We start from the raw sequence: 72089 nt of genomic DNA, 5'->3' as shown, positions 1-72089 counted from the left end.
TACGCCAGATATCAAGGTTGTAGAAGTGTACAGTTTATTGATATCGCTGTTCCTGGAGATGCCAGAGTCGAAGAAAAAGAACTAGAAAAAAGAATGAAATATCGCGACCTGGCCATCAAAACTACACGGCTATGGATGAAGCATATAACAGTGATACTCATTGTCATTGGGGCACTTGGCACCATGTCCAAGAATTTTATAAGATACATCAACAAATTGCAGTTTCCTGCAATAACATCAGCGGAACTGCAAAAAACTGTGCTACTCGGAACATCTCATATTTTAAGAAGGTACTTGGCTAATACCTAGGACACTGGCAGCAAACTGTATTAACCATTAACACCAGTCAATGGTGTTTTTGATGCATTTTTGAACATTCAGTTGGCGGAATTTCATGTTTAATGAATAAAGTATATGATAATAATATATAACATATGCCCAGTTTGAAAAATATCCAGTTTCAATCTATATAAACCAAAGAATCCACCAACAGGGCTGTTGAATGCCTGACCCAGGTTTCTGAGGAACATCCAAATCATAAGGCACCTGGATGCGAATGACCCACTCCATTTCCCAGATCCAGACAGAGCTTTAAGTCCTCTCTTGGTTAGCCCTACCTTGATTTAACTTTCCCCCTCTCTCCAAGATTGGTTGAATCAGTGAGACATCTCCCTAATTAGTAGAGAGTGCCATCTTGACTTCTTCCACCACTAATGTACTCAGAAGCTGCTTCAGCCTCTTGAACAAATCCAGTTGGAGTGATTTGAGATTCCTAACTGGATGAACTCTAGTGCTATAGCTGTGACTTCTTGGTAATGAAACGTTATCCCTTGGCATAATATGTTAACCTAGTCAGTCATCAAACCAGTCACATCAAACCAGACTCTTTGCTATCTTATCAGCTCCTTCAGCAGGAGGTTTACTCATAATCTTTCATTACATCCATTATCCTTTTCCCATTGGCCAGACATGGCTTTGGTGCTGCAGCTGGTCATGGAGGAGAGGCATATTACGTACTTTCTGGCCTTGAAGATGAGATTTAGGATAGAGCACCTTGTAGTGTGAGCCATATTAGACCTTCTTTCCTTGGAAGATTGATTTACAATTGCTTTGGTGTGGTGTGAAGTTAAACTTGTCTTTGCTTTGTCACATTATTAAGTTAGTGGGTACACACAACATGCTGGACCATCACTTTATCCTAAGCTACATATGCTGGTGAACTCAGCCCTTTCTGTGCAAGGTATAACTCCTTCAGGAGATTCTCTTTGAATCTTTCATGCCTTCTTGACAAAAAAAAAAATAGATTGTCTAATTCTTGGAGAATCCAATTTTTGGAATTCAATTTTTATGAGAAAGACAGGAGGAGGTAAAGAGTAAGGGAACTCCCAAACATCTAGGAAATGTACTTCATTATGTCATAGACAAACTTCTCCTCTTCTGTTTGTGTGACTATATGTTTGGCAGGAATGTCCCTCCCCTGTGGATGCCAATCATTGCCCTCCATGGACTTTTTAAAAACAACAACACATTCATCAATGAAACAGTGAAAAGCTTTCCTTCCTCCCTCCCTCCTTCTTCACTGATAGAAGAGTGAAACTTTTTAAAAATATTTTTTAAGCCTTTGATATTGGCAAGAACTCTACCACTTTCCGATTTTACCTGTTGTGTTGGGGGGGCGGGATGATAACGTGTTTTGTTTTCTTGCTTTTACTGATCCAGGAAAGGTAAAGGAGGAAGGGAGCACATCAATCAGGCCCAAATTTAATAATAATAAAGATCTAAAAATTGAACTTGAAAGATTATGGTATAAATTAGCCAAGAGATTATTGGCATGCTAGAAAATCTACACATTGGGAAAATTTCCATCAATAAATTACAAAAGGCTGCTCTGGTTGGATCTGCATATGTACTCTGCTGATACATTAAGACATCCGAGTTTTGGGGAAATAACTTGATGTGAATGAAGGCGAATGGTGTATAATGAATTTGCAACTGTGACTTCATGCTGTTGCATGTGTGTGTGTGTGTGTGTGTTTGTGTGTATGTATGTAGAACCTTAGGCTTGGAAACAGAGTCAGGTCTTAAGAGACTCAGAAAACCAAGAAAAGTGAAAATTCTGATTAGAGTTAAGGAATTCAGAAATGAGTTTTAAAAATCCTGCCTTCAGAGTACAGTACTCTGAATTTGGAAATAGAAGAAACATTTTGGCTTTGGCTAGCCTTTGACCACTAGAGGGCAGCCATGGACTTTGAACAACATTCACATGCATTCTAAAAGGATATTTTCCACTTTTCCTAACTGCTGTTTTCCAGATCATTAAATTAACCTGTTATGGTCTATAAAGCACACTATGCAAAAAGGATCAAATGTGTTGAGTATTTAGAGCAGTGCAGCTCAGATCATGGTTGCTGCACTGCAAAAAACACTTCATGATCGGATAACTATGCCCTGGCATCTTCTGCGGGGTGTTTGGTGAATGGAGGCTCCTAGAAATTGTGAGAAGGCAATGCAAGCATGTGCCTTTGCTGCAACTGGCATAGTGTGTCTCAAATAATACAGGATATGCTGGCACACTACATTATCTGGAACGGTATATTTCGTTGCTGTTCAAAGTGCTTCATTTAAGACAATACATGAGTGATTTTAAAAATAGGCAGATGGTATGTACGCAGTTCCATTGCTTCTACCCCTTAATTCCTCACAGCAGTTTGAAAACAGGAATCTTTGTCTTTTCTTTGACTGATTTGACAGTGCTGAGGACAAGAAATAAAGAATAACTGACCAGCCTACAGATTCTGCAGGTTCTAGAAGAATACACATCCCTCGAGTCCACTCAATGCAAAAGAGAAATGAAATTGGCTAATATATGTATCCCAGGATAATGTTGCAGGATCCAATCTGGGTCAGTCACCGGGTCCAGAGGTTTAGTCTTCCCAGCTTTTGGACTTGTGCTGGAGCCCATCCTCAGAGAGTGTCTCTCTGGCACACTTGTCTAGAGAAAGACGTGGGTTCCTACCAGTTCGCACCTATTCGGTAGAACCGGTTCGTCAAATCTACCGAACCGGTTAGAAGAGGTTCCACCAGTGGACCCGGAAAGCAGGCTACACCTACAGAAGAAGTTCCAAAATGTTTTGAAACCCACCACTGGTCCTTGGATATGATTATTCTACACTGCTCATATTTATAAAACTCAGTGCCTCTGTGAAAGGTAAGGATGACTACTGCGTTTGTGGTGCAATCAGAACATTGTTTGTGTTGAAGTTGTTTTAACGCAAACCAAAGATGCCTTTTAAAAAACAAGTTTACATCATATTCTTATGCATGCCAGTGCTGTGTGTGAGGCAATTTAAGGTGGTTCTGACAAGTGTTGTCGGCATCTTCATATCTGGTCACATGGGCGGCATAAATTGTCTCGAACAATTTTTGAAACCCACCACTGGCTAGAGAGAAACTCCCTCAGGATGGGCTCCAGCTCAGAAGACAAAACCTCTGGTCCTGATAACCTCCCAGATTGGATCCTGCAGAAATGAAATTGATTGTTTGAGCCTTTTCTCCTAAAATCGTTATTTCACATTGTGCTTATTTCATTTGTGTGTGTGTGTGTGTGCAAAAATCAATCAAACAAAACAAAATCTGAATAGGTCGAATGAAGAAGAGTTGCAAAGCTATCAAGTCACCATTCTCCTTGGAAGACCTGCTGAACACTGATGCTGAGGAGATGAGCAGAAGGGGCAGGCAAGCATTCCTGAAAAGAAGGTGGGTGGGGCAGTAACGGTATTCTATTTTCTTCACTACTGGTTCGGTAGCGGGAGCGCCTGCACAGAAGGTCCACAATGAGGTCTAGGTGAGTACCGCTGCCACTACCGGTTCACCAAACCAGGGCGAACTGCCAGCATACCACCTCTGGGGTGGGGGCTCCTAAGGTCACAGAGATGTGCCATTTCAAATATCCATTTTATTTCAGTTTCAAGTAAGCCAGAATAACTTGGTTCAGTTCTAGTAAACCACTGCTGAGTGGTCACAGAAATCTGAAGCTGGTTTTGAAGTGTGCCCGAAGCCTCATGTGGAAGTGTTCTCAATCTCTTTTCTCGGAGAAGACCAGTCTTAGAGTCTTATTGGCAGCATAAGGCAGCAGAGCAATATACTCAGCTAATATCCCTTTAGCCATTAGAAGGAACATGAAATAACAAGACATTAGTGTTATATAGGATACACAAGAGTGGTAGGACAGATGCATGTTATAACTCACAAGAGTTAATGTCAATATGGAGGAAACAAAAACACTACAATGTCTTGTTTTTGAACAGATGACTAAATGTGTTTCATATTACATTTTGATATGAACTACATAATTTATAGAGTAACCATTCTGCATACACTAAGGCAGTGATGGCTAACCTTTTCCGGACTGAGGGCCCAAAGCTTGCGCATTTGCAAATGTGCACCTGCGTGCTCGAACTCCCAAAATGCAATGCATGTGTGGCCCCCATGCATGTGTCCCACCCTTGCACATGCCCGTGCCCCCCCTACACTTCACGCATGCATGTGGACATTCTGCACGCCCCCCATGCATGCGAGCACTCCCCCCGCACATGCACAGCAGAGACCCGATGACCAGCTGGCCAGCAGGAGGCATGTGCATATGCATGGCAGAGCTGAACTGGGGCGACGGCTCACATGCCCACAGAGAGGGTGCTGCATGCCACCTGTTGCACGCATGCCATAGGTTCACCATCCTGGCGCTAAGGAGTTGGTTGAAATGATTATGGCTCCTGGTGTAACTTTTTTAAAAAAGGACAAGTCCCTCCAGCAGTCATTTTATAACAATACCAGGGGTGGGTTCCTGCCAGTTCTAACCTCTTCTATAGAAGAGGTTCCACAAATCTACCGTGCCGTTTAGAACCGGTTACAGCTCCCTCCCCGTGCCCATCCACACATCATCAAGATGAAGAGCGAGAGGAGGAATTCTGGGAGTTGAAGTCCACAAGTCTTAAAGCTGTCAAGTTTGAACACCCCTGGGTTTTTTTTTCCTAAAGGGTTAGGGGTGCAAGGGTCTTGTAACTTGACAACTTTAAGACTTGTGTGCTTCAAATGCCAGAGTTTCTGAGCCAACATTTTGGTTGCTAAGCAAGAGCGTTGTTAAGTGAGTTTCACCACATTTTATACATTGGCCACGCCCACCCAGTCACATGGCTGGTATAGCAATATATATAGCAGTAGACTTATATACCGCTTCATAGGCCTTTCAGGCCTCTCTAAGCGGTTTACAGAGAGTCAGCATATTGCCCCCAACAATCTGGGTCCTCATTTTACCCACCTCGGAAGGATGGAAGGCTGAGTCAACCCTGAGCCGGTGAGATTTGAACCGCTGACCTGCTGATCTAGCAGTAGCCTGCAGTGCTGCATTTAACCACTGCGCCACCTTGGTAAGCCACTCCCGCCCAGTCACATGGCCGGCAAGTCACTCCCACAAAGCAGACCACACCTACAGAAGAGGTTCTAAAAAAAATTGAAACCTACCACTGAACAATACCATCAACCTTTGCCAAAAATCCAAGTGAATCCACCTATCAAAAAAGATTGCTGACTTCTAAGGTGGAGCTAAGAGTCACAGAGAACCATTCTGCTAAGGGAAGACAGGGCTTGTTTTTAAATTTTCATGGTTAAAACAATAATCCTACTTTTGATAATGCTGCTCATAAACTCTCCTACAAAGCATTAAAATAGCCTATGCTCTTAAAGTAGCAGTTATATTCATGCAACCTCTGGCTGGCTGGTGAAGTAGTTTCTTCATTTGTGAGTCCCCTGTTGCCCTTTTTTTGCCAAGGCACAATCTGGTTTTCACCCTGGGGCAGGAGGCAAGCTAGAGGAGCCATGGTGGCCCTGTGGCTAGAATGCAGTATTGCAGACGAATTCTGTTGACTAAGCCTTCCGTCTTTCTGAGGTCGGTAAAATGAGGACCCAGATTGTTGGGGGCAATATGCTGACATTTGTAAACTGCTCTGAGAGTGCTGTAAAATACTATGGAGCGGTATATGTCTAAGTGCAGAGGTGGTATTCAACAGGTTTTGACCAGTTCTGGAGAACCGTTAGCGGAAATTTTGAGTAGTTTGGAGAACCAGTAAATACCACCTCTGACTGGCCCTGCCCCCATCTATTCTCTGCCTCCCGAGTCCCAGCTGATCAGAGGGGGGGGGAATGGGGATTTTACAGTATCCTTCCCCTGCCACGCCCACCAAGCCACGCCCACAGAACTGGTAGTAAATTTTTTTGAATCCCACCAGTGTCTAAGTGCTATTGTTATTGCTAGATTCTCTGTGTGAATAATGGGGAAACTAACCTGGCCCCATCCATTAGCAGCTACAGAGCTTCTGTATGTAATCCCAGCCAAGTGTACAAACATGTTGCGACTAAAAATGGATCCGTAATTTTTGCACTTCGCCCTGTCTTTCTTAAGCTCTTTTCTAGCTTCATTTAACCTTCAAGGCAGGGACTATTTTTGATTTTTGCAAGCTGATCTGGAATTCCCCCCCCCCCAGTAGGATGACCACGTGATGACCACATCAGGAAGTGATAACCATGTAGTTGTATTAACAATCGTCAACGTCATCATCAAAGATCAGTAATGACTTCTGTTCTTTGCCGAAAATTAGATTCTCTTTGTTTTAACGATTACTGCACAGCAGAGTTCCTTCTGTGTCATGAAGTCTTAGTGTGATATAAGCCTACAGTGCATCATTTTTTTTCTTGAGAGGTTGCCCTTGTATTCCATACCTTGCTCACATTTTCTCTGTGAAGGGCTTCGGTGGTGTTATATTTCCTCTGTTGGTGTCCATCCTATAAGTTTCTGGAGGCCCCTGTGCAGATATTGGCTGATCTTTTAAAAAAGGAGGAGAGGGAGAGGAAGAATAATAGACATTGTACTTGAATGGAGACCTTTAAGAATCTCAAGACTGTAGGAAATAGCAATCGTTGCTAGAAGAAGGCAGTGGCAAATCATTTTGTTGTGTAGCCAGGAAAACAACACAAATGAATTTAGGAAGTTCTGAACTTAGTTCGAGTTGGTTTTACTTTTGTGTTCATTCAGGCTTTTGCGTGCTTTCTACCAGCTGCTTTCTACTAGGGATTGCTGATCTTATGATTACTACTTTATGTGTTGTTATTTGACTTTTACTGTATTTATTGTACTTATTGAAAAACAAATTGGGATGGTTAATGTTACTAAAGTACAAGTAATAACTTTTTTTTTAAAGCAGTATTACAGGTGAGAGTTTTTCAACTTCCCTCAAATGACCATTGAGAACGGAATGAAGAAAAAACTTCTCAGATACCTCTTCGAAGGTCTCTGCTGCAAATTACAGTGGACCCAGAGGTCTTCATCCGAGGAATGGATGCCTGAGCTTCCAGCAAGGAAATTGGTGTCCCATTTTAGTCCTCTACTTCCTTTAAGGTTAACCAATATAATTTGGCATCTAATGTAAATTTCTTCAGCCAGAGATAAAGTTTTTCTGGGGCTAATGCAGGAAGCACTCATCTAAGGAGCCAATTATGCTTCTATTTGATGGCAGGAAAGTAGCAGCCTAAATGGTGGTTGAGTTGATGATGGGATCGCCTAGCTTTCTACCAGGGGCTGCTTCTCTACAAACTGTCACATAACTGTGGATTTGGCCATTTCTTAAAAGGGGATTTGTTTGTAAAACCCACTACACGGTAATAAGTCTTAAGCTGTCTCGGCTTTAAATCCTTCTTAGTTTATGTATTATTGACCCAATAGACAGCAACAGGCCCTGTGAATGTTTTCTCACCTGGCGTGTCAATCCAGATGTCATCCAGCTGCTACAGAGACTGAAATCTGCTTGGGTTTCTGATGCAACATGAAATGACAGGCAGTGGGGAGGGAACCACATGAAGCTGCGGTCAGTTAATCAAAATCGGGCTTATCATGTCATTGGAGCTAAAATGCCTTGGTAAGTAATTGGAACTATAATGCCTGGGCAAGACCACACTTGGAACATTGCATCCAGTTTTGGTTGCCACGATATAAAAAAAAAAAAGATGTTGAGATTCTAGAAAGAGTGCAGAGAAGAGGAACAAAGGTGATTAGAAGGCTAAAACATGTGAAGAACAGTTGCAGGAATTGGTTATGTCTAGTCTAGTGAATGAGGGATGCAGTAGCTCAGTGACTGAGCTTGTCAATCAGAAAGGTTGGCAGTTCGGCAGTTTGAATCCCTAGCACCGCATAATGGAGTGCGCTCCCATTACTTGTCTCAGCATCAGCCAACCTAGCAGTTCTAAAGCATGTAAAAATGCAAGTAGAAAAATAGAAACCACCTTTGGTGGGAAGGTAACAGCATTCTGTGTGCCTTTGGCATTTAGTCATGCCGGCCACATGACCATGGAGACGTCTTTGGACAGCGCTGGCTCTTCGGCTTTGAAACGGAGATGAGCACCACCCCCTAGAGTCAGGAACAACTAGCACATATCTGCAAGAGGAATCTTTACCTTTACCTTATAATCTACTGAAAAGAAGGATTGGGGTGACATGATAGCAGTGTTCTGATATCTCAGGGGCTGCCACAAAGAAGAGGGAGTCAAGCTATTCTCCAAAGCACCTGAGGGCAGGACAAGAAGCAATGGATGGAAACTAGTCACAGAGAAAAGCAACCAAGAACTAAGGAGAAATTTCCTGAGAGTTAGAACAATTAGTCAGTGGAGTGACTAGAAATTCCAGAAGTTGTGAATGCTCCAACATTGGAGGTTTTTAAGAAGAGATTGGACAAGCATTTGTCTGAAATGGCATAGGGTTCCTGCCCGAGTAGGGGACTGGACTAGAAGACCTTCAAGGTCCCTTCCAACTCTGTTAGTCTGTTAAAAGAACCACCATTTTGGATTTAGATGCAAGTTGTAAGCCAAAGCTTCCATGAGTTATAAATTCTACTTGCCAGCTCCTCTTCCTCGAAGAGCTGCACATTGCCCCGTGGTTAGCCAAAACTTTAATCAGAAAGAACTGGAAGAGGAAAGTATGTGCCTACTTGTTTAAATGCCTTCTGATTGAGTTTAGTTCATTCATCAGTACCTGGCTGGCTGATGGGACAAGAGGTAAGTGGAGATGCAGCCGTTGCATATTTGGGGAACACAGTTACAAAACCAGACTTAACTTGGTGTTTGCTGTTCTACAGGGCATGAGGAGCTCCAGGATTGAGGCTAACATTTTTTTAAACAGATTAACAGAGTTGGAAGGGACCTCATAGGTCATCTAGTCCAACCCCCCACTCAAGCAGGAGACCATACATCATTTCTGACAAATGGCAGTCCAATCTCTTCTTGAAAGTCTCAAGTGATGAAGCTCCCACAACTCCCGAAGACAACTTCCATTCCATTGATTAATTGCTCTCACTGTCAGAAAGTTCCTCCTTATTTCTAGGTTCAGTCTCTCTTTGGTCAGTTTCCATCCATTATACCAGTGTTTTTCAACCACTGTGCCATGGCACACTAGTGTGCCGTGACATAGTGTAAGGTGTGCCATGGGAAAATTACTTTATATATAGTCAATATAGGCACAGAGTTAAATTTTTTTAACATTTTCTAATGGTGGTGTGCCTCATGATTTTTTTCATGAAAAAAGTGTGCCTTTGCACAAAAAAGGTTGAAAAACACTGCATTACACCTTGTCTGGCCTTCATGTGCTTTGGAAAATAGCTTGACTCCCTCCTCTCTGTGGCAGCCCCTCAAATATTGGAACACTGCTATCATGTCTCCCCTGGTCCTTCTCTTCACTAGATTAGCCATGCCTAGTTGCTGTAACCATTCTTCATATGTTTTAGTCTCCAGTCTCCCGGTCATCCTGGTTGCTCTTCTCTGCACTTTTTCTAGAGTCTCAACATCTTTTTTATAGTGTGATGACCAAAACTGGATGCAGCATTCTAAGTGTGGTCTTACTAAGGCTTTATAGAGTGCTATTAGTACCTCACTTGATCTTGATTGTATCCCTCTGTTAATGCAATTGCATTGGTTTTTTTGGCTGCTGCTACACACTGCTGGCTCATATTTAGCTGGTTGTCCACTAAGACTCCGAGATCCCTCCCACAATCACTGCTATTAAGCCTGGTCTCACCCTGTTTATATGTGCAGTTTTGGTTTTTCTTACCTAAGTGTAGGACTTGACTTTTCTCTACACTGAATTTCATTTTGTTAGATAGAGCCCAGTGCTCAGGTCTGTCGAGATCTCATCTTGACAACTTTTTCTCATCTGCAGTTGGAAATACGAGCAATTAAACTAGGATCCTTTGCTTATATAGCTTATGATCTACTGTTAAGATACCACCTTCCCCAACGTATTTAATTTCACCCCTGATCCTCTCCCTTGTCAGGCAGAAAGAGAAGTCTTTCCCTCCCCTGCTATCTGATGTTCCTAATTCACACTCACTCACTCACTCGACGCCTCTTCACCCAACGTGGGTATAGGCGACTTCCATGGAAATTTATGGTGATCCATGGAAGCTGTTTCGGCTGGATATACCCAAGGGGACGCCAGTCCCAAGGGTCGACAGAGCCCGATTGGTGGGAACAGGGGGCACCACGTGAAGGCCGGGTTGTCGTTTGATAGTTGAGAGGCTATATTTGGCGCATCAACTATCCTTGCCCCCCCTTCCTAATTCCAGATGCAAGGAATTAAACATATGCGAGCCGGATCTCTGGCACTCCCATGTTCACTAAGGTTTTCTAACCATGGTAATTATCTAATGGTTGGCAAGAGATTTGTGAGAGGGATCTCATTTTGCAAAACCGATTGTAGATAACCACCAAAAAAAGGCAAGATTTTTATTTGCACCATTATTATGTGTGTTTTTCTTCTTCCTGCAGCAAACTTGGGTAGCCTCTTTTGGAAAACCCATCAAAAAGAATTCCTCGTGAAGCAGTTTCATCATAAAATTATTGTTTTGTTTAGGGCCTCTTTATTCTAGATTTAATTTTAGCCCTTTGAAATCCTATGGGACAAATTTGACAGATTAACGGAATGGCATGCTGTTTGTTTTATTAGCAGCAATAACGTTTAGTTATATTTAAAACGACAATATGTTTAACTTTATTGCATTCTACCCATTTGTGTTTTTTTAATTTTTATTTTTATTGTAAATAGATTGTTATGTTATTAGTTCTATGCTGGTCTATGACTAAAATATAAGTAAACCAATACATAATGAAATAATAATTCTTAGCCTAACAAGCGAAAGAAGAGGGAGAAGGAGACATTAATAGCTAACTCACAGTGCAGAAGGGCATTGAAATGTCATCAGCAACAGTCAGTTTGATACATGAAAGCAAATAAAACGTTGAAAATCTGTGTTATAATCCGTTCTGCTCTGGCCATGCTTGAAGAACTTGGTATTTCAGGCTAATAGTTAGAATTTGGTTTTTTTAGTTGTCCTCAGAAGATCAGGAGAGAGGGGACCCTTTCGCATCCTGGCTGCTCCCTAGGCAGAGCAATGCTTGTAGAAGGACACGGCTTCAGTGGCCCTTCAATTGGCTTTCTAGGTCAGGAGCCAACTTCAAATACTGAGATATCACATATCTGCCTGCCTGCCTGCCTGCCTGCCTGCCTGCCTGCCTGCCTTCCTTCCTTCCTTCCTTCCTTCCTTTCTTTCTGTTTCTCTGTCTGTCTTCCCTTCCTTCCTACCCTTTCCTTCCTTTCTTCTCTTTCTTTCTTTTTTTCTTTTTTCTCTTTCTCTTTCCTCCCTTCCTCCCTTCTTTCTTTCTTTTCCCTCTCTCTTTCTTTCTGTCTGTCTTTCTTTCTTTCCTTCCTTCTTTCTTTCTTTCCTTCCTTCCCTTCCTTTTTTTCTCTTTCTCTTTCCTCCCTTCCTTCTCTTTCTTTTCTCTCTCTCTCTCTTTCTGTCTGTCTTTCCTGCCTTTCTTCTCTTTCTTTCTTTCCGTCCTTCTTTCTTTCTGTCTTTCTTTCCTTCTTTTTTCTTTTTCTCTTTCCTTCCTTCCTTCCTTCCTTCCTCCCTCCCTTCCTTCCTTCTCTTTCTTTCTTTTTTCTCTCTCTTTTTCTTTCTTTCTTTCCTTCTTTCTTCTTTCTCTCTCTCTCTCTCTCTCTCTCTCTCTCTCTGTCTCTCTGTCTCTTTTTTTCTGTCTGTGTCTTTTTTCTGTCTTTCTTTCCTTTCTTCTCTTTCTTTCTTTTTTCTCTTTCTTTTGTTTTTCTTTCATTTTTGTTTCTTTCATCTTTTATCTTTCTTTCTTTTCTTTTCTTTCCTTTCCTTTCCTTCCCTTTTCTTTCTTGTGATGGTGGGGGAAGATTTGGGAAAATGAAACGCACACCCTGGTCGCATCCTGGTTGTTCCCCTAATCTCAGTTGCACTTTGTCAGACCGAGGTAACTGCTAGTTAAGTGAAATAGCCTAGATCAAAGGGGGATTAATCACCAACTGAATCCTTGCTGAATAAACCTGTCATTCAAGAAAATTATTTCCAGTGAACTTAACAGAGGATTGGGGAGGCATTTGCATAACAGGGCCCAACATACTTCAGCCAGGTTAAAAGGTTCCGAATCCATCCAAGGTTTTTGAGTTCTTTGCCTTCCTTTTCCCATTCAGCAGCCGGGTACAAAGGGGTTCCTCTAATCTGATAATACAGCTCACTATCTAAATGATGTCAGGACAGCAAGTATTTCAGAGTTTGGATGAGGGATGGATCAATTTCAGTTTCAGTAACTCCTAAATCTGATTTGTTGGAATTTAAGATGTAATCCGCAAAAAGAAGAAAAAAAAACGCTTTAAACCGAAAGGCTGTTTATTAATACCCCTCCCCCCCTTTTATTTGACCTTTGTCTTAGAAACACCCACTCAGGCTTATTTGCCCTGCCCTTACAATGTGATGTCCACATTCAAAGTCATATTTCAGAGATAGCTTGTAAAGTAAGCAAGATAGGCACAGAAACATTTGCAGGGAAAAGCAAAGACAAGCTTGTTTTTTCAGAGGTTACAATTCAAAGGGTGCAAAATGCGAATTGTTGTTATTATTGTACCATTATAGGGAGAAAACGTTGTCTATTCTGATTAGGTTGTCAAACTCCTGGAAGCCATCTTTTAGGTAAATGGTCCAGAAAGGTGTGTTTATTTAAAATAATGTTTAAATATTACACGTTATTTAAATACATCTTTAATATTTTAATTTTAATACTGAATGATTTTAATGCTCTCCTTGTTTAACATTGTGCCTTTAAATAGCCAGACAAAGAGATAGGTGGCGTATAAATTTATTAAATAATTAAACAATAAACAAATAAATAATGTATGTGGCTTCTGATCTTAAGTAACTCTGAGTGGATTGTGAGACTGGTGAGACAAATCTACTATGAATCTATTGTTTATATTCTTTTTCCCCCGCACATCCAACATTGTTCCAGCTGCACTTTATAACGTAACATTAACAGCCTGTTTATTTACTAATGGAATTTCCACACTCCTCTTCAAAATCCTACCTAGATTTTTTTTTTAAATGTTTGGATTTTATCTCTTTCCTGTTAGCTATCAGACTTACAGAGAGGTCTGCTATAAAGGATTCCTATTCAGTTGCTTGTTTTATAATCCCAACAAACCTTCTCAAGCAGGTCAGTTGGAGATCTATTGAGCAGCCTTAGGGATCCCGATGAACTAAAAATCACTTAGATGTTTCATATCAATTTGCCAGTCCTAAACCTGACCATTTAAACCACAATTCTACCATATTCGCCAAGAACAATTCCTAATTTTGCTTTATGCAGCTGCATGGGGGCCCCCACCCCGTAGTTTAGAAACAGTCTAAGTGTGGTTTGGGTGTGTCAAGAGTGGCAATTCTATAGGGTTGGCTGCACTTTATTTGCCCAAACTCAGGCTTTTGAGAAGCATATTATTTACACATTTATTATGTTTGCTTTAAAAAAATCCCCAAACAATGCAATGCAGAAACAGCTTGACCCAACTCACTTTAAATGGAATGCAGAGATTGTGTGTGTAAGATATCAGCTGTCCCATAACCCCCTCTCCCTTAAATCCACATCTTCCTCTAATTCATTCAAATGTTCTTCTGCTTTGAATGTGGGGGCTTGTTCCAAGCCTTGGGGTCAGCACAGCCTGGCAGATGTTTGGCTGTGCGACTTGAGAAATGTGGAAACATTTCTCCCTTTTCTGCTCTCATTGATAGACGGTCTACTGTAGCTTCAGATGGTTCAACTATGCTATGCATTGTACAAGCTACACTTATATTATTAGGATACATCTCACATCTGGGGAGGCTCAGCAAATCTCAGAATAGTTTCCCTCTGTAGCAGTTGTGGCTAAAGGATTAACTCTGCAGTGCTGGAAGACTAGTTCAAGTCCAGAGAGAGAACAGTGGCCCCGAGATGGGACAAATCTTTTCAACCCTGGTCAGCTCCACAATTGATAGGGATTTTGGTTAGGACAGGTGGATGAAAAAGGACACCACACTAGGGGGAGCCTATGGTGGGGGAACAGGATTTCCGGTTAGCTCCAGAATTGAATGGGGGGCTTCCAGTTAGCACCTTTGTGGCTCTTTGAGTGTTTAAAGTTGCCAACCCCTGATTTAGGGTGTCCCTCCTCTATTTTTCTAATGTTTTGCTTTTGAAGTCTATTTCACTGATTTCTGTTATCCCACCTTACACTATGTGATTTTCTTGGCTAGAGAATGGAAGAGTACAAAGGAAAAGAACCTTATGTGAGGAAAATAATGTCCATTCTGACTTGCTGAAAATACCTGATGGTGAAGGTCTTTCTTGGTTCCAATCAACAAGAAATAAAAATGCTGCTGCTTAATTTTCTTTCTTTATTAATTAACTTAATGTAAGTGATTATTTGGAGAACCTACAGTGTTCTAGAATACATACAGTAGGCATGTCTATATGTCAAGATTATATTTTATTATATTGAATCTGTAAATAAATAAATAAATAAATACATACATACATACATACATACATACATACATACATACATACATACATACATACATATTCTTTAAGCCAATTTCCTCACCCTCATGAACAACCAAAATATGTGGGATATCATTCATTCTGAGACAAATCTGTGCAAGACTACAGGCTTTTGTATGTTCCAATAATGAATTTTGTTCTTAGCAGAGAATATTTGCAATGCTGCAAATGCTTATTTTATTTATTTATTAATTGTATATGTCAAGCAGCTCTGGGCAGACTATCTGTTATCCAATTACCAACATCACTTATCTGAGAAATTGCAAACTTTTGTATGGCCTTAAGTACTCAATTATTTAAACACCTACCCATTTTATTTCATATTATTTCAATATAAATGTTATCATGAAGCTAGAAAAAAAAATCATTTTTGCTACTTTTTGTTACTGATCTACTTGGCTTAAAAAAGATTCTATAGAGTTCCTTGATTTGCATACTTTTTGTCAAACAGTAAAAAAATAGATAAGTGTTTTATATTGTTCATTAAAGCATTTTTATAACTGTGATCTAGAAATATGAAGAAATAATGTTCTCTGAAAATGTATATGTGCTTACATTTTGCTTTCTCATCTTCTTTTGATGATTATTGGCCAGATACAAAGATAATCTGGGCTCCCTTGATGGTGTTCTAGAAGGTTCATGTTGGCTACTGGATATTATTGATTATAATTCTTGACTTGTCACATAGTCAAGAGGTAAGACAGTTCTGCTTGTCCTCCCTTGTATCCTGGAGTTCGCCCAAATGTTCCTTGCATCAATGACTTTATCTAACTGTCCCATCCTCAATCCATCAGATACTATTACATAGTATTTCAACATTACAAATTCCAGTGGTATAAAAAAAGGTTGGAGACCCCTGGCTTATTAATCAGGTCTTGAGCAATTATGCTCAGGTCTGGAGCTACTCCTGTGATTTTATGTTTCTTCCTTTGTATTGTTTTCCATGGATTTCAATAATGTGTGGAAAAACACACAAATAAGCAATGTTTATTGAATCCAAAGCACTCATGCTGATAAGGGTGTTATTCGTTGAATTCAATTTCTTTTTCTTTTCATAAATGTCCCATGAGTCTTTACTGAACTAACTTGGAGCTGCAGGAGTCTCACATCAATGGAGCTAATTTAGATGTAGAAGGATTATTCTTGATTATGAATGTCACTCCAGATTTCTGCCTCATCTGTATTGTCAAGATGCACTGTGGGCTTTTGAGGGTCATTACATCTTGCTAGCACTCATCTTATTTTCTGAGTACAGTATTATCTAATTTAATCTTTCTCAGGCCTGCATCCTTCTGTGGAGTCCTTGGTACTCTCTGAATTTGGTTGTTTGCTTGCAGATATTCATTAGCAAGTAGGTAACACCACCAGTGCAAGTTAGGTTTGGGGTTTACTCCTTGTTTATATATAGTAGCTAGTCTTGGCAGTTTTGGTGGGGGTGTGGTTTTCTCCTTGATCATTGTTTTCTGCTTGATTGTTTGCCTGGTATTAATCCCTGCTTATCTGGGTATTGGCTGCTGGAGAGGATGTGTTCTCATCTTTTTGGTTTCTTCCTAGCCTTTTTATTGTCCCTGTTGAATGGTACATGGACATGGTTTATTTCTTTATGTCCTTCTGCTGTGTTGGAACAGTGATTTAAAGAATCCCCAGACTATGCTGCCAAAGAATTTCTGGAACTGAAGTCCCAACACAAAGTAGGCTGAAGAATCTGATTAAATTTAAAAATCCATCAGATCTTTCTTACTAATAGCATACTGTAGTAGGCATTACAGAGAAGACAATGTGGTGATGGAATTATTGTAGAAGCAATTCTGGGAAATTACATGATGGAAGATTGAGTTGGAACTAGATGAATCAAAAAGCATGAGGCAATGTGGAAGGATTAAGGCAGGTAACTACACTTATCCCTTTAATGAATCCCAAATTAGTAGATTCATTGACCAAATAAATGTAAACATTAACCTGAACTGAGTGATTTTTGGAAGCTAGCCATCCATTTTGTAAGGTATTTCATTTTACTAGATTTACGTTATCTACATCAGTAGCCTAATTATTTCCACAGTATTGGAAATATTGTTACGCTCAAACCCATTTTATGTTTTCAGATTAAAAACTTTTCTTACTTAGCCTTGTCTTCGAAACTACATCATCAAATTCATTGTTCTAAAGTAAACATTCCTCAGTTTATAAAGTAAAAAAAATGTTATTTTGAATAACTATTGTTATTTTGTTAAAGAACTATTAAATTGGAATCATATTTTATATTTCTTTAATTGGTTAAAAAAAGTAAATTCTTATAACTGGTTTTATCTGAAGCTTCATGACAAACTTACTCAATTGCCAGCCAATTTCAAGAACTTTGCCTTTTGAAAATTCATATATATGCCATACTATATGACAGATATCCTAAGCAGACTTTTGACATTAAATAGAATTTACCCACTTCTGTTTCTAGAAAATGCTTGACAACTGTTGAGACTCCCTTATTCCCGCAGTTCATATTCACTGCCAGTGCAAAGTATCTTTATGTATATGTGTATAAAAAAAATAAAGGCAAAGAATGGCTAAAGGAAAATGAACAAAATCCATATTGAGATAATTTTTTAGAAAATGATTGAAGTTTTAACCCAAGAGAGGACTCTTAGAGTTTCTTATAGCTTAGAATAAGAACATGTCAATCACGATTAAGCTTCTGGAATTGGAATCCCTTTGAAATGCAGCTGTTTCTTCTTTAATTGTGGCAGCGGAGTTGGAAGAAAAGAAAGGTCCAGCCTTCAAGATGAGTCAGGAATACAAAACAGCTCAGGATTAGTTGGGGAGTTCAAAGGTCGGTAATTACACTAAGGAGTTCCCAGACACAGAGAAAACATTAAACAGGTCACCTACCAAACGGGCAACAGACTTTTGTCTTCCCCCCTCCCTTTCTTTTTGTTTTGTGAAAGAAATTATCTCGAAAAGATAGGTTTCTAGACAGAATCAAAAGCAGCCTAGGGATGACCAACTGATTTGCAAGGAATACATACAGGCATAGCTAGCATTGTCCTGCAATATGATGGGACCTCCCTAACGAGGGTCCTGGATATTCCTCCACCCCCCACCCCCCTGGTACACACACTCCCGCAAACAAAATGTCAGAATTTCCCTCTGGGTGGTGTCATCCAACCAGGCGTCTTCTACTTTCTTCTGCCTTTTCCTGAAGATCAGCTTGTTAGGGTTCCAAATAGCATCCAAAATTAAATCAGAGTCCAAGGTAAAGTATTGCTCAAAGTTCCAATTTATTAAGAGAGCCATGTTGGCACATCTGGGAAAACCCGAATCTGAAGGCTTCCTGGTTTTCCCCACCCAATTCAAAGTTCAAGATCTTGCGCCCACACCCACAAGTCCATCACATGGTCCAATCTCCCACTGCCATGCTGGCAGTTCCATCCATCCAGTTCCGGTCAGGTACAGAGGTGCAGAGACAAAGGATGACCTTGGCTTTCTAGAAGGAATTTTGTTTTGGCTACATAGCATCTAACTTCGTACAATCCCCCCTCCCATTTTCCCACAATAGAAAAGGCATAGTAGAATAATAGAAAAGTGTGGCAGGCCAAAGATCCAAAAGGAATATGGCTGCAGGCTTGACACAGCTGTTTATTCGTTCCCAACTTTCAATCGTTTATAGCAAAGGAGGTTCTATGGATAACAGCAAAACAGTGAGGTACCTTCCATGCAGAAAACCCTTGATAAGAAATTATTTTCAAGGTCAATTTTCACATGCTACCAACTAAGGGAGAGTGGCATGGGCAGTGGGGAGAATTATTGAGGGCTATGACATTAACTCCGACATTAAATCACTGAAAAATGTCATTTGCCGACCTTATTTTGGTTAGAACTCTTCTTCCCTTAGACTTCCAGAGATTATTTTTCTTGGATGTTGTGTTTCGCGAAGATCTGAATGATGAAATGATTATTTTAAAACAGTATCTAATTAATGGGCAGGATGGCAAGTGAGACTGATACTATTTGATGAAGTCATTAGATATTAGAGAATAAGCTCCTTCTCTGTGAATTTTAATTGAATATTGGACAGAGAAGGAAAAAGAAAAGAAAAAGTCAGGAAACACCAGAAGCTGGGGACGTATATTCCATTAGATAATGATGGAATGGTGACGTTGATAAATGCTCATAATATTAACGTCACTTTCAGACACTCAAATGTTCTAATAGTATTACTGCTTGAAGCAAGTATCTCTTCTGCTTCCCAGCCAATTGCATACATGGTTCAGCATACTAAACAGTGGATACTGTGTTGCATGCAAATCACAATCTGTGACCTGTGAAATAACTCACAGGGGCTGGGTTCAATCCACACGAAGAAACAAACCATCGTTTTCAGCACACTGTTACTGAATTTTCACACAAGGGAAGCCAAAATGAAAGCAACTATACGCGTGATGGTGAACCCATGGCACAAACCGGAAGTTACAATTCCCAAACTTCCGGGTTCCCCATTTTTCGCCCTCCGGAGCCTTCAGGGAAGCTCCTGAGGCCTCCAGAGGGCATCAGGGTGGGCAGGGGAGGGTATTTTTGCCCTCCCCAGGCTCCTAGAAAGCCTCTGGAGCCTGGGGAGGGCAAAAAAAACCACGCAAAAAGTGTGTGGGGAGGTGTTATTTGCTGTCACACGCATAGCATTATGGGTATGGCACGCCGGCGCACGACCCCCCCCCCCGCACTCTCCCCGCTTTTGGCACGGGAGCCAAAAAAGGTTCGCCATCACTGAACTATACTGTAGCTTAGGACAACATGTGAACTCAGAGATTCATAATAGAAGTATTTTGCCAAGGTGTACTAGTAAAGGTAATTCTCTTAGGGAGGAAAGAATGCCTGGGAAGCCTCTTTCATAGGTCCATGAGAGAAGAAAAGCCCTAGGCAGTCAAGAAATAGTTTAAAATAGTGATATAGGGAGATGCTGAAATGAAATGTAAAAACACTTCACATTTGAGCCCAAACAGAAATGAATGTAACTCTAATGCAGGGGTGTCAAACTCCATCGTCACAGCATTGTCACGTGACATATTGCAACTTCCCACCCCCTCTTTGCTAAACTGGGCATGGGCGTGGCCAGCATGTGATGAATCCAGGCCCTGGGCTACGAGTTTGGCACCCCTGCTCTGATGTAATAATTAAAAAGAACTGAAGCAGCTGTGGGCAAGAGAGTCTAGATTATGGTAATGACATTTATATGGAGTAATTTAACTTTTGAAATAGTTTCCTGCTGGAAATTATTAGCTCCACAGAGAGCCAAGTCATAATACAGGTAGTTCTTGTTTAGCTAAGCAAAGCAGTCACTAAGTGAAACATCGGGATTTTATGATTTGACTTTAACTTTCAGCCCTGCAAAGGCTGTAAATGCAAGGATTAGCACACTACTTTTTCATCACTGTCATAATTGTGAATCGTTGCTACAGGAGTCAGTCACTAAACTAGGTGACCTACTTCTATAGTTATTAGGCCCATTCCTAGTTTTGTGAACAATGAATAGGAGAAACCATATCAACCCATCATCTGTCCTCATCCAATTCTATTTTTTCATCACTGCCTTTAATTTTTTTCCTGAGCACTATCTTAAGAGAGAAATATATCTTATATTGTGTCTGTTTTGACCATTAGCTATCTCCTGTATAAGGGCATTATTATTAATCTGCCATTGTTTTCAGAACTGAGAGCCACCCAAAGGTTCAGCTCTCCCATTTCAGAATGCAGAAGGAAACATTTGCTTGAATGTACTCTCATAATTAGGAAACCTCTCCCTTTATCTGATGAGTCTTTTGTGCACCGTTCTCTCTCCAGAAAACTATAGTAGCTAACTACAGAAACTAAGCCCTTGATGGCGAACCTATGGCACACACATGCCACAGGTGGTATGCAGCGCCCTCTGTGTGGGCATGTGAGCCGCTGCTCCAGTTAAGCTCTGCAACACATGCACGAGTGCCTCCTGCCGGCCAGATAGTCGGTGGGTCTCTGCTGCATATGTATGGGGGCCAGTGTGTGTGTATGTATGTGTGGGGTCCTTGCAGGGGGCTGTGTGCGCATGCATGGGGTGCATGTGGGGAGGGATGTGTGCATCTGTGGGGAAGGGATGCCTGCAGGGGGGTGCATGCATGGGGGCCATGTGCGCATTGCAGTTTGGGGGTTCGGGTGCACAGACGCACATTGGTGCATGGGTATGCATTTGCACATGGGCGCACACTTTGGGCACTCAGTCCAGTAAAGGTTAGCCATCACTGAGCTAGGCTATAACTGAGAATTCTTATAATGAGGAAAAGCTTACATGAACTCCAGTGTTTCAATCCAGAATCAAATATATCTCTTTACATAAATTAGCTGAATGTAACATGCAGTAGGTGAATCTATGCACAACAAAGGATTAGGTTGGAGTACACATGTTTGTCTGCCTATGTGCCGCACTCCCTCCTTCTTTCAAGAAGCAACTAACATCTGCACAGGTGGTATCTCCTAGATGTTATCTTTGAGAAAGACAGATTTTTTAATTTCAGTTCACCCCGGTTGTCTTTTTAGAAGTTTGGCCAAACAATTTCAGCTAAGCAGCATGGTTCGTGTTAATCAAGCTATGTTTTATTACGTTTAACCAACTATTAGATTACTATCTCAACCTGGGGTATTTTTTTAAAAATTATCATAGTTTTAAAAATGTTCCATTACATACAAACACTAATATTATTTATCACCTAGCATATTGCGAAACAAAATTTGTGTCATTATATCTTATGATTTGAGAAAAAAACCATTTGTCTTTCTTTTGTGCTATTCTCCAGGTTCCCAAGGCTTTTTCTAATAACTTTGTGGAGGCTTGTTCATTTTCTGATAATTCACTACACCTCAATTTCCTGTCTTCAGAAAGATATCAGTTTTTTTAAAAAAAACAACTCCAGAATTCGTATGTCACATCTGGGGCCCTTGGCTTATTTCAAAACAGGATCAACTTAATGAATATATTAATGCTAGTTAGGAAAGGCATTCCTCTTTTTTAGCAGTCTAGGTTTTAAGAATTGTTCCTGGTGTGTATCAGTTTTTTTGTAAGGTTCCATAAACAAATTTGAAAAAACAAACAAAATTACACTGAAGAATATAGTGAGGTGAGGAAACCCAAAATATATAGGAACGTTGTCAGTTTCTTGTTTTTCAGAACAATGATATGGACATGTTGCTGTTAATATGTTAGTTGAGAGAACGTGGGAGGCTGGATACCATCATTTCTGACTGCCCATCACAGCTATTTCATCCATGTTCTTCTGTAAGGTATTTTGCTGCCTTGGAATGTAGTTTTAACCGAAGAGTGATGTCTAGAAAAACCGCCAGTGATGGCACAGATGGCAGTTATTGAGATTTGGGAAAAACTATTGTGTCTAAACTGGAGGTGTCAAACGCGATTTCATTGAGGGACACATCAGTGTTATGTTTGACCTCGGGAGGCTGAGGTGGGCATGGCTAGGGTGGATGTGGCTAGCTCAATGTCACTACTGTTGGGGGCACTTGTGGTGGCCCAAGTGCGCAGCCCTCCCGAGCTCCGTTTTCACTGGCAGAGGGTTTCAGGAGGCTGTGATGTTGGAAAATGGAGCTCAGGAGCTTGTTTTCACTGGTAGAAGCACCACGGGCTAGCCCTTCACTGTTTCCAGGGTGGTCCCGGGGGCCAGATCTAAGTACCCCGTGTGCCAGATCCGGCCCCCGGGCCTTGAGTTTGACACCTCTGGTCTAAACAATTCATAAAAGAAAAGGACACAAAGGGATGAATTTTCTTCACTTCTTCCTGCTGTTTTTAGTCAATACTGGCTTGTCCACTTTGATAAAATAGTTCAGAATAAGATTTGCAGACTTGCAGATTTTCTTTCAGAAGACACAACTTCAACCAATATTTATTGATGGCACATTTTCATTTTGGACCATATCAATATATTTCTTTTTTCCCCATTTACTTGGAGGGATTTGCAGCAGCCACTATGTTGAAGTGCCTTACTTGTATGTGTGTGTGTGTGTTCTAGATGAACCTTTTAATTTCTCATGTGATAAAAGCAATAATTGGTATTTTCTCCCTTCCACTGTAGCCTTGTTTCATATTCAATATTTATCTCATTGAACCAGGAGCTGCCATTATCAGTGTAACTACAGAGTTAAATTATAACACTGAGCCTTTATGTGGCCAACTTCACATTTTTGGAGGACAATCATCTACCTGCTGGGTAGCAGACTGGAGATAACAAGGCAGTGATATAGGACTGAAATGCCATTGTTCACAAATGGCCTGGATCAGAACATAGGTTTCTTGATCTTAACTCATTTTACTATGAACTCATAACATTAATATTGAAATTAATTTAATTAAAAGATGTCGATTTCAGCTCTGATTTCCTGCCCAAGCTTAATCGGAACAGTAGTTTTTATGTATAACACAGCAGTAGTTTCTTTTGAAAAATAATTCTTTTGTCCTACATCAAGAGCTTATTCTGTTTTATTCTTTAACAGACAAATGACTAACAGTGTTAAAGAAGTGTCTGGATATCATTATGTTCACGCAAACATTTTGAACACATTCTTCTTTTTGAAGGTCTACTTTTCTGATACAGAAGGTTGTTTCCTTTGTCATCCGTATATGATATTATGGAATGAACTTCCATAGGAACTGTACTTGCACTATTTAACTTTTAAGAAAATAGTTAGGACACACCTTAAATCTGGGTTTTAAAAATTATTTTAACCACACTCTTCATCTGACGTTGGCGATCCTATTTTTATCAACAGCTGCACGAAAAAGTGCTGCTGAGTCTTGTCCAAACCAGTTCCTTAGATTTTGAAGCCGTGGTGTTCTTCTACCTGGACCTCGCTTACCTTCAATCTTTCCCTTTATGTGTTGTGTATATATATATATATATATATATATATATATATATATATATATATATATATGTGTATGTGTATGTGTATGTGTATGTGTATGTGTATGTGTATGTGTATGTGTATGTGTATGTGTATGTGTATGTGTATGTGTATGTGTATGTGTATGTGTATGTGTATGTGTATGTGTATGTGTATGTGTATGTGTATGTGTATGTGTATGTGTATGTGTATGTGTATGTGTATGTGTATGTGTATGTGTATGTGTATGTGTATGTGTATGTGTATGTGTATGTATATGTATATGTATATGTATATGTATATGTGGTTTGTATATATGGTTTATATTGTAAGTTGTCTTGATTGCTCTATTTATATGGAATACAAATCACATGAATAAATTCAGCTACTTCTGATTGAAAACTATAGTTTTAAAAATTGTCTGTGAAACTAGTATACCAATGATTTTTATGTCAGTATAAGGACATAAGGAGTGAAGTAGCTGTCAGCATAAATTGCTGCCCCACCCAGAAATAAAAGCAGCAAAGAAAGCTGGCAACTTATGTATACAAATTCAAGAATATTTTGTAGAGTTTAAACTCATATATCCAATGCATCTGGAGTACATCTAACTTGATAGAAAAAGACTGTGGTTGCTCAATGTAAAAGGCAAAATACTTTTCAGTATGTATATAGTCAGAGATACTTCTAAATTTCTGTTTCTTCAAAACATTTCTGAAGGCCAGCAATGTAAAGAAATGATGTCCAGCAACTTAGTTAAGGTTGAGAAATGTGACAGTAAAATCAACAATACCCAAAACAAAGATTTTAATTTACAAGTAATCTATTTGGCACTGGGTAAGTTTGATTGCCTAAGAGTTATATATTATGCAACATCTCTAATAGTACACTCACAGAAAAACTTTAGACATTTTAAATAATAGATAAATGATCATTTAATATTTTGTTTTACCTCAAACAGAAGCTTTGAACTGATGTAAAATACTTGGGCAATATATTTTTTCCTAGTACAAAACTGAATAGAAAAATTAGAAAAGTAAAGTTCTATATATAACAGGTGCTGGAGCTTTGGAATTCCAGATGTAATAATCTGATGAAAGTACCTCACGAGCTAAAATTCAAAGAAATTGAGAAAGTAAGTTCTTAGATTGATTATATCTTAATGTACAAAATACATTTATTTTTTTAATTTAAAAAGCAATGCTTTCATAAGACATAAGACAAAGGGACAGAATATTCTAACATGCTCCATTAAAAACTCAAATTTTCAGACCAATACACAACAAACAGATATAAATATCTGGAAGTTAAATGTCTTTTCTTCAATTTAAATTGCCAAAGATGTAATATGCTCACCTGTATTGATCTTTGCTTTGCCTGATGAAAAGACTTGGATGGAATGTTGGTCTGTGTAACATCCAGTAAGTGTGAAATCCAAGATTTTAAAATAAAGCTAAAGATAATCAAGCAAAAAAAACAACCCACTGAGAAAGAGATGCAGTGACTCTCATTTCTGATTCTGAAAATGAGATCTCTTGAAAAGATTCTTAGGAACTTCCATCCTCTGAGCACACAGATACCATTTTCCACTGACTGCAAAGCCAGATAGCTAAGATCTTGTTTTCCCCATTTTCTCTTAAATATCACAACTTACTTTGACATATGCAGTATTTCCAGTACAAACAGCATCTACTGGCTGATCCCGATTTGTTGGACCAAAAGCAACACTCCCAGTAAGAGAAATTTCCAGTGATTTGGGAAATTTTTGCCCTTTAGAGTAAAAAAAAAGAGAGCTTGAAATATTCCACAGGGACTATTTAATATTTATATGGCATTTCTTCTATAGGATAAACTAATTAGATAAACAAATATGTTGGTCCTTTATAAAACAGAGGTGGGGGAAAGTCAACAACCAAAGCAGTATGTGGAGAAGGATCATTTTACCATTCAGAATACATCTTATCACAATGTACTTCAGTTCAGTTCAGTTCAGTTCAGTTTATTGTATTTATATGCCGCACTTTTCCCCCTAAGGGGACTCAGGGCGGCTCACAACTCGAACCAGGGAAGGGGGATACAGACAAAAAGTTTAAAAAAATAAAGCATAGCAATGCATAATTTAAAACACAACAGTCATACCATTCGAGACGGGGGCAGTGTAATTTTTGGTCAGATTCACTTTTGGTATTGGGAGTCTAACTCAGAAAAAGTAGGAAAGTGTGCAAAATATAGCAGAATAAAAAAGCCAAAACAATTCTGGCTTTCAAGGATGTTCATGGAAAAGGTAGACAGCTGCCAAAATAACAAAGAAAAAAAAATCCAGGTGCCATTAAGGTTTTTGAAAAATTCTAAATAGTAAATTTTCAGAAATGGATAATAGAATTCCCACTTTTTGGTAGCTTTCAGAGCCTTCTAAGTTTGCACAGTTGAAATTTTGGACAAAAATAAGTTTGCTAAACCTTATAAGGGTTGTTTTTTTTTTGTATTGATCCTATCTCCATGGGCCAAAATATTTGGCCTGTCAACTGAAGATACAACAACACTGACATGTATTCCGTGGTTATGAAGCCTCGCCAAAGTACACCTTTAGCTGCAAATAAAAGGTTGTTCATGCCTTTTAATCTCATCTGCTACTTTGGAAAAAAATTCTGGAAAGATGGTAAGGCTCTTTATAAAGCAACTTAATTTCCTTCCAGAGGGAGAAGACAAGTAAAGGCCTAAGTGAAAGAATCTATCTTTGGAATTCTCTGTAGGATACTTTTAGAAACATGGGAAGCTGCTGTATATTGTCAATACAGAGCTTCTAGCAGCCTTTGGGTAGGAATTTTCCCCACTTTATTTGAGATTGTCAGGAATTAAATGATAAAGCACAACACAAAATAAATTTCTTCGTCCATTAGTAAACAAAGCAGCCTGCAGGATGTTTCCAAACAAAACTGAGCCTTTCCTTGGATCAGATGAGGCCAAATATTTTTAACTTACCTATGAACCAAATCAGCAAGCTTTTCTCTTTTGATACCTCAAGTTGGCCGTAGCTGAGTTTGTATTCCAAGTGAGTAATAGGACCTCTAAGAATCGAGAGCAAAGCATTATTACTTGTTGCAGAAAGGGACTCTACATGACTTTATTATTTAACAAAGCAATTTTGAGTAATTTCTGAACAACAAAGAAAACACCACATCCCTTTTCTATGAATTATATCTGACCCGAATCAACAACATATCAGTTATTCCCACTCTTGGTGCCCTGCAGATATATGGATTTCAACTTCCAGAATTCTCAGCAATGGACATGTTTCTGGGGGTAACTGTGGGATGTAAAAACCTTACATCCAGAATGTGTCAATTTTTCTGGAAGGCTGGTAAATAAATAAATTCCACATTAAAGTCATGGTTTTGGGATTTGAAATGATTGCAATAGAGAAAACTTACAATAAAGTACCTTGCAATTTTGTAATTCACTGAACTATTTCTAAAATTCAATCACACGATTCATTCATTTAGGTATTTCCTGAACGCCCATTTTGACCTTCTTTTTCAAAGCTTCATGTACTATTTCAGTATTCAAGTTAACTGTGTTGTATTATATCTGTACATGTAGCCTTGCTGAATGCTCCTAAATGGAACTGGCAATGCCGCTACTAAGCAAAGCGGTTGCTAAGTGGGAAATCACATGACCATGACTGTGTTTTTTGGTTGGAAACAAGGCTACTCCGTTTTACCCACTGGACTTTTGTTTTACTCCTAATAATTCGCCTGCCCTTTGAAATGCTCAGATGCCTGCTTACTGTCCTGTATTGCACTGAAAGCCCAGAGCTGGGAGCCATGGGTGCACTACAGAAATAGATTATGGTGCCCCCTACAGAAACTAGAAAAAGTAGAAACAGTAAAAAAAAATCACGCAACTGTAAGCTCTACAGAAATCAGAGCAAAGAGACTTGATTTTGCTAGGGTGGGGCTTGGGTATGTTCCTCTCATCTAAACCCCTTAGTTTCCAGATTCTGAGTCAGAACCTCAGTAACATCACTTGGACATCAAGCACTGAGAGATATAATTGGCTGTAATCAGCATATTGCTACCTCATCCCGTGTTGGTATCTGGTAATCTCAGGTAGATGTTAAAACAAAAGTGGGGAGGGAATGGAGTCCTGGGATATACCACAAAGAAAGGATCAAGAGCTAGAGCTCTCCCTGTATAAATGCCAACCAGAACTGCATTGAAGGAAAATCATCGAAACACTATGTTTCCTGCTCATAAGCCTGAGTCTGTACAGAAGTATACCATGACTAATAGAATTAAAGGCTGCTGAGAGATTAAGGAAGACACAGAATATATGTACTACCCACCTTTTGATTCCATCACTGGTCATCTACAAGCATAATCAATGTCATCTCGATACTGTGCTTAGTCAACTTGAAAGTCAATTGAAAGAGATCCCTATACTCTGTTTCCTCAAGAGGCTTGTGAAGCTGCTGGTTGACTGCTTTTCAACATTTCCCAAAAAGGAAAGTCATGGGACAATTCAGAAATTATCCACTACTATTTGATCAAGGAATGTCTTCTTGAGGAAGGGATGGACCACTATTCAGGCAAATTCATCCCTTCAACCAAGAATGAATTCACCACTATTCAGACCCAACTAATTAGCACTTAAGACTTATATACCACTTCATAGTGCTTTTACAGCCCTCTCTAAGCTTACAGAGTCAGCATATTGCCCCAAGCAATCTGGGTCCTCATTTTACTGACCTAAGAAGGATGGAAGGCTGAAGCCAACCTTGAGGCGGTCAGAATCGAACTCCTGGCAGTTGGCAGAATTAGCTGCAAGACTGTATTCCACTGTGCCACCATGGCTCTCTAAAGAATGCTTTAACCAACCAAAGAAGGATCTACTGAATTTACATCCTCAGGCCTAAGGAGCCTGTCCACTTTTTCAGAAGAAAAATATTCCCACATAACCAGATGATTAATCAACAGTTGGAGTCCAGTTCAGAGTGAATCTAAATGAATTTGCCAGATGTCTTGGAAAAAAATTGTCACAATAGCCCTTCAGATGATTTTCTGAATCATTTGTCTCTCCCCATGGTCCTGGCTTTTTTTTTGTCTTCCAATGGTCCTATTTAAGGTTTAGAGCAGGTTACCTTTAACAGGGCCATGGAGTGGCGAAATGCAGAGGAAGGATGAGAGGAAAAATACTGGCATTTTGCCACTTATTGTCATAATGTCATCCTTAATAAAGGCCATTATCTGTGTTCAGTCATATGCGTCCTTCATCTTCCTCTAGCGGTGCTCTGTTGCTTCATCTCTCAGAGATCCACTGAAAACCAGAAGGCTTCACAGGCAGGAAAATACCACAAGGTGTAATCTGATCCCAGACTCCAGTCACCCTGTGACTCCAAGAGGAAACTAAGGCCTGAGTAGATAAATAGTCAGAAACCTCCCTAAGCATCCTCTAAAAACCCAATAGGCTATACCAGGTTTCTGGCAGACCAATAAAATGGTTCCTACCTTCTTGAAGTAGTACACTCAACTACGCTGGCCAAATTATTTTTCTATAAATGGAGGTTTTTCAAATATTCTCCAAACAACAAAATAAGTATTTGCTTTGTTGATTTGAGTGGGGGAATGATTATTCTTACCTATTAAAAAAGGGAATATAAGCTTTGCAGTATTCAAAAGTATTTTTCATACTTTCATGAAGTTTCAAGTGAATTGTGAACTTCCACTGTGATTCTTCTTCTTTCAATTGATAAAATCCCAAAATAGGTGGAACAGGTACCTGGTTGGGGATGTAGAGATAAATAGCTGAATTTGTTATATTTCTAAATTAAAATCATTTAATGTATTCTATAAATTGTTGGTTTCCATTTTTAGTATGTTGTAAAGCTACCCTTAGGCTTCTTTTGGAAGTATGTGATAAGGGTGCACATTCTAAAATAAAATAAAATAAATTAAAATAGGATGACAGCTTCCAGATGTCAGATATAAACTCTGTGATTGCTAAACAGTAAGATAATTAGGCAGAGAGTGCTTAATTCTAATGGAAAATAGGAATTAACAACTCATTTGCAAGCTAGATTCTCTAAACCACTGATCAGCAGGGTGCTAGAAATATTTCTAGGATGAAGGCCAAAAGCTCTCCTAACACCATACAAAGCATGTAATGAGCTGGAGGGCCATTGCTAACTTGAAAATTCCTTTCAGAATCACATAGTTGAGAAGGGATCATCTGTCATGTTGAGAAGCCAAGCTATTGCCAAGGAAGATACTGGGGCTGCCTTGTCTTTTAGAGATGAAAATTAGGTAAAAATCAACTCACATGTTAGAACATTACTCATTAAAAGTTCTTTTTTTTCATAATAAATTTATATGGGCACTGTTACTTCAATATGTTTAATGAGTGTACCTAAACTGTTTTTTTCTAGTTTGATATTAGAAGCCTTTGATAAACATTTGTTGTTGTTATTCCTGATTGGTCTATTACAAATCTTGAAAACTTACCTGGGAAGTGTAAAAGCAGAGATTAAACAGATCTGAAGGCGGTATCAGAGGGAATTTGTAAGGTCCACTGAAAGCTGAGTCATCCATTGCATCAACACTACTGGAGGTCAGAATAGCAGAATCAAGGGATGTTACACAGGGGTGGACCAAAATATCTTGGAGAGGAGAACCATTGGCAGGGAGGTTCAAACCAACAGTCACATTGGGAGCAGTGCCTTCTATATCACACTTCAAACACAAAAACATAGGAGAATAGGAATTTACTGGTGAACAGCCTAATTTACAATACAATACAATAGCAGAGTTGGAAGGGACCTTAGAGATCTTCTAGTCCAACCCCCTGCCTAGGCAGGAAACCCTATACCTTTTCAGACAGATGGCTATCCAACATCTTCTTAAAGACTTGCAGTGTTGGGGCATTCACAACTTCTGGAGGCAAGCTGTTCCACTGATTAATTGTTCTAACTGTCAGGAAATTTCTCCTCAGTTCTAAGTTGCTTCTCTCCTTGATTAGTTTCCACCCATTGCTTCTTGTTCTACCCTCAGGTGCCTTGGAGAATAGTTTGACTCCCTCTTCTTTGTGGCAGCCCCTGAGATATTGGAACACTGCTATCGTGTCTCCCCTAGTCTTTCTTTCTCTTAAACTAAACATACCCAGTTCCTGCAACCTTTCTTCATATATTTTAGTCTCCAGTCCCCTAATCATCTTTGTTGCTCTTCTCTGCACTCTTTCCAGTCTCCACATCTTTTCTAAATCATGGCGACCAGAACTGAATTTAATACACTTCCTACAATAAATCATGTACTATCTTGTGGAAAGAGAAAAACTCAACTTTTTTCTTGCTTAGAGTAAGGAGTGGACAAATATCTTTTCTGTAGCTAAATGAATCTTTTTAGTTTTCAAATCAGAACTGAATTTTGAAATTATTTTCTTACAAAATATAAGCACAGCAAAGAACTGATGTTTAAAGTAAATTCATTACAACCCTCAATTTTATAAATGTTGCCTTATACAAAGTATGGTGATTTATTCAACCACAATAATGTACTCTGATTAGCAACAGCCTTCAAAACATCAAGCAAGAGTTCTGTTTTTGCCAACATCTATAGATTCTTTTAATAGAAATTGGTGGTAAATGATTTATATAATCCAACATGCATATTATGGCATAGGATTATTGTTCTTTATTATAACATTTTACCTTTTTGTAAAAGCATATATGTAAATAGATAACATCTAAATATGTCTTCCAACCTGGACTTCATCATTTACACTGTAAATTACTCCATTTCTTATCTAGAAATTAAAGGTTCAAATCTCTATTGAGTTGTCAAATACACTCAAATTGCAATCTAATTTTTTAAGTATGACACAATGAAAAAAATAGCACTTATTTTGCAGTATGCAGATTGGATTACATTGTCAGTGCTTCTACTCCAATCAAACACTATATCAATATATTTTTTAAATTAACCATAATTGGACTTCCAAATGTACACAGGCAAATCAGATTTAGAGAAGTTTACCCTTTTTGCTTTTTCTCTCTTCCAACTCTTCCATGTCTATTTATAGGAGTATATAATATGTCAGAAATGTGTTACTGATACTCAATTTGACCAATTTCATAAGGCTATTTTGAGTGAGTGAGTGTGTGTGTGTGTGTACTGCATTTGAAACATTGTATACTGAAATATATACATTTGGTAAATAAATAAAAATCAATGTAAAATTGTTAAAATTTTTAGAGCTTGTGCTGTTACCAGCAAGATCATAATTGTAAGGTGAGATTTTCATTCTGTTTTAATTTACCAGAATGAACCGAGACTACCCTCCCCCTCCTCATCCCCCAGTATCTTTCCTTTGGCATGCTGAAGCATTAAAAATATTAAGTTCAGCTTCTCTACACACCAAGATGAGCTGAACTGTTGCTTTTCCAGATGCATCCATGTGTCAAATAGGTTATAGAGATTTGCAATAGGAATCCTCTCACCTTGCATGTTATAGTTCCATAAACTTGCCACATGTCTGCCACATCCCTTTGGTCATACTGGACAGATTTGACTTTTTCAATGATACAGATATTAACTTGAGGCTTTCCCTTGTATGTGTTGGTTCTCCAAGCTGGTGGTTTCTGAGTGTGACTATTTACAGCAACGTGACTGTTTTCCAATGAACCATTTAAATTTGCATCTAGTGGAGTGCCCAGAGGACAGGCCTGCATAACCAAACTTGGAAGTTGGGCAACTTTGGCACTCCTCTCTGCTTCACTCTTCTGATTAGAGTTCATAAAAGCCAGGAGACCTGACAAGAAGTCAAAAGCCTGAGAGATTCCACTGATACTGAAGAGAGGTGGCCGTGGCATAAGGGACTGTTCAACTAAAGGGAGGCCAACATAAATCAATCCACTCTTCCGGAAAGCTACCACAGGCCAGAGATCCTTCCTTTCAACCTGCAGTGTATAGACTGAGGTCTTGTTGATTCTGGAACAGCCATCTCTGCACTCCACAAAGTGTTGACCTTCATCTATCAGCCTCAATTCCAAAAGTAATGCTTTAAGGAAAGGACCATCTTCTGGTATTGGCACATAACTTGGCCCATTGAAAAACTGTGCTCGCTTTTCAACTGTGGGGTAACGTCTGCAATATAGAAATAGAAGTACAGCAGAAATATTAGCATTCTCTACTGTCATCTTGCTTGCACAAATCTGGAATCAGGTACAAAAGATCACATCAATCTGTTATTATTCCACATATATAAAACTTGAAATATATCAGGTTGATGCTGGAGCTAATTTGCTAAAATCCTGTCCAAATCATAAACGGGCTCTAGCATATTTCAGGTTAAAAAATAAGCATTTTATGCAGTGACACAATAAACTTTTTTTGCATCTTTTATGTTCTTATATTCATGTATTCAGCTCTCATTTCACTTGAACAAGCACTCATACCTCAAATGTATCTCCATTAGTGATTGCAGAGATGCCTTATCTTAACTGAGGAACTCAGAGACTTGACTCTTCATAGTTCTGTTACCAACAAGATATGCTAATGGTAAAGACACAATGCTTGCATTATTTGCCAGCCTAACTATCTGAGAAACAATGTTTTGTATCTCTCTGTTCAGAATGGTTGACTATCATTGGCTGCACTGGTATCTCTCCTTAATGATTAGCCCTGTAGTTAATTATTTCATTATTCAGTGTGAAGGAAATATCAAACACTTGTAATATCACCAGGAGAGCAGAAAAATGTATTTTTTAATAAATGGATTTAACTACCATGTTGTACAATAATTATTTCTAAAAGACTTCTTTGTCAGAATCAAGAATCCCCCCCCCCCCAATTAATCTAATTCAAAAATGTCAAGTTGACAGTGTAACTTTAGTATAGTAGGAATGAACAAAAGGGAATAATTGGTAATATGTTGAGTTGGTATTTGAACTTGGCATGGTGGAAGATGTCTATTTGTTATTTCTAATTCCCAGTTTGACTGAAGGATGCCTGAAGTGTTCCTGAGTCTACACTGCAGAGTACAATTACTGCTATACCTAAACAATCACCATCACAGTTTACGTAGATTTTTGGGGAACAGTATATAGTCTTTATGTTTTTCATTTCAACTCTTGCAGCATTCACATGAAATAACTAAGGGCTTATGGGTGGCAGAGTATATTCTTGTTTAGATATAAACAAGTTTTTCCATTCTGCAATGGTATGAATGTTTCCTTTTTATTTAAACTTTTTTTTCAAAGCTTATATTTCTGATTCTCCTTACTGCTATCTAGTGGCTACCAGTTATTTGCAGCTTGGATATGAAACTTATTCTGGCCTTCTCTCCAGTCTTTGTTATAGGAGAGGACAGCAATTATTGGGTTAAGGCTGAACAACTCATTTGTTATGGAAATCCATAGTCTCCACTCATCTCTAGTACAAGCTGCAAGTAGGCCTGCAATATCATAATATTTCTACAGAGATAATGACTCATACAGAAAGGATTTAAGATTTTATGCTTATGTAACCAGAATTAACCATAAATTTAATTCTGGTTACAATTCACAATCCTCCACTCCACTTCTCCAATAAAGTTTAAGAGCCATTGCTCTTCATAAATAACAATGGGCTAGACAGACCAAAGATCTAAGGTTTCCTCTGTTCCCAATGTTAATTTCTACGCTTTCAAAAAAATCATAGGCGCTGTAGATTAATAATGTACAGACAGTTCTGTGAGAGATTCCAGTCTTTTGGAATTACAGCTATCAGTGAGCCTTGGAAAGAATGAAAAAAGCTCTAAAACAAGCTTAAACCTATATATCAGAAATGGCATTTCCTCCAATGTCCTCCTAGCTCAGGAGTGTCAAACTGGCAACCCACAGGCTGGATGCCTCATGCACAGGCCACACCCACCTCAGCTCCACAAAGGGAAAAAACATTGTGATATGTCATGTGACGACATGAAGCTGTGAGTTTGACATCCGTGTCCCAACGTATATGATAAAAATGTCAGCATATAATTTCCCGGGGTGGTTCTATAACAGAGAATACTGCATTCTATTGAGACATCTTCAGAGTTTTTATTTTATATTGGAAACTCAAAGTAAATTTGGATTGCACAAGGTTATGAAGGAAAGAAGTTGTAAAATGGCTGTTGGTCCACTTTAACCTACACTTGTATATTCTGAGAGCATCTCTCTGTGTGGTAGCAGCCAGTTCATTCTCATTACTTGCTTGATGCCAAAGCTAGGGTATCAAAAACTGAGACTGTCTGCATGCAAACATATGCTGTGCTAAATTATAGATTCTCTCCCAAAGACTGCAGGATGCTCACTATCCCTTAGCTCAATTCACATGAGTTTTGCTTTAAAGTATAGACAGAAAATGATAGAAAAATCAACATAAGGTGCCAATATTTGCAGTAAAAGAAATGTATGTTATACAGACTTGGACCAGACAAATATACCATATTACCTGGAAAACAACACAGTGCTTTGTGCCTCTTGCTCATGACTGATGAGCCATAGTCCTCTCAGAGCCATCACTGATAATAAGCAGACTGGAAGATCACTTTGTCCATGATACCTTTACTGCCAAGAAACTTCCAGTTCTGGGCATTGTTTGATGTGGCTCATAAATTCTTCGTTCTAATTTCCAATGGTGCAACTTGCTTCTGCATGGGAGGATTGGATTCTTTCATTCTCCACCAAACTCCCTTTCCACAAACACACCATCAGGGCACTTATTAGACCCACTTCTCTCGTTAATTACACTCAGCACAAAAATCTAGGGGAGAGAGATTAGGGAATCTTAAATGTATTGAACAGGCTTTCAAAAGGAAACAAGGCCCCCTCCGCCCAAATCAGACCCAGACCCATTCTATGCATGGCGTTACACCCCCAACAAACACCCCAGTTTTGTAGGTCAGCAGTTCCTTCTACAGGGCTTCCCAATTTGAAAAGCCCAGTTCTAGAAAGAGGATCCCCACCCAACCTGGCCCTTATAGCAGGGCAGAGCCTCCAAATTAGGAAGAAGCCCAGCTTCCCTTCCATGTACAGTAGTGTATTGTTCCACTGAGAGGAAAAGGCCTCTCCTAGCGGGAAAGGCAGATTCTCTTGCAGCACACAAAGCCTCTTCCCTAGTCAGTGTCTTCTCTCCTTCTTATAGGAGAAAGTCTCCTGACCTAAGCCAACGAGCTGCATTGTGTCCCTAGAGTCCTTGCTCCGAAAACGCCTTTCCCTTATAACAGGAAATCGCTTCCTTTAAACCCGGTGAGACAACAGGCCTCAACGGCGCCGAGCAGAGCCCCCTTTTACAGAGTGCGCGGCCTCCTCCCGCTGTAACTCGGTCCCCCCTCAACCAGGAGCGCTTCCGCCACCCGTCCCTTCTCTGGGTGACGGTTTGAGGAGGCCTTCGGTCCCAGCGCCGATCTCTTCGCCGGGTCTCTCCCTCCCCCTCCCCCGAAATGAGCGGAGGGTAGCCGCACCGAAGGGCCGAGGAGACGACAGCGGTGGTGGCAGCGACAGCAGCAGCTGACTGAGGCGCCTGGGCGGAGCCACCTTGCAGGCCTCACCGCGGCTGCGAGCCGAGCAGCACCGGTGGCCGCTTGGGGGGCCTATGGTTGGTTTCCGAAGGAGGAGGAGTTGGAAGTTGCCGCCGCCGCGGGAGCGGCGAACGCGGCAGCTGGAGCAACCTCGCTGCGGGGAGAGACAATGGAGGAGGCCTGGGCTGGGCGCCGGGTGGCCGGCCTGAGGGGACGGGTTCGCGAGAGAGACAGCGACGGCAGCGCTCTGGCCGCGGTCACACCCGAGCTCTTTGAGGTAAATATTGGCGGGGGGTGAGGCGCCCGCCCTCCTTTTCTTTTCCTGATGCGGGAACAGGAGAGATGGCCCCAGAGATAAGCCGGCGGCCCTCGCCCGGGGGGCAGATGGCGGGTGTGAGGGATTGCCTCCGGAGGAGGGCGGCGGCCGGTAAGTCGCGTGTGGGAGAAAAGTTGACACGGGAGAGCTAAATCCTGTACCGGCGTGAGTGTGTGTATATGGACCTCCCCGCCTTCAATAGTGAGGGTGCCTCTGGCTCACACCTCCCCGCCTATGTAACGTCTCTTTCTGTGGGCTGCTGGCGCTGCCCAGGCATGGAAGCCTCGGGGGTGGGCGTGGGGGGAGTTGGTGGGGCGAAGCGTTTGGGAGAGGAAAGGAAAAAGGGGAGAGATGTGCCTTTGCTGGAAAAGGAGGGGAAAGTGCCTTTGGCAAGGGTAAGAATGGGCCATCTCGGGGTTTGGAAGGCTGCAGGGCGAGAGAGAGAGAGAGAGAGAGAGAGATGTTGTGTAAATTGAAGGTGATGAAAGAGAATCGGTGGAAACAGAAGAGGCAGGACGAGACCTAAGAGAACCACCCGGTCCAGGCTGGAGGGACGGAGCCACGGAGGTTGCCGAAGTCATGCTGGAAAAACCCCGAGCGGCTGCGGCGTGGAAAAACAGGCGGTCGATTTCCACCAACCCACAAATTTATCCCGGACGGCGAATCGGCGAAGGCCGCAGAGCTCATTCCAGCAGCCACCGGAGATCTCAATGGATGCTTGACTGGAGACCGGAAGAGAAGGCGGAAGCCCAGGCAGGCCGCCATCAGATTCCCGAGGATGGTTGACCGAAGAGGCAGAGCTGAGATGACCGGCACAATGGGCAAAAAGAGAGGGCGACGTCGACGGGAGCCACTCGGAGCCGAAGAGGCCCGGAGGAAAGGAAGAAGCAAGCGTAGCGGAAGGAGAAAATGAGGGATGAAGAACGTGGAAAGTTGGAACTGGAGGAGTCTTTGGAGTTTAGTTCCCTTGAAGAAGGGGGTATCCGAGGGCGTGCATTGCTTGAGATTGTGCCAGCGGGTGGGAGACGAGAGAATCAGAGCCAGATGTTTAAGAAGTGTTGGCTGTGCAAGATCGGTGGGAGAAAAGGAGGAGGGAAAAAAAACCCCTAGAAAACAGGTTTTTTTTTGGGGGGGGGGACACAAGAAAAGTGAAGATTGAGGAGGGCAGTGTGGGAGGAAAAAGAAATGTATTGAGTAGGAAGAGGTGAAGGTAGACCCACCCCTCCCCCAGACCATGAGAGGTGAAGGAGAGAAGTAGTCACCTGCAGAAAGAGGAAGGGAAAGGGAGTAGGAGGAAGGAAAAAAAGGTGGAGATGATAGAGATTGAAGGGGGTGGTAGTAGAAGACCTCTGAGGGAGTACAGGATGATAGGCAGTCACTAACCATTGCCAAGGTGAAAGTGGAGCAAATGAGAAAAATGTGGGCAGTCACTTAAACTGCTGCCCAGAAAAGGAGCAAATGGCAGGGTAGGAAAGTAATGAGAAGGGTGGAATTGTGGAAGAGTAGGAGGTAATAGGAGCTACTGGAGGTTCTTAATGCTTAAAACTTCCCCAGTGTGATTGGAGTGGAGATGTCTGAAGAAGACCATCAGGACAGTGGTAATCAGAGAGAGGTAATTGCAGGCAATGGGGCAAACTGTTCCAAGGGTGAGGGATTGGGAAATTTGAGACCAGTCCCTTCTTCCAGTCTCCTGATCACACTTAAGAATTAGACAGCTGGATTGCTGGGGACCTAGTCCTAGTTCATGCTATTAAATGTTGGTGTGCCTTTAATAAGACAATTGTGACATGATTGAGAATATACGACATGTATTACTTGACCCTAGGTGAGTGAAGATGAAGTATCCTTGCCTGAGACTTCTTGGGTTTCAGTAGAGTCCTCACTCCTTTATAGGTGTAACAAAAGGTACCTGGAGATGTAAACATTCTGTGCAGGAGTTCTCCCCTAAATTATTTTAGATATTTTGATACTTTGGGTATTTTTGTTCACTGTATTATATTTTGATTGTAAACCACTTAGAGTCAGATTATTGTAGCATAAAATCATTTGGAATAAATAAATTGTTTCTCACCTTGTCATACAACTGTTCAAGGCAAGATTATTTTGTAAACAATGATTTGCAATAAAATTCGGAATGGGAATGAATTTGAAAAAAGATTTCAAAGTTGTACAGTAGAATGGGAGATGGATGAAAGGATAGTTTAACAGTAATCCTGTTTTTAATAAACTTCCTATAATGTTTCTCCCTGCAAAACTCCATTTTGTTTACAATTGGTATTCTTAAGAGAGGAAAAGCTTGCACAGTAATATTGATAATTAAATATTCCACCTCCATCAGCTTTTCTGATTTTGTGACAGCATTTTAGCAATCCACAGCTGTGGCATTTTGAACTGAGAAGCATTCATTAAAATCATAGCTACTAAGGGAGTAACAGATCAATATTTAAATTAAAGGTCTTATTGGCTCCTATAAAACAAATGGAGTGAGGGTCAGAATGATGTTAGTATGGTATATAAATGATACATTTATATATATATATATATATATATATATATATATATATATATATATATATATATATATATATATATATATATATATATATATATATATATATATATATATATATATATATATATATTATATTAGATTTTTTGGCTAAGATCTCTGCCTAGTGTGCCTAGTGTGCAATATAGCCCAGGTTCAAATCCCAGTAAGGGTATGGCTAGCTGATGAGAGCTAAATAGCTTGAAATAGATCTATACTAGTCTCCCTTTATTTATTTATCAGCACAAATAAAAACACACACACACACACACACACACACACACACACACACACACACACACACACACACACATATATATATATATGGAAGGAGGCATGCCCTGGAAAATGAAGCCTCAATTGAAAATTAATCTACAATCTTTCCTCATGCTGAAACATGGACAAGTCAAAATGCGTCTCCAGAATATTTTTTAAATAAAATATAATTGTTCCTTCATTGAAAAGTCACAATCTACCCTCTTGCTGCATCTAATTTACTGGAAAGTAAGTTACATTGAATTCATTGGATGAATTCATGTAATACCTGATTTTTTTTTAGCATGACCCAGGATTTCTTTGTTTTAGTATTTCTTAGTATTATGTGTGAACCAGCCACATTATTCAAAAAGGCATGGTTAAAATAACCCTCACTTAAAACCTAATTATTATATACAGGACTGCTGGAAATATTTCAGGATGACACAGTAAAATCTAAAGAATCAATATTCCAGAAGAAGTAGCCAAGAATTGATAATAGGGAATTCATAAAATCTAGCAAGCTATACAGCCGTGTTTTAAAACCTGTTGAAATGGCCAGCCCTTTTTTTTAAACCACCACCACCACATTGCATTGAAAGTGAATTAAGATTGATCACCATAACATTGTTTTATGGAACAAATGTAATACTTTTTGAAGATTTCAAGTGGGAAAGTCCTTTTCCTAGTCTTCTTTCTCACGAAGATTTCCAATGTTTATTTGTAGATGCAGCATGCAGATAGCAGGCTTTTCAATTTATCAGATCTATTTTATACTGGTGAGAGATCTTTGTGGAAATCTAGAAATACCAGTTAGTACAGTACTATTTCATTTTGTGTAAGTAAACCTTCAAAAAAAAAGTTTACATATTACAAAATTCCAATTAAGAGGCCACCAAAACATCAATAACTTCTGCCATACTATCTTTGTCCAGAAATGAGGCAGTTGGAGAAAGGTAATCCATAGTATCTAGTGTTGAGTTAATTAGCTTGTTCTCTAGCTTCAAACATTTCAATGTAATAGAGTCCCATACCACTTCCGGTAGAATACTTTGGAAGTTCAAGTTCAACAACTTTCCAGATTAGAGGAAAAGAATGTAACCTTACTGGTTTTCACCCTACAAGTTAATTTACATGAGTTAAGTCAAAGACAGCCTTTGCTCTCTGAACAAGAGATTAAATGTTCAGTGGTGTTTTAGAATCCTAAATGTGATCAATCTCAAAATACTTCTGATTTGGAAAAGCTTGTTTTTCTTAGTGTTTTTTTAAAGCCCTGTACCTCCCAATAAATTAGATTTTAATGTTAGATTTAAAAAATAAAATCTGCTTGTCTTTTTTTCTGAAATAAAATTAGTACCCGTGTTGTAATATTTTTTTAATTTAAACCTGTTAATTAATAGCTGTCATTAAAGTGTTCTATCAATAGGTCTGTATAACTATTGCATTCTGTATACTTAAATTTTAAAATTTGAATTAAATCTAAAAAATCAAAAATACAGGTAGCTTTTCCCAAAAACTTACAGTTCAGAAATGTCAAGTAGAACATGAGAGTGACATGAGAGGGTTTGGGATTCGTAAATATGCAAAATGGGAGTGGTGAGAGGAAAACCACAACAGTGGAAGAACTGGTACAGTGCATTTTAGAAAAATGTTGAAAAAAATGAATCATGAATATATAGCCTTGATGAATTGGCTTCTTGAAAGCTTATCTCTGGTAATTTTTGGAAAATGTGCGTGCTGGAACATGTATACTTATGCTATACTATAGTCAAATGTATTCTTGTGAAATTATAAGGCAAATGTTTTAAATGTGAAAAAGGACATTATGGAACATGAACTTGCCTTATATTAAGGCAGACCATCCTTGTATGAGCAGGTCCCTGTAATATGAGTTGGAGTGTTTTTCTCACGGCTGCTGAGATCCTTGTAATAGGATACATTCAGGATTTTAAAAAAGACACCTTCCATTGCCCAGTCCAAAATCCTTTTGAGCTATTCTGTGGGAAAAGTCCTCTATAGGACATGCTAACCTTAGGGAATGACACTGCTGAATGAATAAGTAGTAGACTGAACTTTGTTATTGACAGTTCCTGAAGGGTAATTGGCAATTGCTACTTTCGCTTGCTAATTATACAAACTTGTATATGAAAATATTTTATCATTTTCAAAATGTTTAGTTTTTAGATTAAAAACTAAAAACATTGTGCATTTGTGCATTGTGCACAAGTGCCATTGATCTTATTACATAATTACAGAAAATGTTTTTTGAATAGTTCTTTTTAGTGAGATGTGAACAAGATGTAGACTACATTTCCAACTGTGGCACCTTGTAAAAGACTCTCTTTTCTTACTATGGCTAGGAGCCCTTTGTAGCAGATGAGTACATTGAACGCTTGGCATGGAGGACTCCCGGTGGAGGTTCTCGAGGTGGGATGGAAGCTTTTGATCCCAAAAGGTAACACTTAGCTGCATAATCCAGCCGTACAGTTTGTACTTTAACCATCTTGAGCACAGGACAGTCTTTCCATGATTCAAATAAGTTTCCAGTAAGCACACTAGCTGTAACTGTGAACCCACTCCCCTCCCCCCAAGTAAGATTCTTAACACATTTTCAGTATAGCTTAGAAAATATCGAGACTCTGCTTCTCTCCTTGATTAGTTTCCACCCATTGGTTCTTGTTCTACCCTCAGGTGTCTTGGAGAATAGTTTGACTCCCTCTTCTTTGTGGCAACCCCTGAGATATTGGAACACTGCTATCATGTCTCCCCTAGTTCTTCTTTCTCTTAAACTAAACATACCCAGTTCCTGCAACCGTTCTTCATATGTTTTAGTCTCCAGTCCCCTAATCATCTTTGTTGCTCTTCTCTGCACTCTTTCCAGAGTCTCCACATCTTTTCTACATTGTGGCGACCAGAACTGAATGCAGTATTCCAAGTGTGGCCTTACCAAGGCATTATAAAGTGGTATTAACACTGCACATGATCTTGATTCTATCCCTCTATTTATGCAGTCCAGAAATGTGTTGGCTTTTTTGGCAGCTGCTGCACACTGCTGGCTCATATTTAAATGGTTGTCCACTAGGACTCCAAGATCTCTTTCACAGTTACTACTACTGAGCAAGGTACCACCTATACTGTACCTGTGCATTTCGTTTTTGTTGCCTAAATGTAGAACCTTACTCTTTTCACCATTGAATTTCATTTTATTATAGTGCCCAATGTTCAAGTTTGTCAAGATCCTTCTGTATCTTGAGCCTATCTTCTGGAGTGTTGGCTATTCCTGCCAGCTTGATGTCATCTGCAAAGTTGATGAGTTCCCCATGTATTCCCTCATCCAAATAATTGATGAAGATGTTGAAGAGTACTGGGCCTAAAACAGAGCCTTGGGGTACTCCACTGCATACTTCCCTCCATGTAGATGCAGTTCCATTGAGGACTACACGTTGAGTGTGGTTGGTCAGCCAGTTACGGATCCATCTGGTGGTGATGCTGTCTAACCCACATTCTTCTACTTTATCTAGTAGTAGGTTATGGTCTACCTTATCAAATGCCTTACTGAAGTCCAAGTAAACTATATCGATGGCATTCCTCTGGTCCACTAATTTTGTCATATTATCAAAGAACACAATAAGATTAGTCTGGCATGATCTATTTTTGATAAACCCATGTTCGCTTTTGGCTATTACTTTGTTTGCTTCTAGGTGTTCGTGAATTCGTTGCTTGATTATTTCTTCCAGAATCTTTCCTGGTATTGAGGTCAGGCTGATAGGTCTGTAGTTTCCTGGATCTATTTTTTCCCCTTTTTTGAAGATAGGAACCACACCAGCTCTTTTCCAGTCCTCTGGCAGTTCCCCGGTGCTCCAGGATCTCTGAAAGATATAGTTCAGTGGTTCTGAGATCTCGTCTGCCAGTTCCTTCAGAACCCTGGGATGTAATCCATCCGGTCCTGGTGATTTGAATTCATCTAGTGTAGATAGGTGCTCACTTACCATTTTATTCCCTATTTCAATTGGTGTTCCTAATCTGATTTTTGTGGTGCTGTTTTTGATAGGTTGGACTGTTTTATCCTTTTGTGTAAAGACAGATGCTAAACATGAGTTAAATAGTTCTATTTTCTCCCTGTTACTTGTCACCTTCTTGCCACTTTCTCCCAGCAATGGACCAATTGTTTCCTTAACTTTTTTCTTGTTTTTAACATGTTGGAAGAAGCCTTTTTTGTTAGTTTTTACTTTTGTGGCAAGACGTTCTTCATTGTGAGCCTTAGCTTTCCTCACTTCATCTTTACAGGCTCGGGCTATTTTAGTTTCGGTAAATGATATCAAACGTTTAGTGACTTAATTTCTTTGGTATGTAACTGTATATATGGACAGACATATGGAATAAATAAAGGGCATATAACATGTATAGCTTCTTTGATTAAGGAGAAGAAAACAAAAGTATAACAGAGTTGGAAGGGACCTTGGAGGTCTTCTAATCCAATTTTCTGCTCAGGCAGGGAACCCTATACCCGGGATGGCGAACCTATGGCACGTGTGCCACAGGTGGCACACGGAGCCATTTGTCAGGGCACGCAAGGCATTGCCCTGTCAGCTGGCCAGCGTGCATGTGCGTGCTGGCCAGCTGAATTCAGCCTTTTTGAAAGCCATTTTCTGCCCTACCCAGGCTCCAGAGGCTTTATAGGAGCCTGGGGAGGGTGAAAAGAGTTCCCCCCCAGAGGCCCTCTGGAGGCTTCAGGAGCTTCCCTGAAGCCTCCGGAGCGCAAAAAATGGCCCTGCCCTATACCATTTCAGACAAATGGTTGTCCAATCTTTAAAACTTCCAGTTGGAGCACCAACAACTTCTGGAAGCAAGTTGTTTCACTGATTAATTTTTCTCACTGTCAGGAAATTTCTTCTTAGTCTAGGTTGGTTCTTTTTTTGATTAGTTTCTATCCATTGCTTCTTGTCCTGCCTTCAAGTGCTGAATAGGTTGACTCCCTCTTCTTTATGGCAACCCCTTAAATATTGGAACACAACTGTCATGTTACCCCTAGTTCATTCTTTTCATTAGACTAGATATTCCCAATTCCAGCAACTGTTCTTTGTATGTGTAAGCCTCCAGTCCCCCAATCATCTTTGTTGCTCTACTCTGTACTCTTTTCAGAGAGTTTCAACAATTTTTTTACATCATGGCAACCAAAACTGGATGCAGTATTTCAATTGTGGTCTTACCAAGACATTATTTATCAGTGCTATTTTGTAATGTCTTTGTGATGTTTATGTCGCCATGTTCTACAGTGTCTCATTTTAGTAGCAAGGGTAAACATTTGTATATTAAAACCTGTCTTTATAAATTGTTTATTCTCATCAGATTGCAAGAAGAATTTGTGAATCATATCAATGAACTGAAGTTGTTGGATGAGCGAATCCAAAGGAGGGTGGAAAAATTGGAGCAACAAGTCCAAAGGGAAGCTAAGGAGTTTGCCAAGAAAGTTCAAGAACTGCAGAAAAGCAATCAGGTAAACATGAAGACCACAGTCTCTTCCATTATTCTGACTCACTTCAGTAAATTATACCTAGAATGGCTGAGGTTATGCTTCTCCATAATGTGGTTGTTTTGGTTTAAGTGTGTTTTGAACCCAGCTGCTTATAAAATCATGGTTTAGAACTAGATGCTGGATTCTAAATGTTGCATGAAAAGATGTTATTTTTATTCCATGAATATTTAATGCAGTAACAGTTTAGGCACACTATAGTAATCAGTAATTCCTATTTCCAGCATACTTAACTGTAAACAAAATTTGATAAATATTTGTCCTTTATTGATAATGACAACTCAACTTACCTTGATTATCTCTATGCCTTTCCTTATATGGAGAGATTTGTTTTCAATTGCTTTAATTACATCATATTAAATATCTGCAACTATGAACTAGCCCTGCTGGAATGTGCACAAAATATATGCAATTCAAATTCAAACTTGTTTGTGGGAGGCTTGATATAATTCTAAATTTCACACTACTAAACTACATACTGATCTTTGTGATGGTCCATTCCAAGTATTTTATTGCAATGGAATTAATTTGGTTTGAATTAGTTCAAATGGTATTTTTCATCAATTGATTTTTAATTTTGGTAGGTGTTTGCACATTTTAGAGAGGCTTGGCTGGGTCCTGAATCATCCCTTATCCTGGCTTCTGAGCTTTTACTTGAACTGAATGCTATTAAAGAACTTGATTTCCATTCATTGTAGAAAACACAAACATTTTTTTGTCCGTTTCTCCCAGGTTGCCTTCCAGCATTTCCAAGAACTAGATGAGCATGTCAGCTATGTGGCAACTAAAGTCTGTCACCTAGGTGACCTGCTGGAGGGGGTAAATACACCAAGGCAACGGCTAGTAGAGGCTCACAAACTGATGAAATACTTTAATGAGTTTCTAGATGGAGAGCTGAAGTCTGACGTTTTCACCAATCCTGAAAAGGTAAGACCCATCAGCCAGATTGAATGAGGTTACTCATGATAAACTGAGTTGCCCTAATTATAATTCTTGCTGCAACTTTTCCACAATTTAGCTCCCCGGTGAGCAACTTGTCCAGGCTCTATTGTTCTTGAGTGCAGATTAACTTCATTTGTCTGCTGATTCAGCTATTCTCAATGTGGTAGTGCTGTCACTTTTTCATTTTGCAAAATCATAAGCAACTTGCAAGAATGCTAAGAGAGTAATCCTTTAGAATGCCTTAGAAATCCCTTATATTCTTCTTCCGAACATCATGCCCTAATTCTTCGTACTTGTGAATGAACATTTTTCCACACATGAGCCTTGAGAAATCTCTCAAACAAAAATCTCTTTGTATAGATAAGTATTTTCAGGGTGTGTATTTAGATTTCTTCTTAAGGCATACAATGAATACTGAGGTGCATTGATAAAACCTAGCAGATGTAAGATTTTTTTTTCTTGTGAATATAACTGCACAATTTCAGATCAGGGTATTATTTTAGTATGGGGCCATTTTAAATATGGGCACCACTATTTGCCACCTACTGCATCTCAACCAGGAATGGCATTTGGAACAGGACCCTTGATGATTCTAGGCTATGGGAGAAGGCAATATTTCAGATACTGTGATTTTATAAAAAGCCATTATTCCCAGCGTTTTAAATAATAGCACAGGAACAGGTAGCACCAACGAAATTTAATGAGAATGTATTTTCTATGTGAGTTGCTTATACCTTATCCCTGTCTTTCTACCTCAGGACACTTATGCTTAGGACACGTTTCTTGGACCTACCAAAAGTGGCTGAGCTGGGACAGTATCTCCCAATGATCTCTCTGTCCTAGTTATTTTGCAAGTCTTGCTTTCCTTGCTAGTTCTTACAGAGCTTTTTATCATTCATACTGAAAGCTGCTGAACTAGTAGAGTCACACACCCAAATCAAGTTCCTTGTGTATGTTATTATCACAGTAATCAAAATAGCCTTAGTTCTTCATGCCAAATGAAAGCCTGATTAAAAATCTTCAAATAATCAGCATTCTACAGATGTCTTGGAGTTATGAGGACACCACTTTCTCAGTCACCTTAGCCGTCAGTAGTATCTGTGTTAGTTTCCAGGTGTTAGAAGACAAGAGAGGATTTCTTTAAGAATGGACAGGGAAGAATGCACTTCTTCTACAAGGAAGCAATTTGCCTTAATCATGGGGCCAGTCCTCTCTGCTTGATTAAGTCAGTCAGAAAGAAAAGGGGTTGTAGAAACAGATAGTGGTTTTCACCTCTCCAGCACCTTGTCTTAATCAGTTAATTCATTCTGTACCATCAAGTCATTTTTTTTTCATTCCTAGGGACTACATAGAGAGATTTATTCCTAACCTGGTTAGTCAGATCTTCCAATGGTACGTTCATTGCCACAATGACTGAAACCACCCTCGCTTCTGGTTATCCTCTTCATCTCTTTCTTTGCACTTTTCCCAGCATTAGAGCTTTTTCCAGAGATCTAGGTCTTTGCATAACATATCCAAAGCTGGACAAGTCTGATTATTTATATACCTCAGTTGAAAATTCTGGGTTGATTTGTTCAATAATCCATTTGTTTGTTTTCTTGGCTGTCTGGTATTTTCAGGAGTCTTCTCCAATAATATTCTCTTAAAAGTCTCCCTATCTTGCTCCTTCAAAATCCAACTTTCACTTCCCCATAGAGTGTGGCAGGAATACTGTTGATTGTATAATTCAGATCTTTGTAGGTATACACAAAACATTTGGATGTCTTTTCCAAGGCCTCCATGGCTCTCTTTCAAGGGCTAGTCATTGGCATATTTCTTGAATCTGCATCCCTATCAAATCTAATTAAAGCAGACATTATTCATTAACTTCCTGTTCCCCAAATGGCAACTTTAGCCGCAATAGTGTGATTTTGTGTTGTCAAAATCATTGGGTAAGGAAATTTGACTGATCAACAGTTGAATGAATTAAGTATGTTGGAATAGGGTCCTATAATAGTGTTGGTTCTGGTAGTAGATGTAGAAATACCATCTTGAAAAAATGTTAGTCCTGAATTGTGTGTGGAATCAAAGAAACATTACATTTTGCTCAAACTATCTTGTCCAGTGAAATAAAGGATGTAACAGCTATGCCAAAAGGATAGGCTATTTTACAAGCTGAAGCTGATGGAAATGCCCCACAAAGATTTTAATTCTTGTATGTACAGGAAAAAAAGATGATTATATTTATAAATAAATAAATAAATAAATAAATAAATAAATAAATAAATAAGGAAGACAATTTTTACAAAATAAATTTGTTGCGGGGCTGATTTTGAGGAACTATATACTCCTTACTCAGTAAAGAAATGCATTGTGGGATACTTCTCCAAATATTTCTGATTTTTACAAGTAAGCCATTGAAGACAAATTAAAGAAGTCATTGAATAAACTTTATGTCTTTTCCTTATAGATCGAAGAGGCAGCTGATATTATCCAGAAGCTGCATCTGATAGCACAGGAATTACCCTTTGAAAGGTGAAGTGTGACTGATAGCTCTAAGTTATCTTTGATTTTGTGTTTGTACCAAACTAGATTTTAATTGATTCTTTCTACTAATATTTTTGGGGAAAGTGAGTCAAATTGAAACTCAATTGTGTGATGAATCAAAATGAGAAACTTAATTTTAAAAGAATAGATTGATAGCCCACTAATGTTTAATGTTGATTCTGTCACAAGTGGAAACATCAAGTGGTTTATAGTGCAATTCTCTGCCTATTCCTTGAAAAATAAGCTACCATATATGCAGCGGGGTTTATTCCTATGTAATTGTCTGTAGGTTTGTAGCCTGACTTAAAACATGGGAACCTTTTACAAAGGTCCATGATATTTAAAAATCTTTTAAATTTATATGTTGATATATTTATGTATTTTGCATGACTCAGCAGTTGAGGTTTTCTGAATAGTTTAAAAAAGGAAAGAAAAAGTGTAAAATTACTAAAAAATAAAATGAAGGTAAACCAACAGCCATGCAAGGATCTAAAAGCACATTCTGCGTGTCATTAGAATAAACAGCTTAGGACAGCAGTTCTCAAATATTTTGGCTTCAAAACCCTTTTGTATTCTTACAAATGACTGAGGAATCCAAAGAGCTTTGGTTAGTGAGAGTTATATCCATGGATATTAAAAATTAAAAACGGTTAAAAATGAAAACCGAGACATTTAAAAATATGTATTGATTTGACCCTGGACCCTCTGAAGGGGCCTTGGAATCTCCAGGGATATCCAGACTTTTCTTGAGAACTGGTGGATTAAGGAATAAGGTGGGGGGGGGGCATTCACTTGAAAGTGCCATAGTCTGGTCTTTGGCAAAATAAATCTCTGGGTAGGGCTTCCACATCCAACATCACCACTGCAAAATCTTCTGTCTAATAGCTACCCTCTTTATTTTATTCACACGGTTTCAGAAGTTGGTCTTAGTAACTGTTAGATTTGTTTGGCAGACGCCATGGCTTCAGGTGACCTGCGGCCAAGGCACTTAAAGTTTTAGTGCCAGCACTTTGAAAGGCCCAAACACATAAGCAGAGATGAGAAAGCCCTGGCTTAGTATATTCTCATCTATTTTGGAATACCAATAGCTGTGTTATCTTTTTTTTCAAAGATAGCTTAATGTATAGTGCTTTACAGTAATGCATTTTGCAGGTTATCAAACTGTATTGTAAGCCATCCAGAATCTCTTTGGATAGTGAGATGGGCTTCATATAAATTTCATACATAAATTGTCAAAGGATAACTGAAGCAAAAGTATCAGATGTCCTTCGCTATGTTAGTTAGAACATCTGATGAAAAGCATTCTTCCTGAAGTTAGTGTTTGTTTTCCACATATTTGGGTGTATTCATTTATTTCTTACTTGCAAATTTCTTTAATTTCTGTTTATTAAGAGAGCTTTCCCATCATTCTGTTTGGATCTGAGCCTTAAAATAGCTTACTTACACACTGCTTCATAGTACTTTACAGCGGTTCACCGACAAAAGGGCGAACGACAAAACTGCGCCCAACTAAACCGCGTCGCTGACGTCATCAACAGGGCGACAACAGCGTTGAGACAGAAGCACGCTGTAAACCCTAAACCTAAACTTAACCCCTAATCCTAAACCTAACCCTAAACCTAACACTAAACCTAACCCTAAACCTAACCCTTAACCTAACCCTTAACCTAACCCTAAACCTAACCTTAAAGCTAACCCTAAACCTAACCCTTACCTTAAGTTAAATCGGCTTTCTTTCGACGTACTATTTAAAGCGCCCTTCTTTCTCCGCGCTGGCTGTTGTCATCACGTTGATGACGTCAGCAACGCGGTTTTGTCGTTCACCCTTTTGTCGGGTCACGCTTTACAGCCTTCCCTAAGCGGTTTACAGAGTCAGCATATTGCCCACAATAGCCTGAGTCCTCATTTTACCAAACTCGGAAGGATGGAAGGCTGAGTCAACTTTGAGCCACTCAGAATCAAACTCCTGGAGTGAGTAGTGTGTTAGCCCCACACTACCCCATTCTAACCACTGTGCCACCATGGCCCTCCTTAAACCATAGTGTGTAACTGGCAGGAGAAGAATGTTTTAAACAATATAGACATAAAAGAGCGCTGCATTGGATAGGAACACAGGAAAGTTGCCATCAGTGGCACTGCTAGAAATTGCATTTAAATACATAACCATCATACTATGTTCTTTTGGGATAGGTAATATCTCAAAAAGGAAGTAAGAAATAATAAGGAAAATATATTACCATCATAGAAAAAGAAAAGGCGATATAGCTAAATTTAGTTTACATCAGTGAGATCTTTTTAAAATATGTACAATTCGTATGCATCTACTGTATCGCCATGCCCTGTATTTCATTTGCAAAAGTAGAATAAGTTTTGCTGCTCTTAGGATTTGGATACTTGTAGACCTGAATCTTAGCATTATCGGCTAACACTGGCTTTTCTTGTGAGTCTCTGCTTTGGTAATAATTGAAAGGTGTTTTCTTGGGAGCAGTGCTGAGCACTGGTTTATATTCATCTATCTATCTACCTACCTATCTATAGCTATATCTATCTATATCTATATCTATATCTATATCTATATCTATATCTATATCTATATCTATATCTATATCTATATCTATATCTATCTATCTATATCTATCTATCTATCTCTATCTATCTATCTATCTATCTATCTATCTATCTATCTATCTATCTATCTATCTATCTATCTATCTATCTATCTATCTATCTATCTATCTATCTATCTATCTATCTATCACCCAACACACACATAGCAGGTTTACCTACTTCTCTTTGTATTTCATATGCTTGCTCAGTGCCTATTGTTGCTATCAAGTACAATTTGATAGGCAGTGGCCCTTAATCTTATTTTCTATAACTGTAATTATATGGTGTAAATGATCATTTTTTAATGCAGTCATGCATTAATTTTTCAAAAAGCATTTTGCTTTGTTCTTGGTGTTAGATAGCTAAAATAGAAGCATTGCATCTAAAACGTACATGCATATGGAAATGCCTCATGGTTGGAAGACTGAAATCCTAAGGTTTTATTTATCGTTTTCTTTCTTTCACAGGTTTTCTGATGTAAAATCTAAAATAGCAAGTAAGATTGCATCTTTTAATTTTTTTGAAAATAACTGTGGCAGCCGCTTAATCAACTCTGACATGTTATTTTATTTCTTTTATCCTCTTCCTTGAACTCAGGTAAGTACCATGACTTAGAGTGCCAACTAATCCAAGAGTTTACCATTGCACAAAGAAGGGGGCAAATCTACAAGATGAGAGAAGTAACTGCAGTTTTGCTACATTTTAAGGTAAGCAGTCTTATCTCTAAGGCTGTAGTCTTGTACCCATTTGCAGAATCTCTTCTGTATGGTTTCCTCGTGATAAACTATGTTTATATCGAAACACATGAGTAGTTTGGACTCAGAATAAATCTTTCTTGATTCCATTTCCCCCCCAGTAGAACGGTGCAGCCAGTAATGCACCAAAATATTTAGTCCCTATTGATTGTTTGTATTCTAGTGAACCTTTTTTTCTATGCTACACAAACTGAACCTGTTTTGCATGTGCTTATAAGTGGTTATGTAACAGCTCAGTGACTATGGCTAAGTGGGATTAGGAGCAATAAGGATATTTAGTAGTATATTTTGATTCTGGGCGCCCTGGCGGCTCGGTGATTAAGACGCTGGACTTAGCTGGAAAGCCGACAGCCCAGGTTTGAGATTTGAGCGCCATGCAATGCAGTCCTCACCCCACCTCCTGCCAATCTAACAGTTCGAAAGCATACAAGTGCAAGTAGATAAATAGATGCTACTCCAGTGGGAAGGTAACAGAAGCACTCCATGACATCATGCTGGCCACATGACCATGGCAATGTCTTTGGATGCCGCTGGCTCAGTGACCTTGAAATGGAGATGAGCACTGCCTCCTATAGTCCACAATGGAGTAAAATCCACAGGTACTCCTCTACCTTTTCTCCATTCTGATCTTATATATTACAAGATGAAAAAGTTTGGTATTCCTGAACATCGTATTGAAATTCTCATCCTGAATGAACAGGTCTATTGCTATTGATTCAACTCAGGAGACAATGGCTCTGAGGGGCTATTGAATTGGGGAAATTAAATACAGTAAAATGGATAAACGATAAATGACTGGTAACTGTTATTTTAGTTGACTCTGTTGTCATCTGAGAGATTAAAAAAAGAAAGTAGATATTCTCTATTGTTTTTTAATTAATGTCAAACAATAATTACCTTGAATATTTAACTATATTGCAACATCTTTTTCCTCCCATAGGGCTATTCCCACTGTGTCGATGTGTATATAAAACAGTGCCAAGAGGTAAGAGTTGGGTTAAATACCATGTTGTCTATATATTTAAAAGAAATACCTATACCAGTGGTTTTCAACCTGTGGTCCACGGGGTCTGTGAATGCTTGAAGAAATGTTACGATTTAAATCTTGAGTTAAATCTTGAGTTAAATCTTGGGTGGCCTTGGCCATCATCTGTGGCCACAAAAAATATTTAAAAGGGTGTGTGTGGTGAAGAAAAGGTTTGAGAACCACTGACTTATACAATAGATATATCTTAATGTAGAAACTCTCTTCTAATTTTTCTGTGATTCAGGGTGCCTATTTGAGAAATGATATTTTTGAAGATACAGCCATTCTGTGTCAGACTGTGAATAAACAAGTTGGTGATATATTTAGTAGTCCCGAGACAGTGATGGCCAAACTTATTCAGAATATCTTTGAAATTAGACTTCAGGTAACTTACATGTGTGTCTATTTTTTTAAAAAACTACTTGACAATATAACGTTCACTTTTTTTTTTGTAACCATAACTTTACCTGTATCAAATGGCAAGAATGCATTATGTATGATTAGTGGCCTGTGCCAGTCTTTCCCAAACCTTTCTCTCCATTTGACATGAACACTGTCTGATAATGGACATGATGACTTGGAATTATGGGAGTTGAAGAACCAGATACCTGGAAAACATCCCATCGAAGAATGCTGTACATATCTGGTTCTTTGCACATGTATTCGATTCAAGCTTTTGTTAAATTTTCCAGTCTTGGATAGTTCACCCAATCTGTGGTTCCCAGTTGTACATAAATAGTCTCTTGCGGCAGACGATCTTTAAGGGCATGATTGGGAGAAGACTCTGGAATGTTTTTATTTAAAACTGAATGCTACTTCAGACAACTATCTTGGGATCTCGAGATGCTTCTTTTGATTGTTGCTTATGCTTAGTTTTATTTCCTGTTATTCCTCTGCTTAGAAGATATTTTGCTTTATGCTTGGATTCTTGGATTTTCTGTCTAGCTATATCCATAATCATAGGGAAAGAGAAAAAATGCATAAGAAGACTGAAGTCTAATGCTTCTGATAATGCTCTGCATTCTTGTACTTGAAATGAGAGAACAACATGTCAAAGCGTTGATATTTCTTTTGTAATGAATGAATTAAAATGATTTGTTTAATATGAAGTCCATATGGGGAAAATAATGCAAAGGGTATCAGCATGTCTATATTTGTTTTCTTTTTTATCCTCCCCTTCTCCTACCCAGACTTTGGAACAAATTGGATAACAATGGTTAGGTTACAGCGAAAAGACAAAATTCAAACAATGCAGAAATGCGCTGCAAATGGGTACAATGTAATGCTGCCGCTGATTGTGATGAAAATTTCATAACTGAATTAAACTGCATGGAATATGTATCAGGCATTTGTATTCTTAATGGAAAGGAAAGAAATAATAGAATGCTAATCTTTATTTTCACAGGGTTATATAAAAGACCAGTTAGAAGAACACAAGAAATCGGATGCAGAGCAATATCTTCAGAGTCTTTATGACCTGTACACAAGGTTGGTTCTATTTTAAATAACTTAAGAAATAAAGCTCTAAGAGGCCCAGAGTGGGTCTTTTCATTCAATTTGTCCTTCTGTGGTTCTGTGTAGATGCTGTTTTTTTTTGGGGGGGGGGGGGCTGTAACTTTTTCTTTATACTAAATATTATTTTATTTTGCATTAATTTATATAGTAATGTGGGGAAGCTGGAGTGAAAATGATTGCACTGGCTCTGTGTGTAATACAAAGGCAGAATTTGCTTTAATCATAAGTTGTTTTTTTTTTAAAGGATCATGATGGAATTATTTTTACACCTAAGCAAATTAATCATGGGTTTTTCAGCCAATTTCTGGCTTCATTTCTTAATATTTTGGGGGAGAGGGGAATCCAAAATAGTTTAGATGAGCATTAAAATAAACGGGAATAGATTCTAGGTTCAGACATCAGAAAAAGACATGAAAGCAAGCCCGGATTCATAAATCCACAGCAAGCTATGTGTTCAAATTATAATTTGTTTTCAAAAAGTAAACAATGATTTGTATGGGTTTCTAGTTATATGAAGCTAGAAACAAGGTACATTATGGCTTAACATGATGTCTAAAACCTGTTTTAACTCCCATTTCTGACAAAATTTAGTGCCTGCCTGCTGATAAAAGTGCTAACCTTTGTGTTAAATCACCCAGAGTGTGGGGAAACTGCTTGAATAGCATGGACTATTCTTATGTGAGACAAATACAAGTAGTTGGGAAGAATTAGTTTTGGCATTCTGTAAGGAAATGTAAAAAAGATTGATTATAAAGATCCTTGTTCTTACTAGGAGATTTTCTAGTAATCTCTAATTCAGTTAACTGTTAAAGTCCATGTTTGCTTATTGGTAGATCTCTGGGTGATTTCCAGTAGGTCAGCAAGGATTTCTGACTTCCAGTTGTTTTAACAGTAGCTATAACAAAATGACACCCCCGCTCCCACCCTCAATTACTTCATAGTATAGAAGTGTTTTTGTGTGAAAGGACTATGAGCTGTGTTCATTTCTCATAATCAAAACAAATTCCTGGGCTGAGAATTCTTTAATTTTAAGTGTTTGTCTTTTGCTCTAAGCTCCAGCTGCTGGATCTTGGGGTTCTAGATAAAATAGGCTTGAGGTCTGCCTACTTCCATATAATAGGGCTAGGTGCATTCTGACTCCTTACTGTGCCCCCTAAGAGGTGAATGTTTATAGATGTTATACCTGTATTTTACCTCCTGCAACTACATTGTTTTCTTCTCTTGCTCCTGGCCTTAACATAAAGGACTACTAATCTTTCAAGCAAATTGATGGAGTTTAACTTGGGCACTGATAAGCAGACTTTCCTATCTAAGCTTATCAAATCCATCTTTGTTTCTTACTTGGAGAATTACATTGAGGTGGAAATTGGTTATTTGAGAAGCAGGAGCTCCATGATTCTGCAGCGCTATTATGATTCCAAAAATCACCAGAAGAGAACTATTGGAGGTGGAGGGTAAGTACTACTTTTTAATCTTATTATTGTTATCTTACATACTTACAAAATTTGCAGTATGTGTAAGCTTCTTTCAGTATGTATACCTTGTTTAAAATATGTGCATAATGCTTATGTTGACAATAGTTTGATTGTAACATGACAGTTACTGATTGATTATGTACCATCAAGCTGGTATCATCAGGCATTTCCTATTCCGTGTAGAACTCTAATCTGTTTTGGATGATTTTAAGAATTATTTTCCTAGCATATAGATTAAGGATATAATTTAAATTTTCTTTCATATAATTATGAAGACTCTTCCAGGCTGTTGGCCCCATGTCATTTTCCAGATTTCTTGGCATAGTTTGGTTAGAGGTTTTTATTGATTCTTCTGTTGTAAAACAGTGTTTTACTGTTTGATTTATTCTTGTTCACATTTCTTTTTGTATTTGTCCTACACTCCCTTTCCCCTTTTATTGTAAGCCGCCCTGAGTCCCCTCAGGGAAAAGGGCGGCCTATAAATGTACAATAAATACAAATAAATACAAAATACAAATGCTTGCCATGTTTTGATTCTAGATACTCTATCAATTCCATAGCCTTCCAACTTTGTAAAGGTTGCATTGCTGATATAATTTTGTCTTACAGTACTAAAAGTATTTTAACTTACTGCATCTGTGTAGGGTTTGCCAATTACACAGTGGCAGATAGGACAGCACTCCAGAGGGTCAACGTCATTGCCCAGAGGATCATTGGTTGCCCTCTCCTCTCTTTGGAAGAGCTTTATAGCTCCCGCTGCCTTAAGAAAGTTCAAAACATTCTTAAAGATCCATCTCATCTAGGGCACCTTTTTTTGAACTATTACCATCTGGTAGACAGTACAGGACAATAAAAACAAGGACAAATAGGCTGAAAAACAGCTTCTATCCCAGGGCAGTAACCATATTGAATTCTATGGTATAGTGCAATATCGGGTTTTCAATTTCAATTATATAGAATGTAAAACATGTTTGTTTGCGTTTTTATTTTTATAGTTATAATATACACTGAAGATGGCATTTAACTTCATTGAACCATGTGCAATGACAATAAAGTAACCCAACTAACTAACTAACTAAAAGATGGTTGTAACAAAAGTATATCTTTTATGGTACCTTAGAAATCGCCATCTCTGGTACAACAATTCAGTTAACTCTTTCCATCTTATTAAAAAATCGTCTTTGAAGAAGTGAGCTACAAAACCAGCCTGAAAATCTGCAATGATCTGTGATATGACCATAAATGTCCCAACAGGGAAAACAGTGTAATGTCTTTGGAGGTTTCTGTTTTGCCTGTTCTAAAAATCCTTAGAAGAGGCAACAGGAAATAAATAAAATTTAATACATTGGCAAATTAGCTACTATAGTTTATACAGCCTTTTAAAATACAAACTGTTTAATGCACATTGCAAATACAGATTTTGCCCAGCAATTGATATGTCAGAGCAAATGAATTTCCATATTCTCATAAAGCTTTTTTGTCATAGAAAAGATGATGATTTAACAGAATGCATACAAAGCATCTCTATTACAATTGTGTCTCTTACCGAACCGGCACAATCAGGATCAGCTTCTGAAATAGCTATGTGAGCCTGAAAAAAGTTACAGCTGCTTTAGTGATTGATTATGTGTTCCCATAATTTTTTTTAAGAAGTTGCCTGGTTTTAGCATTTATGCATTCATGAATATCTTTGATTCCTGAATTTTCTTCTCAACGACTGTATGTGTCCAGCCATAGAGGGTGCTCTTGTTCAGTGTTGTGGATTTTATGCATCACAGAAAAAAGTGGCTGTATTTTTTAAAGGAGGTATATGTTGAATAATGTCATTTTATAAAAAAGAAGCCTCACCCTCCAGTAGAAGGGTATTTTTTGTTACATTTAATACATAAATTTGTAGTTGATAATACTTGAAAAATTAATCAGAGAAAAATCTAACTTCAGTTAATAATCCTAACTGGGGCATTTCCTTTTTTTAGTATTCAAGACCTCAAAGAGAGAATACGACAGCGAACCAACCTGCCTTTAGGCCCAAGCATTGATACTCATGGCGAAACTTTCTTATCCCAGGATGTTGTGGTTAATTTATTACAAGAAACCAAGCAAGCTTTTGAAAGGTGTCATAGGGTGTGTATAATAATATAATATATTAATGGATAATATAGAGCTTTCTAGCTATTGCATATTATGATACTCATGTAAACAATATACACCTATTGGTTAACCATAATTCAGCTGCTAAAATAATTTTACTACCTTGTTTTTATGCTGTCTATGAATTATTTAAAGTAAAAAAGTAAGGCAATTAAATGAATTAATGATATATCATGGCCTTTAGGAAAATTGAGGGGGCTGAATAACATTGCAGGAAATTGCTGCTTATTGTTAAGGTCCCCACAATATCTGTGTGCTCTCCATGTTGTGTAGGTTGAGTCTGGATGCCAAAGGTCATCCTGGAATTTAGTCATGTTTTAAATTCCTTTAACATATTTCAAAGATAAAATTATACCTGTTTGTGAAAAACCAGTGAAAAAGAGAGGAATAAGAAATATTGCTTTATAAAAGTACAATAATAGAATACAATAGCAGAATTGGAAGGGACCTTGGAGGCCTTCTAGTCCAACCCCCTGCCTAGGCAGGAAACCCTATACCGTTTCAGACAAATGGCTATCCGGTTCCACCACAAAACCGTGTTCGACTAAAGCGCGCTTGACGAAACCGCATAGCTGACGTCATCACAGGCCGACAACAGCGCGGAAACAGAAGCAGGCTGTAAACGCTAAACCTAAAATTAACCCCTAAACCTAACCCCCCTAAACCTAACCCTAAACCTAACCCTAAACCTAACCCTTACCTTAACTTGAATCAGCTTGCTTTCAAAGCGCTATTTAAAGCGCCCTTCTTTCTCCGTGCTCGCTGTTGTCGCCCTGTTGATGACATCAGCGACGCGGTTTAATCGGGCGCGCTTTAGTCGAGCACGGTTTTGTCGTGCCACGTGGCTATCCAACATCTTCTTAGACTTGCAGTGTTGGGGCATTCACAACTTCTGGAGGCAAGCTGTTCTACTGATTAATTGTTCTAACTGTCAGGAAATTTCTCCTCAGTTCTAAGTTGCTTCTCTCCTTGATTAGTTTTCACCCATTGCTTCTTCTACCCTCAGGTGCCTTGGAGAATAGTTTGACTCCCTCTTCTTTGTGGCAACTCCTGAGATATTGGAACACTGCTATCATGTCTCCCCTAGTCCTTCTTTTCATTTTATTTTATTAGCTAGTGCCCAATGTTCAAGATTGTCAAGATCCTTCTGTATCTTAAGCCTGTCTTCTGAAGTGTTGGCTATTCCTGACAGCTTAGTGTCACCTGCAAATTTGATGAGTTCTCCATTTATTCCCTCATCCAAATCATTGATGAAGATGTTGAAGAGTACTGGGCCTAAACAGAGCCTTGGGATATTCCACCGCATACTTCCCTCCATGTAGATGCAGTTCCATTGAGGACTACATGTTGAGTGTGGTTGGTCAGCCAGTTACAAATCCATCTGGTGGTGATGCTGCATAACCCACATTTTTCTACTTTATCTAGTAATAGGTTATGGTCTACCTTATCAAATGCCTTACTGAAGTCCAAGTAAACTATATCGATGGCATTCTGCTGGTCACTAATTTTGTCACTTTGTCAAATAATGCAATAAGATTGGTCTGACATGATCTGTTTTTGACAAACTGATGCTAGGTGTTCGCTAATTCATTGCTTGATTATCTTTTCCAGAATCTTCCCAGGGTTTGAGGTCAGGCTGATAGGTCTATAGTGTCCTGGATCTATTTTTGTCCTTTTTTGAAGATGGGGACCACATCAGCTCTTTTCTAGTCCTCTGGCAGTTCCCTGGTGCTCCAGGATCTCTGAAAGATATAGTTCAGTGGTTCTGAGATCTCATATGCCAGTTCCTTCAGAACCCTGGGATGTAATCCATCCGGTCCTGGTGATTTGAACTCGTCTAGGGTAGATAGGTGCTCACTTATCATTTTCTTCCCTATTTCAATTTGTGTTCCTAATCTGATTTTTATGGTGCTGTTTTTGATAGGTTGGACTGTTTTATTCCTTTGTGTAAATACAGATGCAAAACATGAGTTAAATAGTTCTGCTTTCTCCCTGTTGCTTGCCACCTTCTTGCCACTTTTTCCCAGCAATGGACCAATTGTTTCCTTAACCTTTTTTTTTGTTTTTAACATGTTGGAAGAAGCTTTTTTGTTAGTTTTTACTTTTGTGGCAAGACTTTCTTTATTGTGAGCGTTAGCTTCCCTTACTTCATCTTTACAGGTTCGGGCTGTTTGCTGATATTCTGCCTTAGTTATGTCCCCCTCTTTCCACCTTTTATACTTAACTTTTTTGTCTCAATTTGTCAGAGAGTTCTTTATGCAGCCATGCTGGATTCTTATGGGAGCTGTTATTTTTCTTCTTCATTGGTATTGTGTTAGACTGAGATTTTGTAACCTCATTTTTCAAAATTTCCCAAGCGTCTTGAGTTCTTTTCCCCTTGAGGAGTCTCATCCATGGAATTCTTCCCAAGCTCTCTCTAAGTTTATTGAAATTAGCTCTCTTAAAATCCAAGACTCTAGTTTGACTTTGTTCTACTACTTTTGTTTGCATAATGTTGAATTCCAATATTGCATGGTCACTTGCCCCCAGGGTTCCCGTGACTTCAACACCTTCTATCATTTCCTGTCTGTTAGTGGATTTGGATTTGGATTGGATTTGGATTTATTACATTTATATGCCGCCCTTTTCCCCGAAGGGGACTCAGGGCGGCTCACAATTCAGTCAGGGAAGGGGGGTACAGACAGGGGGATAAAAAGACGAACATAACAATACAAAATTTAAAACACACAACAACCATACCATTCGAGAAGGGGGGCAAGAGCTCTTTAGCCCCAGGCCTGTCGGAATTGCGGAAGGCCTGGAGGGTGGTGAGGGTTCGAATCTCCATGGGGAGCTCGTTCTAGAGGGTCGGAGCAGCCACAGAGAAGGCTCTCCTCCGGGTAGTCGCCAGTCGGCATTGGCCGGCGGATGGAATTCGGAGGAGGCCTAATCTGTGGGATCTGATCGGTCTATTGGAGGTAATTGGCAGCAGGTGGTCTCTCAAGTACCCAGGTCCAATACCATGAAGGGCTGTGAGAATTAAGTCCAATATGGCTGATCCCCGTGTTCCCTTCTCTACTTTTTGGGAAACAAAGTTGTCTGCTAGGTTCGTTAGGAACCTGTTGGTTCTTCCACTTGGTGCAGAGTTTGTGTCCCAGTTGATGTCAGGGTAGTTAAAATCTCCCACTACTATTGTGGTGTGCTTCCTACGTACCTTAGTTAGCTGACTAGCAAAAAGTTCATCTACTTCCTCTGCTTGGTTGGGTGGCCTGTAGTATAGACCTATGGCAATGTCATTCCCCCCCCCCGCCCTTTAATATTGACCCAAATGCATTCAAGATAGTTCTCATCATTGTTGTGCACTATTTTTGTAGAGAGGTAATTATTTCTTATATATAGTGCAACTCCACCTCCTCTTTTATTGGTCTATTTCTTTTAAATAATTTAAATCCTTCTAGCTGTATGTTCCATTTGTGGGTTTCATCCCACCAAATTTCTGTAATGGTAACAATATCATATTTGCCCTCATTTACTTGAATTTCTAATTCACTCTGTTTATTCCTCATACTCTGTGCATTGGTCTATAGACATTTGAGTCCATTTTGATTGACCCTGTGCTTACTGTCTACATAACCTGTGTTATGCCTGACTGCCCCTATTTTCTTGCCACTTGTATGATTCAGGCACATGGTATGGCACTCACTATTAAATGTTTGGTTTTGCTTGACAGCAGGAGTGATAATATTACCCGCCAAACATCTATGTTACATGAACTGATAACCCTATGAGTTTTAGATTGCTGGGGACAGAAATGTTCTGTATCAATTAATTCTCTGTCCCCGCTGTTCAGTTTAAATGTTTATCCAGAAAATCTGTGAATTTAATGCCAAGTAACTCAGTCCCTTTCTTGGATGAGTGCAAACCATCTCTTTTGTGAAGTTTTTCATTGGACCAGCTATAGGCATCATGACTAATAAAACCAAAGCCTTCCCTTTTACACTACTCTTTTAGCCACACATTAAACTCTGCTATACGCTGGCCCTTCCCTTTTTGTTCCTTATATACTGGTAAAACCTCTGAAAAGATAAGCCTACAATCTACATTACTAAGTTCATACCCAAAGCTCTGGAAATCATTCTTCACAGAAAGTACATTTTTTTGGGACAGATCATTTGTGCCAAGATGTATAATAGCATCAACGTCACAGTCCTTACTTGCATTCTTGACTATCTTAAGAATACGCCTCTTGTCTCTGCTGGCAGTAGCACCTGGCAGACACCTGACCTCTTTTAAAACCTCCATATCCTTTCCTAAATTTACATCCCTTACGATTGAATCACCAACCAGAAGGTGACTTCTCTTTTTACAGTACAACAGATTGCCCAGAACAAGAAAAGAAGCATAAGAAGAGCAGTATTTGAGGTTCATCAGATATATCTCAACTTATCTACAAGTTGGAATATAGCTAACACAAGAGCTGGAAATGATTTCAGATCATCACCAGCAAGAATCTGATATGTGAATGTTGTTCTATTTTTCCACAATTATACTTGTTTGAAAGTAGTCATATAAATATGCTTGCAAATGATTTCTTGCTAGAAAGAGGATGAAGTTGATGTTTTTCATTTTTAAAGCTTTCAGATCCTTCTGATTTGCCAAAGAATGCTTTCAGGATTTTCTCTTTGCTTGTGGATTTCTTCTGCATTGAGCATATTGATTATGCTGTGGAAACTGGGCTGGCTGGTAAGTCTATTTCTGTTTTACATCGTGGGATAAATTAGCTGATAAATATGATGATTGGTTGAAGCAAATTTATAATCAATAGCAACAGTGAAATATAAAACTATATTTTAAAAGGTTTTAAAGGATCAATTAATTCCATAATACATTTTATTTCCACCTTTTATTGATTCTAAATAGACAACTTGTTTAAATATTAGGTCTGTGCATGTTTTAAAATATTCATCTAAAGCATAGTTAGAAATCTTTAAAATTATTCAGAACTAGTAAAAAGACAGAACCTCTGTACCTCATTGAACCTACCTTTCTTTAGGTTTCCATATGATTCTGAAAAAAAGATGTGGCTGCTTTAGGAGTTGCATTAACTTGAGAGAATCAGTTGTTGAAAACAATCACAATGTTCTTTGGGCTTACATGAAAGCACAAATGAAATCATTTTCAAAGCATGTGCAGCCCTTACAGATAACCTTTGCAAAACAAATCATCCTTTTTAACATGCTTGATAAATTTGTCCTAATACTACTTGTATAATTATTACTCATGATTCCTGATACTGTTAATTGGATTTTTTTCCTTAGTCCCAGTGAAATATTAACATGTTGACATTTCATTTCAATTTTAGGTATTCCATCTCCAGATGCCAAGAATGCAAATCTTTATTTCCTGGATATTGTAAATCAGGCTAATACCATTTTTCATCTTTTTGATAAGCAGTTCAATGACCATCTGATGCCATTGGTGAAGTAGGTCATTTATTTTATCCTCATGCCAAAAACCATGTGGAATTTGGGTTCTGATTCATAAATATTCCTTCTCTCAAAATCTTCCTGAATAAAGCCATATTAAAAGTGCAGAGACTTCGTTTAAATAGCCTCTGTCTAGTCATTCTGTATTAATGGCTTCCCTTGCAATAAATTAGCCTTCCTTTTGAAGCCTGCCTTTCTTCCCTTCATGCCAGTGTTTAGATTTTTTAAATAAGTAATAAAGCTAGTACTGGTTTAACCATAGACATGCTTGTGCACTTTGCTAAAGTTGGCTAGTTTGAGAAACGGAATGTTGAACTTAAACAGGCCTCTGATATGATCTAGCACAGGGGTGTCAAACTCACGGCCTGCAGGCTGGATGTGTCACGTGCTAGCCATGTCCACCCCCATTTTAGTGAAGGGGGGGAAAGTTGTGATACGTCACATGACGACAATGTGACGCCGTGAGTTTGACACCCCTGATCTAGCAGGATTCCTCTTAGATTCTGAAAATGTGTAATACTTTTCTGTATTTGTCTGCATCTTGTATTTGTTTGTAGTAGTTGTAGTTTGTAGTTTATTAACATTTATAGGCCGCCCTTTTCCCTGAGGGGACTCAGGGCGGCTTACATAAAATCAGGAGGGGAATACAGACAGTAACGTAGACACACATAGAGTAAAAATAATAAGCAACATTCATTCATCATTCGGGAGGGGCGATTATCTTTGTCCCCAGGCCTGACGGGCTAGCCAGGTCTTAAGGGCTATGCGGAAGGCCTGGACGGTGGTGAGAGTACGAATCTCCACGGGGAGCTCGTTCCAAAGGGTCGGAGCTACTACTGAAAAGGCTCTCCTCCTTGTAGTTGCCAGCCGGCACTGGCTGGCAGATGGGATTCGGAGGAGGCCCAATCTGTGAGATCTAATTGGTCGCAGGGAGGTAATTGGCAGAGTAGGATTGGGAGGTAATTGTATTCCCTTGTATTCCTTTCACATCAGTTGGATTGTTCTGTATATTTTGACATGAAAGCTTATTTTCTGAGAAGGGAAAATAAAAGGGAGATGAGCTAGAAAATCCTTGCATAAGTTAAGTGCTTGGAATGTCCAGGTTGTTTGTAGTTGATGCAAGCATTATAATAGATGGTTGATATTAACTGTCCATTCTTTAATTTATCCCAGCTCTTCTCCTAAGCTTTCTGAATGTCTTCAGAAGAAAAAGGATATCACAGAACAAATGGAAGTGAAATTGGATATGGGTATAGATAGGCAAGTGAAGATTTCATATTTTAGTTTATCTTCCATTTTGTCCATTATTGTATTAATGTATTAAACACAGGATTAAATATTGTATTTTTAAGAATTCACTACAAATTCAAAGCCTTTATTGCCATTGTACATCATGCATACAACGAAATTGGTTATACAAGGAGTATATTAAATTTTAAATAATGAAAATAATAATTTGACGGTCTACTACTCCTTCATTTCTGCAATTTCATGAAAATAGAAAGTGCATGTGCATTTCATTGCAACTTATGAACACACTGGAACTTTGTACAATTTAAAATACTCTTTCTAAAACTACAACCTAGTATTTTGATTTTGAAGGACACTAAATTGCATGATTGGACAGATGAAGCACATCTTAGCAGCTGAACAAAAGAAGACTGATTTCAAACCAGAAGATGAGAACAATGTTCTGATTCAGTACACTAATGTGAGTAACTATATATAGCTTAGTAAGTGGCAAGTGGCACAGCAAGTAATTAGGTTGCTGCTGGTACTCTTTCCTACAGTAAACTCTGCTCGGGTTACAATGTGCTTAATAGTAAAATTTTCTTCCACTTATCTAGGAATTTGGATGCAGGGTTTTTTTTTTTTTGAGTGATTTAAGCTGGGGAGAATAGTAGCATTTCCTTATACAGTACGTTCAGTGTTAATCTGGAAATATTTCTTAGACTACTTGTATTTTTTAAAAATAATTTACATTTTCTGCAAGAAGTCTATATCCTCTATATATTGAGCCTCATTATTTGCCATCATGATTTAGCACTTATCTACCACCAGCAATCTACCCATTCCATAGGAATAATGTATTCTACATTTCAGTTATAATAGGGCATATACAGAAAGCAAGAGTGAAAATGTTCACATTCCTTTTCTGAGAGCATAAATGACAGTTAGAACTCTGTGTTGCTGTCATCAGATCCAAAATCTATTAAATTCAGACCATGTACAATCTTGTATTGTATATTAGTTATACAGTTGTTTTTCTTAGTATTTTTCCTGCTTAGTTGCAAGGCCTGCTTAATTTTCCACCATGCTTGTCTAATTCTTACAGCAAATCAGCCAACAAATGATTTTGTTCATCAGGAGGCAAATACTGAATTGAAGGGACAAAAAAGAGGCTATTTTAATAACAAATTATTTTTTATTGGAATTCAAATCTCCTTTGTCTATTCCACAGAGTAAATGTAGAATGATACTGACATTAGCCAATTATACTATAATTGTTTGAAGGTTATAGGTTGGTGGATATGTGTGATTATATTCTAATATTAATTTTACTAATAGATTCACTTTTTAAAGTAAAAATCTGTGTAGGTTAGAGAGGAGCAGAGTGATTTGTAAATAATAAACTATATAATGGGTAAGATATTCAAGGCAACATATATCTGTTCAACAATGTGACTGGGAAATTAATACAAGTTCAATTATGGATGTCCAAAATAAACTGCAATGTAGTTACTTCAGGTTACCAAGGTTTTCTGCATAAACAAGCTGCTATCCATTGCAAAGGCTTAAAGTCTTTTAACACAAAAGAGGTGGAGAGAATTTCATATTCTGGAAAAATAATCATCTGCAAGTGATATGCTAGTTACTTTCATTGAACAAAAGTTGGTACTCTAGGATAGCCCAGAGCATCTCCTCTCACCCATTTTGTAGCTTTCATATCAAGATGAATCTTTTCTCGACATCCTTGTTTATGTGACAGGCCTGTGTCAAAGTCTGTGCCTATGTTAGAAAGCAACTGGAAAAGATCAGGAATTCTATGGATGGCAAGAATGTGGACAGTGTTCTGATGGAGTTTGGTGTTCGTTTCCATCGGCTTATTTATGAGCATCTACAGCAATATTCCTACAGCTGCATGGGTGGCATGTTGGCAATCTGTGATGTGGCTGAATACAGAAAGTGTGCCAAAGAGTTCAAGGTGAGTTTTGGCTATTATTGCAGATGCAAACTGAGATGTGGCTCATGCGTATTGAACTGGCTGACATAGTATGCTGTGGTCTTATGTTGATAAAATGAGCACAGTTTAATGACCTATTTCTCGGATTTGTGGTATCCCTGAACAAGATGACAAAAAGCATTGCATTAAGAAATACGTAATAAACGTTAATATTGTCTAAGCTGATTTTCTGTAAAGTACCCCTCGATGTTTATACTGAATTTTGCTTTGCTTTTCCTGATTGTCACAGGTTGCGTTGGTATTGCAGCTTTTTGACACGCTACATTCCCTTTGCAACCTCCTGGTTGTAGCCCCAGATAACTTGAAGCAGGTCTGCTCAGGAGAGCAACTGGCTATTCTAGAGAAGAATATTCTCCATTCCTTTGTACAGCTCCGCTTTGACTACAGATCTGCTCGTCTTGGTCGCCACTTCAGCTGAGTGTGCAGAAGAAGGAAACCAAGGCTTCACAAGGACTTGGTTTTATCAGCAACATAAGAAAGTGGCTTTTGAGTAAAAAGTTGCTTGGATGAACAAACTGTAATAACTAAATTGGTCTTTACCACTGTCCTGTTTTCATCTTGGTTCTGGAATAAATAATCTTATCAGGTTCCTCCTAGACCATTTTCTGTTTTCCATTCATGAAAAAACCAAAACATGGTTGTCAGAAAGTGCACTAGAGCCTTCTAATTTGTGTTCTGGATGGAAAGAAATACTTTGATTTTATTTTTCAACATTTGTCAATTGGCAAGTTTTATCCAATTGTCCAGGTCTGGCTGTTCCTTTTCCTCAGAGCTTAGTGCTTGCGTATATCTGCATGCTTCTAAGAAAAACAAAACCTCCACAGAGTATTGAACATGTCTTCAAGAAGCATCTGGAGTGTAGTGTGGGAGACAGTAGCCAAGGTTGCTCTTTTGCTGATAGAATTTCTGTGCCCAATGGGCACAACCGGAACAGTCATGTCATATCATAACTTTTAGATGTTGCTTAGCTGTATTCCATTGCTTCAGTTATAAGATTGTCACAGTCTCAAGATGTGCTATGAAGATGTTAAAAAGAAAATGACATCATAATGTAGTACAAAACAGAAAGAGGCAAACACTGCAGGAATTATATTCATTTTTTGTATCTTGCCTCTCTGAAAATGGATGGGAAAGAATATAATTAGAATGAATGCAATACAATGCAATAATACAATGCAATGCAATTGTAATTGTAAAGTTTATTTATAGGCCGCCCTTTTCCCTGTGGGGACTCAGGGCGGCTTACAACTTACAGGGAGGGGAAAACAAACAATAATTTATAAACACAGTACATAATTAAAATATAGAAACAACATTCATCATTCGGGTAGGGACGGATTACAATCTTTACCCCCAGGCCTGACGGGATAGCCAGATCTTGAGGGCTGTGCGGAAGGTCTGGAGGTTGGTGAGGGTACGAATCTCCACGGGGAGATCGTTCCAAAGGGTCGGAGCTACTACTGAAAAGGCTCTCCTCCGCGTAGTTGCCAGTCGACATTGACTGGCAGATGGAATACGGAGGAGGCCTAATCTATGTGATCTGATGGGTCGCGAGGAGGTAATGAAATACAATAGAATACAACACAAGACAACAGCTGTATTCTATTGCTTCAGTTATAAGAAGTTTGGAGGTTGGCATAGCTGGTTTTGTGAGAAAAGAGAACTAGGATCTTTCACCCAGAATTCATTTTACATCAATGTAGCATCTAATTTAATTTTCAGAATAGTATGCAATGTGTATAATTGACTACATATACCTGGGAGAACACTATTTCTTCCATAAAATTAATTACTGCATATAAAACCTGAGAATGAATGTTAGGTGCCAAAATACACCCCAAATATGAGATGTGGCTTACAATGGATAAGCTTATTGACCAGTATATACAGTCCTGTAGATTTTCCCTGTAGTCTAATATCCCTGCATCCCATATATGCTTGCATATAACTCCATCTGCAGCTAAGCAGAGTCTCAAATTTATAACCAAAATACCATGAAAAATGTAGGTTGGCTTATCTGCGGGTGGTGCATTTTTCATGGTATTTTTGATTAAAAATTTTGAGAGTTGGCTTATTTGCAGGTGGGCTTATATACAAGTATATGTAGTATGCATATTTTTTCTATGTGTGAATAAACTTTCGCTACTGTGTACAAAGTTTTGAGATAAAACAATTGCTTTAAAATATATCCAACATCCCTGAGTTTGAAAGTTTAGCCATGTAAATGTTCCTTTGGTTTTTAACAAATAGGCAAAACAATCAACCGAAATGGTATGGGTGCGTCACTGCTGTTCTACACGAAAAAATTCCCAAGGAAAACCATTTTAGAACTTTTTGCTAATTCTAAATTAGATTCCTTTGCCATTGTGTGGTGGGTTCATGCCTGGGCAGTTGTGGAACAGGAAAAAAAATCTGGATTTCCTTTGTACCGAAGTACAATAAACCAAATAGTTGTAGAGGCAGAGGCAAGAGTGAATCAAATAAAATCACAGATTTTATGCACAAGAACAAGAATGGGATTTTCAAAGCGAAGATAAAAATTGTATTCCAGTTGGGATGCACTGTTTAATCCCACTTGGATTGGTTCCCAAGGAGATCTTTTGACTTCCAAAAGACTACCCCATTCACCTTAAACAGAAGGCTAGTCTCGACATTTTACATTATAGATGTCGTCCTGCAACTTTTAAATTATAGCAAGCCCATTTGAGTACTGTCTGATTTATAGTGCTGTAGATCTTTCTTTAACTGAGCATGGTATTTATACTGATAAATCAGGGAGGGGGAATTATGCCAAGCTTTCACAAGCATTCTGGGAAAATGCCTGCTTTCTTCAGTCTCTCTCTTCATTGGCCATTGGCACAAATAGTTTCTTGGACACAGAAAGAAATCGAGAAGTGCTTGCCATTTTCTGAAGCTGTGATGTAGATTCCAAACATAGTGCTTTGATATGGGCAAGTTTTAGAGTTAGCTTTTAAAAGCAATGATTTTGCACATCATTATAAACATTTGTCCAGCAATGGAAAATGGGAAATTAACCAAATTGTAAAGATTTCAGAATATCAAGCAAACACTTGGCATAAACACAAGTTGGCAAATTGCACTGGAAGACTATTTCCATTTTTAAAAAAAGTTTGGATTATCTTTTTATATATGTGTGTATATTTTTTTCCTTAATTTTTGTTTTTGCTAGATTTATTCTCCAACTACATTAGTTCTAAGTCTCTTTTAAGCCCACTAAAATAGGATATGGATAATTCTATAAGGCAGGCAAGCACTGACACTGCAATGTGCTTTATTTGGAGATTCTGTTCTATTGCTTCATCGATACAGTTTAAACATTATTTTACTTTTGATAAATCATGCCCACAGAAAAAAATTAGAGTAGTCCACATTTGCCAACAAATTACTCATTGTAGTTTTTATAATGCCAGTTATTGCTTAAGTCCATTTTGCTGCCGATGCGTCATACGCCCTATAAAAACGATGGCTGATTTACTACATTTTAATCAATGAAGTTTGATTAAAGATACTGTAGGTCAGTGAGGAAGAACATGTTTTTTGGGCAGGAGATGATTGCTTCAGTTCAAACAGTTTTAGATAAAGATTGCCTTTTATTAACAATCTCCAGCCAGCAGGCCATGTTGGCTGGGGGTAATGGGAGTGGAAATCAAATACTGTATATCTGTAAAGCACCAAGTTCAGTGAACACTATTTTAATTCATCTACTTAGGTTGAAGTTGCAGTAGCTCATTCAAAATGGCTGATGTATTTGTCCGCAAGCCAATAAACATAAGAGCTTTTTAAAAGTATTTTTAGTTACACTTCAATTTTATTATTTGCTATGGCCAGCGTGCTACTCTATTTGAAATGATTCTGAATTTTTTACACCAAAGAACAATGACGCTAAAGCAACAATAGTATTCCTAGCTGTGCCATCTAATAGATCAATTAATCTACAGTGTCTCCAGATTCTTTCCTGAGCAAATTTCTCTTGTGGCTGGAAGTAGTCCAGATATTAGGGGGCAACCTGTTCTGAAATACAGGAGGGGTCATTTAGAAAGCTCAGATATGGAATTCTTGATGATGATGATCTCTGAAAAGAAGGGACTCTTAACAAGCCATCTCTTCCAATTTTTATTTGGAGGTGACTGGATGCAGGCAAAGTAAAATGGAAATTCTCACAAAACTGAAAATCTAAGTAGTGACCAGGTTCCTTTCCATACAACCTTCCCTTGTAGTTAATAGATGGAGAAACAGTGACCTGCCCAAAGGGGTTGTTTATATTGTCAGCAATTGAAGCTAGCTAGTGTTTTCCTATGCGGAATATTGTGTTATGCATCGCACAAACTCAACTAGTAGCCAATGAGTTAAATGGTAGGGCCAACAACACATATAGGATAGTTCTTTCTGTTGCTGTTAAGTATTCTGGACATGTTCACACATTGTTTTGAGCTCACATAGTGGCTTGTTTAGTCACATGTTATGTGAAGCCAGTCTGCAGTTTCCAAGTCCTAGTTTATAGTCTCACCTTGTATTCAGCAAACATAGCTAATGAGCCGCGGTGGTGCAGTCGTTAAAGTGCAGTACTGCAGGCTACTTCTGCTGATCACCGGCTGCCAGCAGTTTGGCAGTTTGAATCCCACCAGCTTCAAGGTTGACTCAGCCTTCCACCCTTCTGAGGTGGGCAAAATGAGGACCCAGATTATTGAGGGCAATATGCTGACTCGGTAAACCGCTTAGGGCTGTAAAAGCAGTATGAAGCGGTATATAACTAAGGGCTATTGCTAAAACTATGGCTTAGCACAGTTCATGAACCAAACCTCTCACAGGACTTTTAGTATTGGCTGCAGGAGAACATACAGGAGAGGACTATCACCCTTTATAGCTGGAGACCAGGGACTAGTTCCATCTTTTGTCCTCACCATCAGCCAAGACAGTGAAAATATCTTAAAACTATTTTCAACAAGGCAACCCTTTCCTAGGGCTTGGCAGATCAATATATCACAGTGTGGATTATTCTTGCTCAAGGTGCCAGCAGGCATGTCCTTATAAGAAATACTCCATACTGTTCCTCCCTTTTTTTTCATCTTCCCATTTGCTTTTTCTCTTGCGGTCTTTATTCTCCCATCGTTGGGATCAACAAGCCCATTGATAGGCTGTGGGCCCCCTTCCTCACTTCAAACCAACACAACTTACTTGAAAAATAAAATTTGAGTCTGGGGAGGGGAAGGGAGGATGTCAACTGCTGTGCATTTCAAGGTATTATAGCTATTATGGCATGCAATTTAGGAAAATATTTCTAGT

The 72089-nt window shown here is 38.8% G+C and overlaps 2 protein-coding genes across 5 annotated transcripts; one reads left to right on the top strand and one right to left on the bottom strand.

The window, feature by feature from the left end:
* Positions 1-24682: 24682 nt before the first annotated feature.
* On the bottom strand, positions 24683-36508 carry AP5M1 (adaptor related protein complex 5 subunit mu 1). Of its 2 annotated transcripts, none has more exons than XM_014063720.2 (9): positions 36370-36508; positions 35358-35669; positions 32384-33029; positions 30393-30620; positions 29531-29670; positions 26875-26960; positions 25547-25662; positions 25249-25345; positions 24683-25003 (listed from the first exon to the last, which is right to left on the bottom strand). In XM_014063720.2, the coding sequence occupies exons 2-9, from the start codon at positions 35423-35425 to the stop codon at positions 24921-24923; spliced, it is 1464 nt and encodes a 487-aa protein (XP_013919195.2). In that variant the 5' UTR covers positions 35426-35669; positions 36370-36508; the 3' UTR covers positions 24683-24920. The 2 variants fall into 2 exon arrangements, with proteins under 2 accessions (XP_013919195.2, XP_087584184.1); XM_087728058.1 differs by lacking the exon at positions 36370-36508 and adding an exon at positions 36200-36332.
* Positions 36412-67381, top strand: EXOC5 (exocyst complex component 5). Of its 3 annotated transcripts, none has more exons than XM_014063717.2 (18): positions 36412-36703; positions 41906-42000; positions 44895-45042; positions 45811-46005; positions 48470-48534; positions 51621-51649; positions 51751-51860; positions 52849-52893; positions 53180-53320; positions 54341-54423; positions 55695-55904; positions 57902-58049; positions 62690-62798; positions 63418-63538; positions 64715-64801; positions 65144-65252; positions 66531-66746; positions 67015-67381. In XM_014063717.2, exons 1-18 carry the CDS (start codon positions 36596-36598, stop codon positions 67201-67203), a joined length of 2208 nt encoding a protein of 735 aa, XP_013919192.2. In that variant the 5' UTR covers positions 36412-36595; the 3' UTR covers positions 67204-67381. The 3 variants fall into 3 exon arrangements, with proteins under 3 accessions (XP_013919192.2, XP_013919194.2, XP_013919193.2); XM_014063719.2 differs by lacking the exon at positions 36412-36703 and adding an exon at positions 36744-36853; XM_014063718.2 differs by lacking the exon at positions 36412-36703 and adding an exon at positions 37220-38354.
* The last annotated feature ends 4708 nt before the right edge of the window (positions 67382-72089 follow it).

This window comes from Thamnophis sirtalis, unplaced genomic scaffold (assembly GCF_051295495.1).
Source record: "Thamnophis sirtalis isolate CommonGarterSnake01/CBP01778 unplaced genomic scaffold, rThaSir2_p1.2 scaffold_1, whole genome shotgun sequence".
Classification (NCBI taxonomy): domain Eukaryota; kingdom Metazoa; phylum Chordata; class Lepidosauria; order Squamata; family Natricidae; genus Thamnophis; species Thamnophis sirtalis.
The sequence above is the reverse complement of the archived record's forward strand: the minus strand, read 5'-3'. Positions and strand labels throughout refer to the sequence as shown.

Excerpts from the sequence above, each read along its gene's own strand:
- AP5M1 (XM_014063720.2), bottom strand. The coding sequence starts at position 35,425 with ATGGCTCTGAGAGGACTATGGCTCATCAGTCATGAGCAAGAGGCACAA. Across the intron at positions 33,030-35,357 it reads AGCACTGTGTTGTTTTCCAG|ACGTTACCCCACAGTTGAAA; the intron begins GTAATATGGTAT and ends TCTATATTGCAG. Across the intron at positions 25,663-26,874 it reads CTTGCTGATTTGGTTCATAG|GGCAAAAATTTCCCAAATCA; the intron begins GTAAGTTAAAAA and ends TTTACTCTAAAG.
- EXOC5 (XM_014063717.2), top strand. The coding sequence starts at position 36,596 with ATGGAGGAGGCCTGGGCTGGGCGCCGGGTGGCCGGCCTGAGGGGACGG. Across the intron at positions 36,704-41,905 it reads TCACACCCGAGCTCTTTGAG|GAGCCCTTTGTAGCAGATGA; the intron begins GTAAATATTGGC and ends TACTATGGCTAG. Across the intron at positions 63,539-64,714 it reads CATCTGATGCCATTGGTGAA|CTCTTCTCCTAAGCTTTCTG; the intron begins GTAGGTCATTTA and ends AATTTATCCCAG.